The sequence below is a fragment of the Chelonia mydas genome, chromosome 1, assembly GCF_015237465.2.
Source record: "Chelonia mydas isolate rCheMyd1 chromosome 1, rCheMyd1.pri.v2, whole genome shotgun sequence".
Lineage (NCBI taxonomy): Eukaryota > Metazoa > Chordata > Testudines > Cheloniidae > Chelonia > Chelonia mydas.
In genome coordinates, this window is record NC_057849.1 from 36,953,698 (window position 1) to 37,005,244 (window position 51,547).

A 51,547-nucleotide genomic window follows, 5' to 3' on the forward strand; every position below is an offset into this window, starting at 1 on the left:
ATTTGTCTCTATCTGTCCACATCCACATCTCAGGTTGACTCTCGGTGATATTTCCTGAACGAATTGCTGGTAATTTAAACATAGCCCATCTTTCCTCACTAATCCTTCCTCTTGTGCCACATTCTCTGTCACTGTTGACTATCACTATCTTCCCAGTCACTTGGACATATGACTTGAGAATATTTTAGTCCTTCTCCTCTGCACGTCACAGCCAGGTTGTGTCCAGGTCTCACTCCTTCTTCCTCCATAATGATAAGATAATAAAGCAGTTGATATGTGATTCAATTAATAAAGAACTAAGGGAAGGTAATATAATTAATGCCATCAACGTGGTTTATGGAAAATAGATCCTGTCAAGCTTACTTGATATCTTTTTTAATGAGATTACGAGTTTGATTAATAAAGGTAATAGTGTTGATGTAATAGACTTCTGTGAAGCATTTAACTTGGTACTGCACAATATTTTGATTCAAAAATTAGAACAATACAAACGTAACACTGCACACACTAAAAAAAACACTTGGGAAAATGCTTAAGAAGTTATGAATCTTAGCAAAGTGTTAGCGACCTTTATTGAGAATTAGGTTTATACCCAAGTTGAAGTTTTAAATCCAAACTATTTTGAGTGAAAAGGAGCCAAGATCCTCCACTCTCTTTTAAAGGTTGAAAACCAATTATAATGTCTGAAAAACAAGTTGGATAACAGACTGACAAGCTTTTCTTATATTTTCCAAAACCAATTACTGGTACTTCATGGCTGAGAATAAACAAAAAATATCAGCCCAAAAGATAACATTTGTGGGTAGTAGAAGTTTGAAAGGGGGAGCTTGAAATCTAGCTGTTTTTTTTTTTAAAGGAGTTGAAAGCAGATTAAAAAATGACACCTGCTCTTGAATCCCCATTGTTACAGGAGTGCTCTATAAAAGAGAGGTGTCTAGGTGTATAGCTAGATAGCTAAATAATATGCCAGTAGGTGGTTATCCAGAATATGCAGCATAGTTCATGGGTTTTGTAGGACCAGTACCACTTCTTCTTGTTGTTCATTGCAAATGGCTTCTTACGTGAAGCTCTTTACATGCAGCTCTTCATAACTGTGCTGACTTTTGTGGATTTACAATAGTATTTTCCTTTTAACATTTTTTCCTCCCTGGTTGGTGGGTGAAAGCCTGCACAAAACAATAAGGGAAACTGACTCGTGCTCTGATACTGCAAATATTTATGCATATGAGTAACTTTTTTTCAGATGAGTAGGCCTATTGAGATCAAACTGATTACTCATTAGCATAAAGTTACTCACATAAGTGTTTCAGGAGTGGAAGGAAAAAAACCCTGTTAGCTTCAAGAGCTTTGACTCAGGCCCTAAATGAATAAAGGAGAAACAATTAAACAAGTGCTGTCAAATGCATAAAGAAAGAAACTTGTGGAGAGAAAAAGAGAAATCTTTTTTTTTCCATTCAACTTCTCTCAATACACTATTCAATCAGAAGTCTCATTTTTAAGTAGGCAGTGCCCATTAAAGTAATTGAAATAGGAGCTTAAAATGGAAGTGCCATCTCAAGCGTAAGCATAATATTATGTTATTAGTATAACACAATCAAAACACAGATCAGATTTCCAGATCTTTAAAAAACAACAAGAAAGATTGTATCCCATTAATGCAGTGTCAGTTTCTGAATGTGAACAGAAATTTTCCTGTATGATGACAGTACATAGAAGCAGGTTTGCATTATTTTGTAAAATGTAGACCATTTTCACCACTAGAGGTTCCACATGATCCATACATGTCTCTGTGACATCTGAGTCTCAATGTCCATCTCTTCTGCCTGGTTTATGGTGCTGTTAGACTCAAACAAAAAACATTATTTATGCCATTTTTTTTCTTAATTCATATTTCTCCTTCCATAAGAAACCCCGGATTGCTATCCATAAAGATAACTGGTTTTGTTTAGTTTAACATACATATAGGTAGAATTTTCCTGCAGAATTTTTGAAGGGTAAAAACATCCTGAAAATCAGGTTTTCAGTTGAAAAATTTCAGTTTCCACTTTATTTGTTTTTACTTCAAATGCCTGGTTTTTAGACCAAAAATTGTGGGTTTTTAAGAACTTTTCTGGGTTTTCTCCACCCGCTTTTCTCTCTTTGTTACACTTCTCTTTCCCAGCCCCTGCACACACACTTTTTTCTGCTAAAAGGGAGATAAAGGTCAAACTGTGAGAAAGTGGGGAAATCTTAATAGTAAAAATTCACAAAAAGTAGTTTTTTCTCCACAGTTTCCTGATGGTTTTGCCAATTGTAAAACAGTTACTAAGTGTTTGAAAAGCAGGGGGAAGGGAGGGTAAACCCACAATTTTGAAACAAAAGTGTTCATTTTTTTCCAAATTTTGCCAATTCAATTTTTTTGTCAAAAACCTAAATTTCTCTGCTTAAAAAAATTGTTTTTTTTAATAAAACTGAAACTTCTTCTTTTCCCTTTATGCTGCTTTTCTTGGTGAGGGTCGCGGCGGCAGCATGGAGAGTAGGGAGGACCAGATCTCCTTTTCCTCCCCAACAGGTTCCAGCTGCCCCTGAGGGATTCCCCAGTGTTCCCAGCCCGGAGATATCATCCCTCCAGCATGTCCTGGGTCAGCCTCAGGGCCTATGCCCAGTGGGACATGCCCAGTATAGTTCCAACAGAAGCCTCCCAGGGGGCATCCTTATCAGGTGCCCAAACCACCTGAGCTGGTGCCTCTCAATCTGGAGGAGTAGCGGCTCTCCTCTGACGCCCTCCCATATAGCCGAGCTTCTCACCCTGTCTGGAACAGTAAGGCCAGCCACCCTGCAGAGAAACCTCATTTCCACTGCTTGTACCTGCAACCTCATCCTTTCGGTCATTACCCAAAGTTCATGACCATAGGTGAGGATGGGGAAGTAGAGTGACCTGTAAACAGAGAGCTCTGTCCGAGAACTCAGCTCCCGCTTCACCACCACGGATCGGTACAGTGCCTGCATCACTGCTGCTGCTACACCAATCTCCTCTGAGGACCGTTACCTTGTGGTGGTGGAGGGGCTTGTGTGTTCCAACAAACCCCAGGGCTATATCGTCTGGAGCCCAGTGCTCCTGGTAGGGTCACCGTAGGCAGACAGGTCTGGGGGGAGGTTCCAGACTAAAAATGATCCACGTCAAGACCCTCTTGAAAGCCCAAAATGACCATGTGAACTTCGCCTGGACTAGGGATACCCGAACCTACCCCTGGGGGTGGAGTCAGGCGAGCATCTGGTGGTCAGGCTACCCATGTGTCCCAGCTGGGCCCAGCCCCGAAAGGCAATGTGGACCCAGTGATGAGCTGCCAAAATCTTAACAACCGGTTCCCTCCTCACCCCCTGAGGGGGTCGTGGCCCACCCCCGCCCCCTAGGGACTCCTGCCTCATCCAACCCCCCGTGTTCCGTGACGCCTCCCCCAGACCCCTGCCCCATCCACCCCCCTCCCCGTCCCCTGACTGCCCCCAGAACTGGGCAGGAGGGTCTCATGGGCCACCATAGTGGGTGCCCACCCCACCCCTAAGAGCCAGAGAGACCTGCCGGGGGGCGAGGTGGGGAGTCCCGGCAGTGCTTACCTGGGGCAGCTCCCAGGAAGCATCCGGCAGGTCCCTCTGGCTCCTAGGGGCGGGGGAGCATAGCTAGGGGGGGAGCAGGGGGAGCAGCTGCTCCCCCCAACTGATCACATCAAAAGTGGCGCTTTAGGCGCCGACTCCGTGGGTGCTCCGGGGCTGGAGCACCCACAGGGAAAATTTGGTGGGTGCAGAGCACCCACCGACAGCTCCCCACCCCGTGCCCGGCCCCAGCTCATCTCCGCTCTGCCTCCTCCCCTGAACACGCCGCCCCGCTCTGCTTCTCCGCCCCCTCCCCCGGCTTCCCGTGAATCAGCTGTTCGCGTGGGGGGGCTGAGAAGCAAGTGGCGGCTTCACGCTCAGGCCCAGGGAGGCGGAGGTGAGCTGGGGCGGGGAGCGGTTCCCCTGCGTGCCCCTGGGTTACCTGCTGCAGCACCGGTGGCCCTCCTCGCGCTCCCCCCCCCCCGCCCCAGCTCACCTCCACTCCGCCTCCGCCTCCGCCTCCCTAGGCCTGAGCGCGAAGCCGCCGCTTGCTTCTCAGCCCCACCCCCACCCCCACCCCCCGGCTTCCCGCGCGAACAGCTGATTCGCGGGAAGCCAGGGGGAGGGGGCAGAGAAGCAGAGCAGGGTGGCACGTTCAGGGGAGGAGACGGAGTGGAGGTGAGCTGGGGCCAGGGGTGGGGTGGGGAGCTGCCGGTGGGTGCTCTGCACCATTCAAATTTTCCCCGTGGGTGCTCCAGCCCCGGAGCACCCATGGAGTCGGCGCCTAAGGCGCCACTTTTGGCCGGTTGTTAAATTTAGAAGCCCTTTTAGAACCGGTTGTCCCTCGTGGGACAACCAGTTCTGGACAACCGGTTCTGAAAGGGCTTCTATATTTAACAACCAGTTCTAGCAAACCGGCTCCAGCTCACCACTGTGTGGACCCATTTAGTGGGCTCGTCGCCCATGAGGCGAAGATGAGGATCAGGTGCGATGCCAGAATGGTAGCAGGAGAGACGGACCATGCAATGGAACTGGCCCTCAGCAATGGAAAAAAATAAAACTGAAACTTTTTGTTGGCAAATTTTAGACTGATTCTATTAGAAAGCCAGGTGTTAAAATAGGGGATGAAGGATAATGGTATGTATTTTAAGTGTGTATGTATAATGATATGTATTTTATATAATCTATTTTTATAGTGTGTCCATCACTGTAGCAGCTGAATAAATACTTCTGAATTTACCAAGGTGCAAATGTAAACACAATGTGTGACAAAGACCCAAGATAAGACACAAAAATATTATTCCTGGTGGAAACTTAATATGCTATGGGTTTAATTCTATTAGCGTAAATGGCCGCAGTGCACTAATTCATTGTTTCTGATGTAAATAATATTTCAACAATAAAACTGAGGGAACGCCAAATTTGTGTGAATGTGGTTTTGGGAATAAAATTAGGTACACTTGACAGTTATGGCTAGGTACCAAATACAGATCTGTCTCTGGACTGTGAAAAGGATGTCTTTTATATCTCCCACCCTTGTTTCCCCTCAGGCCTTGCCAAGGCCCTAAACTACAATCATGTTTGCCTTTAGGACTACATTTCCCAGCAATCCCTAAGAAGAGTTCCATTCCACCCTGTTTATGGAGTGTTAGTCTTGGGCCTTAAAAGCAGTAGCAGTATGAGATTTTCCCCCAGGCTGCCGCTGCCTCACTTACTACGCCCTTGGTCCACCAGGTTTTGTTCCTGGAATGGAGACATTCTATAGATAGAGCTAAATCTGAGTTGCAGGTGCGGCGTCACATATACCAAAACTCTTGAGAAATGTTAAAAGGAAGTATGGGAAAGAGAGTTCTTTGGTTGCTGGATCAAAATTGCTTTGTTAATAAATTCCTCAGCTGTATGTGTTTTAGGAGTGTGGTGAAGGTCTTTGGACAATTTAAGTATGTCATCTTTTATCAGAAAAGTTTTTCAAAATCACGTCATTAGGTTTTAACGCTAGTTGCTCTGCGAGATTTTCTCCAATGTTATTTACGTGGCACTATTCACAGGGGAGGTCAACTGAAAAAAGCCCCCAAAACAATACTATTTTGAGCCCGAACAGCGAAAATTGCATATTTGTACAGGAGATCTTGTTGTAAGTTATATGTTCCCAAGCCAGAGTGTTACATGTGATTCCCTGAAACCACAGTAGAGTATGACTCAGAAGGAAGGAGCCAAAATATTTTTTAGGGTTAAGAAAGCAGCCTCCTCATTTGGATGTTGGAAGATAACTGCAGGAAGATCATATTTTTTTCTTATTAATCAAAGTGTGTTAAGTAGCTCCAAGCTTTCTGTGCTTCCTGCCTTTGTTATGTCTGTCTCTAGAAGACACAGCATAGGATTTTTTCTCACTGTAATCTCTGCCAGACTGGTTCAGAAATGCAAGATTTTCCCATCAGCCCTTTGGATTATCATTTGTCAGGCCATGTCAAATACCACTAGCAGGACAAGATGGATTGGAGGGAGCTATGTTTAGGCTGGCCATAAAGGCAGACTGTCCTTCCAGATTTTGTTAGCTATTACTGGAATTAGCAATAGGGTCAGTGAACTCAAAAACGCAAGTGCTTCATGTGTACAAAATCTGCTATAATATCACACTTTGTCTGGGCATAGTGTAATGCATTATTTCAACCTTTTCCCCCCTTGTGCCTCCCTGTCAGATAGGAACCCACTACTCACTTCTGTTGATATCTAGCTTTTGTAAAACAGTAAAGATGCATAGTGTGTGGGGCCAGAGCTAGCTGTAGCCAGAATCCTATATGTTCCCTAAATTATTTAGCCCCCATGTAACACCCTAATGGTAAATAATTCATCTGCCTCCTAGGTGTGTGCACCCTTTAAGTATTTATACTCTGTTACGGTGATTTTCAGTGGTCACCCACCTCCCTTAGGCACCTTTAAGGCTGACATTTTCAATCTTTACTCATAAGAAAATCCCTCCAGCCCCTGATTGATTGAACTCCTTCCAATTAGTCAACATCTTTCTGGCAATGAGATACCAAAGACAGAACGTATATTTTTCCAGATATCATCTCATTCAGGCTCTTGAGAGAGGATCCTATCACCACCGTGCTCTGTGACATGGTATCTCTCAGGCAGTGTCTTAACTGCAACAGAGGTGTGGTTTTATGTCAAGCTAACTCTTGCCTAGAAGATGAACCCTGGGTAAGCAGCCCAGAATGACACTGACCCTTTCTGCAGATCTAAAAGTTATGGAGGTTTCTTGCTGGATCATTCACAGAATAGTTGGATAATGTTCTTTCCAGACAGGATGCTTAGATACCAAAGGTGACAGATGCTTTGGAATGTATGATTAATGAGCCCGATTTTTCAGAGGTGCTAAGCACCTGCAGGTTCCATCAGCTGCAGTTATGAGTGCACAGTGCCTCTAAAAGAATCAAGCACGATCCCCTTGGATTACAGTGGCACCGAGAGGTTCCAGTTAGCATTGGGGACTCACTCTGCTAGACAGTGTACATTCTTACAGAAAGACACAGTCCCTGCCCTGAAGAATTTACTGGCTAAGAGCATGATTCATCTTCCATTAAAGTTAACCAGAGTCTTTCCATTGATCTTAACTGGCTTGTTGGTCTAGGAGTATGATTCTCGCTTAGGGTGCGAGGGGTTCAAATCCTGGATGAGCCCATTTTTAGGCGACCATATGGCCTAGTGGAAAGAGCACTGAGCCAGGATTCAGGAGAGCTGGATTCTATTCCTGTGACTGGCCTTCTGGGCACTTCTCTCTTGGGTGAGGGATAGCTCAGTGGTTTGAGCATTAGCCTATTAAACCCAGGGTTGTGAGTTCAATCCTTGAGGGAGCCATTTAGAGATCTGGGGCAAAAAGAAAAAAAAATTGGATGATTTAGTTGGGGATTGGTCTTGCTTTGATCAGAAGATTGCACTAGATGACCTCCTGAGGTCCCTTCCAACCCTGATCATTTATGATCTTAAGGGTATGGGATCAAGCCCTAAATATTTAGTATTTGTTCCCAGTCCCATTTCCATATCTTTTTCTATGCTGCCAGCTGCTTCCCCATCCCAGTTCAGCAAGCCACCAGCCTCTCTGCATTCAAATCCCTCCCTAAAGTCTCACTTGTTCCAGAATGCCTACAACCAGTAAGGTTAAAGATGGAAAATAATCCAGTTATTACCTCTTCTGAGCTTCCCAGTGAGTCCTCTTGTTTCTGTGTGTGTCTTTTAGACTATAAACTGTGAGCTAGGAATATCTTCATTTTGTGTCTTGTACAACCATTAAATGATAGTAGCCGTAGTAATAATAATCAATAATTAATAAATAGGTAACTACAGTTCCTGAATAAAGGGAATAACAAGCAGAGGAAGTAGGTTCTGATCACTGTGTCCTTAGCAGGAAGGACATAAGCAAAGAGACCAATAACAACCTCACAACATGCATTGCAGTCATAAGATTCAGCCACTAGAGATCAGGCATTTATATTGGTTAATTATCTCCCAACTGCACACTACTAATTTATTTTCTCTTTTTTGTGATTGTCTCTGGCTGGACAGCCATGTCTGAGTTGAACTTTTATTTTTGCAATTACAATAAGCAGTTACTAAATCCAATACAGTAAAAATATTTATAAGCATATGATCAGTATACTTACAAATAGGCTAAACCAGGGGTGTTTAGACCAATATTGGTTGGCTCCAGCGTAGTCAGGCAGGTATTAGTAATGAACCCTTTAAGAGTTTACCTTTAGCAAAAGCTAGTTTGAAGCAGTTTCTCCCTGCTACTTTCCTTCCTTCAAGACCTTCTCTTATTTTCTCCCCCACCTGCTCCCCACTCCCTGCCATCCTTGCTTGCACAGCAGTACAGTGGGAAACTCTGGGTTTTTTTTCTTTTGAGACAATTTCCCTTTGTCTTGTTACTGCAGCTGTTTTTACTTTATTAGTTACTTTTAAAACCATACATCCTTCTCACACTACAGGTAACACTACTTACTATTCTCATGGCCTTCATTTACTTGCTAATTAGGGCCTTTTCCATACTGGTCACAAACTGTAAGAGAAAATGTTACTTTCTTAACCAAACTTAAGCTAACTTTTATTATTGTTAATTATTATTATTTTATTTATGTATTTATTTATGCATTTATTTATTAATTATCCTACAAACACCATTTAGGCAGGGCAGATGCCTTTATACATTTTTCCCTCATGCTCCATTTCTATGGGGACCAGGCTGTGGTCTCCAAAAAGCTTGAGGTTATGTCAGAGTCCAGCATTCTACTCAAAATGTAGATAAAATGTACAGAAGGTGTGCCAATATACTCATAATATGGAAAAGAAACCAAAATGCTTTCCATTCATACTATTTTTCATAAATAATTGTTATGAATGTAGCATATGTAAAACAGGAAACTTCAAATAAAATAAAATAAAATAAGTACCGTGTCTCCTACCTTTTGTTAGTTCTTTGCTTTTCTTGTTTATAAGGTTGAGGAACTGTCCCTTAGAATGGACATTTTCCTTCCTTCTGTATATTTTTATTTCTATTATATCTATTTCTATCTCTATTCTATCTGTATATATATTTCAGTTATATATTCCTCACAAGATTCTTTTTTCCCTTTATATTTTTCTCTGTGTTTTCTTCATTTTTGTCTCCTCTATGCTCTTTTCTTCTGGAAAATCTCTCTTCCTCTCTTCCATGAATACCCAATTTTTTTATTATTATCAAACCTAATGCCCCTCCACACTCTGAAATGACTCATCACTCCTGTCCTTTCTCCAGTTTCTGCCTCCCCTGCTATCCTCCACTTCCAGTTTACCCTATGTCATATGACAAGGGTAAAAAAAAATCAATTTTCTTTTAATACTGAACAAAGAACTTTATTAGAATAAGAGAAACAATAATAAAGTAGCAACTGGCTACTTCCAAACTCAGCTTTCTGGTTCTCATCCAGCCTATTCATTCCAGCGGTCACACTGCCTGCTCCTCACCTCCCTGTCCCAGCTTTGAGGTGGCAGTAGCTGCTGCAAGATCCATCTAAACAAGTTCCCTTTCTGCAACAAACCCGTTTTTAAGGATTTCCATCCATTTTGACCTTTTGGACAGGACACTGATCTGAGGCGTGCCTTCTCTCCTGTTGACCAATTATGTACAACTGAGGTATTCCTGGGGCTTGAAAAATGAAGAATCTATAGTGCAGCAGGTTGATCACAACATAATATTTTATTGAAGCTCGTAGGCAGAGAAAAACTATCCAGGTTGTCTTGAGAAGATAACATCCATGTTGATAGAAGGCGCTCCCTTCAACACTTATGTGCTTAAAGAAATGGGGCTCGATCATCTTTCCATTGTTATTAAGGAATTATTTTAAAGAGGGTCATCACTGGTGAAGATTTTTTTAAGACACCCTGAAATAGGGGTATTTTCACCTATGTCTAATATACACAGTTTATTCCATGGTGTGATGAGGATGTTAAAAGCCTGAGAAGTAAGACTGTAGAGGCTGTGTCATAGAGTAATTTAGGATAATTTTGTCATAGGACCAGAGTATATGTGATAGAGAAGCTGGGGAGTGTTGACACCTCCAACATTTTGCACTCTGTTACTTTAGTTGAGTAGAATTTTGCTGGAATCCAACAGTATAATATATTTAAGATTTTTATTTAGAGTTAGCAGGGAACGGATGAAAACATTAGTGTGACATTGTTGACATATCATAGCCCAGTTTTCTTCCCATAGGGACTAAGCTCTTCGTCCTAACCTTCTGGAAAGGGGCAGATTATATACAGATATTTATTGAGCTAATAGCAGCAATTGCACGCAAAATGAGCTTTGGCCCCAAAGTTGACAATCATGTCTTCTAAAAGTGACGAGTTGTTTCTGCAGCATAGGGTTAATTCCATGGAAAATGCCATGGACAAAGGAACTGATGGGAGTCTAACTGTAAGGTGAAAGGAGAAGAAACTTCGGATAGAACATCAACTTTTTCTTAACCACCATGTGACGTTGCACCCCATAATTCTTTATAGAAATATGCTTATGAGTGTAAATGTGACATAACTGGAATATGTTTTATGCTAGATATGCCATGTAACATACCTTTGCAAAGGTTATGTTCTACTGAATATATTCATCCTATTTGTATGCATGTATCATTTTTATATCTGAAGTTATGAGAGTTAGGCTTGTGTTTAAAGTGTTTGCTGTAGGAAGCACAAAAGGCAGATTTGGTCAACATAGTGTGAAGGGGTTATTCAAGTAATTGGGAGTACTTATCTAACAATGGACTTTGGGGAGACGTCAATCCACATCTGAGCTTTCCTGGGAACATTCAAAGTAACATGTAAACAATGATGTTGGCCTGCAAAAAGCTGAATCATTCATAGACATGTGACTTGCCTAGGTGGCTAGAGAGGTGGGACAAGAGAAAGACTATATAAACCCCTGGAAACTCCTCCATTTTGTCTTCAGCTGGCTCAAGAGATAGCCTCTCCACCCCAAAGAGATGCCTGAAAGAAACTGGAACAAAGGACAGTAACTACCTGGGTGTGAGTGATTGCTGGACCCAGACTAGGAAGGAGTCTAGTCTGTGAAAGAAGCTTATTGGAACATCTCTGAGGGTGAGATTTACCTGCATTTAGTTTCCTACTGTATTAGGCTTAGACTTGCTTGTTTTATTTTATTTTGTTTGGGAATTTACTTTGTTCAGTCTGTTAGTACTTGGAACCACTTAAATCCTACTTTTTATATTTAATAAAATCACTTTTTACTTATTAATTAACCCAGAGCAAGTATTAATACATGGGGGAGCAAACAGCTGTGCATATCTCTCTATCAGTGTTATAGAGGGTGAACAATTTATGAGTTTACCCTCTATAAGCTTTATACAGAGTAAAATGGGGTTTGGATCCCATTGGGAACTGGGTATCTGGGTGTTGGAGACAGGAGCACTTCTTAAGCTGTTTTCAGTTAAGCCTGCAGCTTTTGGGGGATATGGTTCAGACCTGGGACTGTGTTTGTAGCAGGCTAGCATTTCTGGCACAGCCAGGCAAGGTATTGAGTCCCAAGCTTCCAGGGAAAATGGGCTTAGAGGTAGTCTCAGCACATCAGGTGGCAGTCCCAAGGGGGTTTCTGTGACCCAACCCATCACACACCACTGGATGGAACATGACATAGGGCCACCTAGGAGCCACTGAAGTCTCACTCAGTTGCAAAAGCCAAATCCTCCAGCTGCTGCTTCTCAAGTAACCATTTTATTTTAAGCTGCCACCCAAGTTCCACATTTTCCTTATTTGGCTCTCTCAACACCCATTTCATGCTCTTTTTCAACTTGTCTTACATGACTCTCTCTTAAGTCCCTCTTTATATGACTCATCCCATGCCTTCCTACCCCTTTTCCAGGCCTCACTCTTCACTATCTTGCACTCTCGCCCACCCATGCTTCTCCTTGACTGTCTTGTGTTCCTTTCCTAGCTCACAGCTCTCCACATCAGTCTCACGCCCTTCCTTGTCTGTCTCCCACCTAGAGCTCAGCAAGTAATTGATTTTTCAGTTCAGCGGCTGAAGTGAAAAATCCTTCCCAAATTTTTTTGGGACAAACTGAAATGGAAATTTTGGGGGTTTTCTCATCAAAGTGAAATACAATGAATAAATAATAATAATTAATTGCAATAATAATTTTGAGTCAAACAAAACATTTATTTGACGTAAAACATTTTTTTCAGTTTTTTAATTTGTTACATTTTTGGGTGATTACCACTTTAAAAAAAACATTTAAATAAATCTAGCTAAATTTTGAAACAAAGCATTGTTTTGAAGCAAAAGGTCAAAGCATTTCATTTTGAAAATGTCAAAACAAACTGTTTTGGCTTTCAATTATTTATTTTTTTCATTTGTTATTTGGTCACAACCATTGCCCAAAGTGGACCAAAATTCATAGCTAGTTTTGATCACCCCAAAACTACATTTTTCAGTGAATAAACTATTTGACAAAAAAAATGTCACCCAGCTCTACTCCCACTCTTGCACAGCATCTCAATCTTATGCCCTTCACCCCTTCTGCAACTTCTTACTCATCTCCCTCCCTTCCTCTTCATATCTCATGCTTCTTTCTACCATCCTTGCCCATCACCCTTTATTGCACCCACCTTTACTTTGCAACACACCCTTTTTTCTCAGCCCTGCTCACACCTTCCCTTGCCCATCTCATGCCCCACAGTCCATTGTCTATCCCGCATCATACCCCAACTCCCTGCTCATCCTTTTCAGTGCCTAGCTTGTACACCCCACCACCACCACTGCCTCTCTAATTCGCCCCCCTTTCCACCCATCTTGCAGTCCTTGTTGGATCTGTTGTGAGTTGTTACAAACTGTTGTATAGGGGAATAGGGGCTAGCATGTGTGAATTGGAGTTTGGGGATGGAGGGGAAACTCTTGCTTCAAGGAAATGCCTTCGCTGCACTGAGCCTGGGTAATTGGCACCCAGGTCTTAGCACCCAGAGTAGCCTAGCTGGGGGATGAACCGCCACATTGCAACACCACGTCTGAATCACTATGTCCTCTTCGGGGTTGGGCTCCCACGTGTGTCACTAGGACCTGTGCAGGGACATACCGCAGTTGGTTATACTGCAGTAAGCTAAGCCACTCTGTGAGTCTTTCCCAGTGAATTGTGGAGATCTTGTCTGTCCTTTGAGGCACATGGGGGGAATTGTGGGAAGGCACTGGAGTCCTGAGAGGGGCTTAGCCTGCCTCCTCACTGCAAAGTGATTGGGTAAACCCCCAGCTGGGGCAGCTAGCACCACCCCACTGGGGTGAGAGGATTGGGGGGGGAGGAGTGATGGGGTGACATCCCAAGAAGAGCATGAGTTAACTCTACAGGGAAGACACAGGGTGTGTGATGCAATGGCTCAGGCCGACCTGTTCAGCTCAACCTGAGCAGAACAGGTGCTGAAGGGACAGCACCCTCCCTCCCCCACCTCAACCGCCTCCAATCCCCCAGGAGTACAATCAGCCCTCCCCCCTGCATCACGGGGTCCGTGGGACACCCCCTCCCCCTTAGCAGGACCCCAACCCTCCCCTCTGCACCACGGCGGCCGGGGGGGACCCCCAACCCTGCCCTTTGCCCATGGAGATCGGCGAGACCCCAACCCTTCCCCATCACCACCAGGAGCCAGGGGGCCCCGCCCCTCCCTGGCATCACAGGGTGCAGCTGCTCGGGTCCGAGCCGTCCCCTCCCCCGCAGCCGGCCTGCAGCGCCGATGCCCGGGATAGGGGCGGTGGGAGCGCGGTGCAGGCACCGGCCGAGGAGGAGCCCCAGGAAGGGCCCCGAGGCCGAGCCGGGCCAGGCCGGGGCCGCCATGGACGCAGCGATCTGGATCTATCAGTTCCGGCTGATCGTGCTGGGCGACTCCACCGTGGGCAAGTCCTGCCTCCTGCACCGCTTCACCGAGGGCCGCTTCCCGGGGCCGCTGCACTGCGACCCCACCGTGGGGGTGGACTTCTTCTCCCGCCTGGTGGAGATCGAGCCCGGCAAGCGGGTCAAGCTGCAGCTGTGGGACACGGCGGGGCAGGAGCGGTTCAGGTACGGGCGGCTCGCCTCGCTCCCGGCCTCCTTCCAGCGCCTCTGCCTCCCCGCCCATCCCCGCGCCGCCCCGGACCGCGCTCCTGTCTCCCCGCCCATCCCCGAGCCGCCCCGGGACCCCACCCCTGCCTCCTCGCCCAGCGCCAGGACCCTGCCCCTACCTCCCCGTGCTGCCCCGGGACCACCTGCCTCCCCGCCCATTCCCGTGCAGCCCCGGGACCCTGTGCCCGCCCCTGCCTCCCCATTCCACCCCCAGGATCCCGCCTCTGCCTCCCCCTGCTGCCCTGGGACCCCCTGCCTCCCCGCCCATCCCCCCGCCACCCTAGCACCACGCCTGGGACCTCCATCCTGCCCCCTACCCTTTCCCGATCATTCCTGTGCCTCCCCTGCACCGCACCCCATACCTGGGACTCCCCCATCGCCCTCCAGTCTCCACAACACACCTTGGACACACCCTGCTGCACCCTGATCTCACCCGGGCCTCCCACCTGCTGCTCCTCCCCTGCATAGACCTTAGTGCTCCCTATTCCCCCCCATTCCTGGGGACCACACTGTCCCCCTAGCTGGTTACACTGCTTTCTAGGGTCTCCACTCTCCCTGGAACTGCCTGTAACCACAGGAACTCACCTCCACCCCAACCCCCACACTCCTGTCCTTCATCACACACTTCCCAGTCCAGCCACTGGGACACCCCTCCTGTCTCTCCTCCCTCTGGAGAAGGCAAAGCCAGGCATCCCTCTTTCCCCAAAGGCACACCCTCCTCTCTGGCCCTCCCCTTCACACTAGGTGACAGCTCTCCCGCCACCCCAGCCCACCCATACAGAAGGGATGAATAGTGCCATTGTCCCATCTCTTTACCCCTCCATCTCTGCCCCACACCTCCACTGGGAGTAGCAATTCCCTCTCCCTCATCTGCCTCCTCCCTTGCAATAGGGGATCTTTACTCCCTGCCTCCCCCCAGTCTCTTACTTTCTCACCACCTTAAAGCTAGTCCCCTCCCCCATCTCTCCTTCCTCTGCAGTAGGGGGGAAGCTAGCCCCCTCCCCAGTCCAAGGAGCTACCACCTGTCAGTTGTACCAGTGCTAGAGCCATAGTGTAGACACCTTGCTGTCTGGACCGTTGGTTACCTGTCTTCTCTAGTGCCCTTTAATGCCTTCACACTCCCAGTCCTAACCTGGGCTCTCTCCCCTCTACTTTGGCCCACTCCTGGAGAGTCTCTACGTGCACCCTGGGCTGTGGGCGTCTGCCCTGCCGCTCCGCGCTGAGCTCCCTCCCTGGCCACTGCCGGCTACAAAAGGGAGCAGCACCAGCGGTGGGCTGAGGCGGCGGCGCAGCTGCTGCCAGAGGAGGCGTACCCATAATGGCAGCTCTTCCCCTGGCACCCACCACAGGGGAGGCAAAGGGGCTTCCTGGACCTGAGAGGGGCCTGGCCCCTAGGAGCACATGAAGTGATGGTGCCGGGTGAGTGTGCTGCCAGGGGGAAAAGGGGGGCCCCTCCCCCAGAGCTTGCTGCTGCCAGGTGGGAGAGGGCTGGGGGGACTATGGAGTCTTCCTCTCTGTCCCCAGCCCTAGGGCAGCCTGCCTGTACCCAAAATTCCTCAGCCCCAGCCCACCCCAGATCCTGCACCCCTAGCCAGAGCCCTCAGCCCCCGCACCCTAACCTTCTGCCCCAACTCTGAGCCCCCTCCTGCACCGTGAACCCCTCATCCCCAGCCCCATCCCACAGCCCTCACCCTGCACCCCAACCCTCTGCCCTAGCCCTGAGCCCCCTCCCACACCCCAAACCCCTCACCCCCAGCCGCATCCCCCCATACCTCCCCACATTGTGCAATAAAGGGAAACTGTACTGTTTCCCGTCCATTTTTACATAATTTTAAAATATATATATCAGCTTTCCAGGCAGGTATAGGGAGGGGGCGGGACTTGGACCCATTCTGGACACCACCAAAAATTATACAAACCTGCCACCCCTGAAAGTAACCAGCAACTTTCCTGGACTTGCATGAGTCAGAAGTGCATAAATATTTTTTGATGAGTCAGGCCTCTCCAAGATTAGTGCAGGATTCACTATTGATAACAACAGCCTCTTAATGTTTTTCAACTTTTTAGTATTTTCCTACAAACAAATGTAAAATACTTATAAACACATGCCTAATAACTAGTAGTCGTTGAATTTTGATTTTGCTGGCAAAGGGCCAATATGTCCAATGACAAGACTATTAGTGGACTCAAAGGGGTGTAAATAAAATACCATTTGAAATCAAATAATAGCCATCATTTAACATGATGATGCTCAGGGGATATGCAATGATGAGTCATGCATGCCGTTGCTTTGACTTTTACCCACTAGTGTACAGGATGTGTGTATTCTCCAATACCCAGCAGATACTTACCAGAGGAAATACTGTTAAATATATTTGGTTTGCTAATAGACATTTCTTGACAGTTGGCATGCACAGAAATTATGAAAGCAATTATTGTGTTTAGCCTTTTAAATCTATTCAAGCATGTTATAAATAGATTACTAAAATATAAACAGTATGTTGGAAACTTGTATATTCTGTCCTCTGTTCATTACACTTAAATGAAGAAAACTGCAGATCAGGGATCGGCATCCTTTGGCACGGGGCCCATCAGGGAAATCCGCTGGCGGGCTGGGATGGTTTGTTTACCTTCAGCGTCTGCAGGTTTGGCTAATCGCTGCTCCCACTGGCTTCAGTTTGCCGTTCCAGGCCAGTGGGGGCTGCGGGAAGTGGCGCGGGCTGAGGATGTGCTGGCCGCCGCTTCCCACACTCCCCATTGGCCTGGAACGGCGAACTACGGCCAGTGGGAGCTGCGATCGGCCGAACCTGCGGACACTGCAGGTAAACAAACTGTCCCGGCCCTCCAGCGGATTTCCCTGACGGGCCACATGCCAAAGGTTGCCGATCCCTGCTGTAGATCATAATCAAACTATAGCCTTCCGGAGATTAGAAGATGCCAAAAGGTCTAGGATGCTTTTGTTGTAGCAATAAAAATGACCAAGCAGTTTATAGGTCTGTTTCTCAAGTCTGCTGCAGCTCCTTTGCACTGTCCCACTGGTGCATTAAGGCTGGCTTAATACACTCCCAGAGGATTTCCCTGTGTAAGGGGAATCCACAGTAGTTATACGCCAGCCCCCCTGCTGGTCCCAAGCATGGGGACATCCCCAGAGAAGAGTACATTTGGATGGTGTACTTGCCACCACCACCCTATTCAAATCTCTTTCCTTCTTCTACATCCTATGGTAAAACTTCTGAGAAAGTTATTGGATCTGCCAGTGGTGTCTTGGGATTGGGATCTGATTCTAAGTAGGCTCATGGAAACACCATTTACATTTCTGAGGAGTGCATTACTTTGCATTACTTTTCAATTAAAGTGGCGTGGTTTCTACTACTTCTGCAAAGTGGGTAAGCAAGTTGCAAGCCTGGATGGCTCCTTACACTGAGATCAGATAATACAGTGATGGACACAGTGTTATTATTACTAATTTATTTGTATTGTGGTAGCATCAAGGGGCTGCAATCATGGACCAGGACCCCGTTATGCCAGGTGCTGTCCAAAGAGAACGAAAAGATAGCTCTACCCAAAGAAGTTTACAACCTAGGGGACAAGAACCTAGATAGACTATGTTTAATGAAGATAAAGTGGTTATTCACCGAGTATTTCTGACCAAGATGGGATAAGATTTAACCTAAATTAGTTAATTTCTTTGCCTACCTTTTTTCCTAAGCCTTACACTCTGCCAGGGAAGCTAGCTTCAGAAAGTCTGTTTGTGGACTCTAAGAAAAAGTCCAAGGAGAGATGATCTATGCTCACAAGCCATCCAAGTGGATTTAGTATTGCCTATAGTCAAGTTTGTTATGACAAATTATTTGTACCAGGGAGATTATGGGATGTTTTAAAGCTCATTCTACCAGAGTGTTAACATCAATAGCTTCCCTGTAAAGTGTTTCGAATTCTGATATTGCCACTTGTTGCGCCGTTTATTTTTTCACAAAATTATTCTTGGTTCTGAGACTCAGGCTCATGCCCAGATCAGGAGAGCACTGCTTCTGTCTTTATTGAATTAAGTATTCACCAGCAAGCATTAGCAGACAACTTCAATAGGAGGGCTAATTTACTATAGCAAGGATCTGCAGAGACAATTTTATGATAGAGAAAAAAAGGTTACTTACCAGTAACTGCAGTTCTCAGAATTTTTTTGCCTATGCCCATCCATGCTGACCCCACTTCTGTGGAGTGTCTTTGCTGAATTAGATGAAGCTAGGAGAAACTCTGTATTTATTAGGGGTGGTGCTTTTTATAAAGGCCTCAGGTCAATGGTGCTAATGTTCCAGAATGGTCATACTGCTTTGGAATAGTATGTTCAGAACCACATGAAGACTATGGATGTTGAAAGGCAACCATATTGTCTTTGGCCTCATTTATTCTTCCAGAACTCCGCTGGCTCAGCTTTGGAAATGCATATCTTTTATAGTTAATCTCTTATGAAGGTTTTTGAACATTTTATTAATGTTAGCATTCTTCATTTCTACACACACACATCCCAGCTTTACTTATTTCAGGTAATAAGAAAGAGGTACCGACAGAGATACAGGTGTCAAAGAGGAGGCACTAAGACATTTTGATAAAAAGCAACAAGACACCATGGTTTGATGGCATTTATACAACAGAATGTAAATTGGGCACTCCTATTTACTCTCTTATAATACAAGAACAAAGGTCTATTAAATTAGATTGAAAGATGTCATATTTAAAACTGATAAAATAAATACTTTTTTACACAGTGCATAATTAACCTGTGTAGCTCACTGTCACAAGATATCATTGAAACCAAGTGCGTAGGCTTGGTGAGAAAAGAGTTCTTGTACCAATTTAACTACTTTGATTAGAGGTGTATATTTTTAATCAAATTAGTTAAATCAGTACAAATCATAGTGTAGATGAAGCTATTTTGGTATAAAGGTGCCTTATAACAGTATAGTTTGTTATCCGTCCCTACACAAATAAGCTATATCAGTTACTTCATTTACCAGTAAAACTGTGTCCACACCAGGGACACTTCAACTATTCTGGTATAATTAAAGTAGTATGATACGTGTATAGACAAGCCCTTGGTAAGATTTTTTAAAGGATTAGATATTTACATGGCTAATAAGAACATCCATAGTAATGTCAAATAGGATAAAACATTATAACAGATATAAGCTTCATGCTTCAAATCATAAATCAACTTCTAATTGACAGGGGTTAGGAAAAACTTTCCCTCTGGGCAAATTTTTTCCATAACTGTCCATCACAGGGTTTCTTGCACCTTTCTCTGAAGCATCTGATACTGGCCACTGTCAGAGATGGGAACTAGATTAATGGACCACTGATGTGATCCAGTATGGCAATCCCTGTGTTCCTATCACATTCTTCATAGCTCTGCATTCTGTTTCTGCAACGTAGAAGGAGCTTCTAGAGAGGAAGTTGGTTATGGAAGGAGATTTTAAGTAAGCAGATCCAACAGGTGAGTCAGAATGTGATTCTGAATTGGGAGCCAATCTTATTATTTGCACAAAATTTGCAAACGTGAGTGACTGAAGTTAGTCAGGCTCCTGAATCCATCCTTAAGTACTAAAACCATGGCCTGGTTTTCAAAGAAGATGAGCAATCCCAGTTCCCATTGAAGTGATACTGTACCAGAGTATATTTGTCTACACATTAAAGCAAAAAAATTAAACTTCCAGGTTAAGTGAGAGGAAACTTTGAACAATCTGTATGTGAAACTCACATGAATCCAGACTGGATAGTTTTTTCACATGACCTTCTCACATATTAACACATTTGTTTTTTTCCTATGCTTGACTGAATGCAAAGGCACCTCGTAGGAACAAATAATTTGCCATTGGCAATGTCAGGACAGAATTTAAGAGAGAATGGATCTGTTGCCAGTTTGACTGAGTAGTGCTTATCACCTGCCTGGTTCAGTAGTGAGTAGGCAGTGTGGACTTTAAATGATTTGTTCAGCCCTCCCTGGGGTTGAACCACTCTTATATAATCTGAGCTGCAGACATACATGCTGTGGGGTGAGTTAAAGACAGAGATTGAACTTGAATGTAGCTTGCCTTGTTGCTCTGAGTTTTTCAGATGTTTACAAGTTTCCATGCAGTTTTTAATACAGATTAAATATAAACTGTGTGAAAGGATATACCTTTATTACTGAGGTAATGGTAAAGGCTCCACAGTTAGGGTCAAAATAGACTACCATCCCCAAACTCACAGCACTTCCTCTTTGAGTAAAGAATGGATTTTCCGTTCACATACAAGTAAATCTGTAAATCAGTTGAAGTTCAAATTAATTAAAAACTGAGTCCTTTAAGAAATTTAGCATGTTTCAATCTTGTCATTGTTCAGAATTATCTTAATAATGGAATAACACAGACTCTTCAACTATCCATACAGTTAAAATGAATTGTAATCTTGTGCATAGGCTGTATTTGAAAAAAATAGACTGAAATTAAACTAAGTTATTAATGATTGTTGTATTCAATTACTATGATTATATAGACTACCGACGGGCTCAGGTAGGGTGCCCAGACAAGTGTGAAAAATCGGGACAGGGGGTGGGGAGTAATGGGAGCCCATATAAGAAAAAGACCCCAAAATCAGGACTGTCCCTAGGACATCTGGTCACCCTAGGCTCAGGTAACTTTTAAGTGGAGCCATTGTGACTGCAGAGGTAAATCAACCAATTACCCCCCTTCTCCTACAGATAATTTGCATGCAATAAGTCTATTGGCTGAAATGAGACAGTGGTATGAAGCAGACTGGACAGTGTGTCGAGTTTTCATTGGTTGATTACGTGACCCAATTATCACTGCTCCCTAAAGATTCTTTGCCTGCATACCAGCTTGGTCATCTCTGCTTGAAAGTCTCCCCATAGCACTGCTGCCTGAGCTCCACTAAGCACCCAGCCAGACCTTCTGGGGAAACTGAGGGAGGAGTGCATGGGGAGCCTTAAACCCCAGAGTCATTGGGATTCTGGCACTGGGTTCCCCAAACCTACTCTCATATTCTGCCTGTCTCATTAACACCACCCTCTAACTCATATATCAATAAGAAATTAAGGGTCAGAGTCACCAGTAAAGTTTGCCTGGTTTTCACTGCTGTGATGCAAAGCCGCTGTACACCTATCTTAACTGGCTAATGCACACTGGCTGTTTTGCTCTGCACTGATGTACCAGTGAATTTGCCTGTAAAAGGTATTTTTTAAATGATTTATGGTTGATATTACATATCATCAAACCATTAGAAATTTCACATGGTCAATTTTGCTTTAGGTTTCTTGTTTAATGTTGTTTGAAATTTTTAATAACTTTTAAATAGCAGGGAAATTCCAAAACTGAAAACTATATTTTGATACAGATAAGGTTGAGAATGTGTATTAGTAGTTTAAGGGTAAAAACATTGCATAGATGTTATAATTATCCTAAAACTATGCATTACAAAGCCAGAATATTATATGAATGCATTCTAGCTTTGTAAAGAATGGGATAATTATACCATCCCTGTAATTTTTTAATTGATTGATACGTACTCTCAAATTTAACTCCATTATAATATAGTTCGTAGGCTGGGAATACAAATAATTCTCTTTCTAAATTAGATAAAGATAAAGCTTTCATTTGGAAAGTTTCCTTCATTTTAGTAAAAATCAGTGAGATCAGAATCAGAAAGAAACTGGTAACTAAATAAGCATGACTCTAAAATGAGCATCACTCTAAGAATACAGTTTGATGTGATTAATATAGCCTCTAATTTATTTTCAGAAACAGTTGTCCAGTGAATAATATCTTATCATTCCTTTCATTTAGAATGACTATCAGGGACATATTTTTTAACCTAATTACTCAGTTTAATCTAAAATGACTTCTGAAGTAAACAATTTCCCCCTTTAGTAAAACCAGTTTAATCAGGATTAATTAACCTACACAAGGATTCCGCTAAATGAGAAGTCATAATTTCAATAAAGCATTTTAGAATCTACATTAAACAATATGCTCTCAATTAAAACTAAAGAGTGTGAAATTATTATTCTTTGGAGGGTCAGTGTGCTGCATGATTTTCTGATGGAGCAATCTCATTTTCAACAGGAAACTGTTGTAGAATACAGAGTTATTTTGTGGGCCTTGTAATTGTAGAATTCAGGATCAAAGCCATCTGGTTCCAGTTTAATAGCTACTGTAGCTTTATTTAATCTATTGAAAAGGCAGAGACTTATTAAGATTTATTTTAGCATGTTTTGATCGACAAAGATTAACTTTCTCAAAAAAAACCTGCCTTTTTTGTTGAAAAGTTTTGTATGAAGATTACAAATGTATTATTGATAGCTTTGATACAAACTCTCTTGTTGCAAATCTGAAATGATAGCAGTCCTTTCAAGAATCTGATATCCTTTAGTTAACATCGTTTATCCGGGGGAGGGGGTTGTTTTTGTTTTTTTAAGATAGATTGTTTTACTATATTTAGCAAAAGCACAAATGGTTCATAGGTTTCATAACCCGTAACTGGTTTATATGGAGTAGAGAATAAATATAGCATTGTTTTTTCTAAATGATTTTTAGACTCAAGTTTAGTAACACTCATAAACTTGGTTTGATTTGTACTTAGCAAATCTTTGTGATATCATGACTCTATCTGGTAAGAGGGAAATATATTTCATTTTCTCTTTTACAATAAATTAAACTTTGTTTAGGGTCTGATATTGCAGCACTTATTTGCACATTGCTAGTGATGTCAATGGGTTTTGCTTATGAACTGCATCATGCTGTTCAAAATTATTGTGATGGTGGTCACAAGAAGAATGTTTGAGATGTAATTAAGCTCTTTTCCTTTAAGGTTGGGCAGGACAGAGTGAGTTGAGAAATAAAATTAATACCATCGAAAAATACTAAAAGATTTTCCCTTAGTATTAGTAAGGACCAAATTCTGCCCTTTCATATGGTTTCATAGAATCTATAGATGGAAAGACCTATTGTGCATCATCTAGCCCATGCACTCTCATCACTACCCTCTCTTTTGGCATGGTAGAGGATAGTGTGAATGAGAACTACCGAAGTCAGAGATACAATGCATCTATTAAGTCACTGAGGCCCAGATCCTCAAAGGTATGTAGGAGACTAATTCCCATTGAGTTGAATGGGAGTTAGGCACCTAAATAACTTTGAGGATCTGGGCCCTAATCCATTTCCCAACCAATCCTGGAATGTTCCCCAAAATATATTTTTCTAGTGTTTGCCCAGTCTAGTTTTGAAAACCTCAAGTCTGGGGTCTTCCATGACTTCTTTTGGAGTGACTGTTCAACAGCCTAATAGATCTCAGTGCTAGAAAGATTTTTCCTGATTGTCAGCCTCAATTTCCTACTTCTTAATTTTATCTCATCACTCATAATTATACTTTCATGTAATACATTACTCTAAACAATTGCTTTCCTTGAGGTTGAACCTCTTCAAATATTTGCACACTATTTCCACACATATCTGCCCTCCTTAGTTGTCACTTAATCAAACTATACATATTTAAATCATTTTTAAAAAAATCTTTCTTCATAAGTTATTCTCTCTAACCCTCCTCTCTTGCTGTTTTCTGAACTCCTCGAGTTTATCAGATTTTCTTTAGTAATGAGATCTGAAAGTGAAAGATTTATTTGAGTTATGATTGTACCCAAAGATAGAAACTATTCTCTCCCTGATATGATGCCACTTCTTATGTAGTCCAAAATTACAGTTGCCTTTTTTAACCATTTGTTTATTTTGCAGAACTGTTTTTAGGTAATTAAATAATATAGGCCATAAAATCAACATTGCTATAGTGAAGCCATGGAGCTACACTGATATACAGCTTAGGATCTGGTCTTGTATATGTAAAACACACAGGTGTACATGTGGTATTATTTAAAGGCAAATAGACAGTTCATGGGTATTTGATGCCACATAATTCTATATAAGAAAGTATGGTATTTGTATAGCATTATTCCAGCTAATTTTCTGTCCCCTATTGCTTATATCACTGTCTGCATTACTGTTTTCAAGGATTTTCTTCAGATTGCTTGCATTATTTACATTATTCCAAGTTAAATCTCATTTTGCTGGCAATATTCCTAGTCCCTCTAGATCCATTTCAATTATTTCTTATGGCCTTGCTTGCATTTGCAATTCATCCAAAGCATCATCTGAAAATGTCAACAACATGCTAGTCATGCCCTCTTCTAAATCATTAGTGAAAATACTGGGTAAGACAGAGCCTGACACAGATCCTTTTGGTATCTCCATTAGAGACTTCACACAAAGTACTATCTACCCTGTATTTATGTTTCTTCAGCCAGTTTTCACCAACGTCATTTTTCAGATCCAAGTCAATTTGAATTAATTTTGAGGATACGATTCCATTGGCTTCACTTTAGAACTGCACACACACACATCCACAATAGAATTTGGCCCTAAGATATTGGAAAAGATCAGTCCAAAATATTAGAATAAACGGTTAGTCTTACCCTAGTATACAGCTGCTACCCCCCTTCAAATGCAACTTGCTGTGACTACCAGAATTTAATTATCCCAGGATTCATGTACACATCTGCAACATCATTATTTGAGTTTGTTATGCCTTTATGTTCCAGTTGTTACAAAAAACTTTACAGGTGATAAATTGAACAGTTAAGGAGAGTTGTTGCTGTATAAAAATATGTTATCAAATAGGGTTTACCCTGATCCAAACTATTTTAAGGCTATATACACTTGCTATATAGCATTTATAAAAGAACCTGCCCCCCACTGTAAAATTAAATAGAATAATTTGTTGGCTGTATTTTTACTCCAAATACTTACCATAAACACAATAAGTGTATCATTTCAATTGGAAAGGCTTTTTACACTAGTAGTGTTTCTTGTGTCTTCTCCTAGATGCCCTTTCACTTCCTCAAATTAAAAATGGCTCAAATTGAGCTAATCTTTTTGGCTTTGTGAAATACCATTGACAATAACATCATTCTCCCTGTTGCCCAGGCTTGCAACCTCATGGTCATTTTCAACTCATCTCTCTCTTTCCTGCCTCACACATCCAGGCGTTTGCCAAATCACGACCTTCCCTCCCTCACTCCGCACACACAGCATATAAAAAAACTTTCCTTTCAGCAAAAGGCTTGGTTATCTCCTATCCAAATAACTGCTTTTGAGGTTCAGAGTAGGGATGGCAGTTACACTCTATCTCAAACCAATCATTGTCTCCTTCAGTCTCAGGTCAGGCTCACCTTTCTCAGAGAAAGGCTTTATTTTATTGGTTTGCTTGTTAGAGGCTAAGAGAACCTGTTTGATTCTGGTATGAATATCGTTCAGCTGGGTGAAACATTCTACTCATAGTTTGGTGGGACACTATTCTAATCTTTTGTCCACAACTATGGTTACAATAGCTCTGAAACCCCATGTTCCCCCGCTGCATCCTCAGAGGTCATAATAGAATCATAGGACTGGAAGGGACCCCGAGAGGTCATCTAGTCCAGTCCCTACACTCATGGCAGGCCTAAAGTATTATCTTGACCATCCCTGGCAGGTGTTTGTCTAACCTGCTCTTAAAAATCTCCAGTGATGGAGATTCCACAACCTCCATAGGCAATTAATTTCAGTGCTTAACCACCCTGACAGGAAGTTTTTCCTAATGTCCAACCTAAATCTCCATTGCTGCAATTTAATTCCATTGCTTCTTGTCCTATCCTCAGAGGTTAAGAACAATTTTTCTCCCTCCTTGTAACAACCTTTTATGTACTTGAAAACTGTTATCATGTCCCCTCTCAGTCTTCTCTTTTCCAGACTAAACAAACCCAATTTTTTCAATCTTCCCTCACAGGTCATGTTTTCTTAGGGTGACCAGACAGCAAAGGTGAAAAATCAGGATGGTGGTGGGGGATAATAGGAGCCTATATAAGAAAAAGACCCCAAATCAGGACTGTCCCTATAAAATTGGGACATCTGGTCACCCTATGTTTTCTAGACCTTTAACCATTTTTGTTGCTCTTCTCTGGACTTTCTCCAATTTGTCCACATCTTTCCTGAAATGTGGCATCCAGAACTGGACACAATACTCCAGTTGAGGTCTAATCAGCACGGAGTAGAGCGGAAGAATTAATTCTTGTGTCGTAGTATACTGAAGGCCTGTGACAGATGAAGTGGGAGGAATATTGATTAAAAAACTAGAACAATATATAATTAACATGGCACACATTAAAAGGATTAAAAACTGGCTAATTGAAAGGTCTCAAAATGTAATTGTAAATGGTAAATCAGCATCAAGCGGGTGTGTTTCTAGTGGGGTCCTAAAGGGCTCTGTTCTTGACCCTACACTATTTAACATTTTTATTGATGACCTGGAAGAAAACATAAAATCATCACTGATAAAATTTGCAGATGCCACAAAAATTGGAGGAGTGGGAAATACTGAAGAGGTTAGGCTCACTGATACAGAGCTGTCTGGATTGCTTGGTAAACTGGGATCAATGTGTTTTAATACTGCTAACTGTAAATGAATATATCTAGGAACAAACAATGTATGCCAGACTTACACAATGGGGAACTCTATCCTGGGAAGCAGTGACTCTGAAAAAGAGTTCGGGGTTGTGATGAATAATCAGCTGAACTTGAGCTCCCAGTGTGAAGCTGTGGCCAAAATCCATGGCTGCATTATCAGGGGAATATCAAGTAGGAGTAGAGAGGTTATTTTACCTCTGTATTGGGCATTGGTGCAATCACTGCTGGAATATGTGTCCTGTTCTTATGTCCACAATTCAGGAAGGATGTTGATAAAGGGAGAGGGTTTGAAGAAGAGTCACGAGAATGATTGAAGGATTAGAAAACATGTTTTATAGTGATAGACTCAAGGACCTGAGTTTATTTACTTTAACAAAAGAGAAGGTTAGGGTGTAACTTGATTACAATTTATAGGTACCTGCTGGGGAACAGATATTTGATAATGAGGTCTTCAATCTAGCAGAGAAAGATACAACGCAATCCGATGGCTAGAAGGTGAAGCTAGACAAATTCAGGCTATAAAATAAGGAAATAAGGGATAGATTTTTAACAGCGAGGGTAATTAACCATTGGAACAATTTACCAAAGATTATGTTGGAGTCTCCTTTAAAAACAAGATTGCATATTTTTCTAAAAGCTATGCTCTAGGAATTATTTTGGGGAAGTTCTATGGTCTGTGTTATGCAAACTAGATGATCACAATGGTCCCTTCTGGCCTTGGAATCAATGACAAATGTCTAGAGCCCCAATGCTAAATGTCTCATTCAAAGCCTGAGTGATTGTAGCATAAAGAATTTTGGAAGCCCTGTGCCATAGATAGGTAAGAGGTAAAGAAAGGTTCCTTGTCAGTGCTGTAATAAGTGCATTTGCCCCTCTGATTTCTTTTTGGCCAGAGTTACAGAACTTCCTTTCTCGGTCTTGTGGTATATTTAAAACTGTTAAAATTGTAAAATATCACCTTCAGTTGTCAAGGGCTTTCCTGGTCCTGCTTGTAAGATATGGGGCTCTGTAGGAAAGCGTGCCATCTGGGTCAATCTGCGCAAAGAGCCAGCCTAGAGCAAGGTGGGGTGACTTGTGCCTCTTTGCGTTAGGGAGCAGCTGCTTTTTCTCTCTCTGTCTTTGGTTTTTGCAAGTTAGGGTTCAGGATTCTAAGAAATAAAGTGATGTTATGTTGCAACCTTCCAGAAAGAGTGTTTTGTTTTTTCTAACTTCTCTTTCCGTATCCCATGAACATAACAAGTCTTATTCTTGCTGACCTCAACAGACATGATTATCTGCATGGAGTTTAATATCAAGGAATTGGTTTGAGAGGAGATTACAAGAAGTATACTTGTCTATGGCAAACTTAGGTCCCAATTCTGACAACACTGTTCCATGTGCTGAACTATAGAACTATTCACATGAGCAGTTAAGTACATGCATGAGTGTTTGCAGGCAGGGCTGTCCCTAAGGGGATGCGGGGCCTGGGACAAACCAGCCTCCCCGCTAGCCTCCTTGCTGTCTGCCCAGCATGCCTGCCTGCCCAGCCACCACTCACTTCCTTATCCTCCCGACCACTGCTCTCCTCCTTGCCATCCTTCCGCCTGCTCTCCGCTCGCTTCCCCACTAGTCTCCTCACCGTCTGTCCGGCATGCCTCCCCGCCTGACCACCACTCTACTTGCCGTCCTCCCACCCGCCTGCCTCCTCACCCCCAGCCCGCCTGCCGCTCACCTCCTCACCCACCTCCCCGCCGCTCGCCTCCCCGTTAGCCTCCTCCCCTGAATACCGGGACAAATGGCATCCCAATCGTACATTGGTCAGGACTCAGGACAAAGGGCTAAATATCAGGACAGTCCCAATTTTATTGAAGTGTGGGGCCCCCCCAAAGTGCAGGGGCCGGGGCAGTCACCCTGATTCGCCCTATCCAAGGGACAGCTCTGTTTGCAGGATCAGAGCCTTATCTTTAAAAAAAAAATTGTCATTAATGCTGTAAATTTTTTTCTTCTTGAATAAGTGCAACATGGTAATTTTTTTACCAGAAATATCTCTTTCCAAACTGAGTCTGCATCCAAAGTTGATATCAGAGATGTTGAGTTCAAAGATGCTGCATGCAGTGACAGCTTTTGGCTTTAAGACAATATGGAAAATGAACATGATCAAAGACAACTTCAGTAAATAAATTCTGGTTGTGAAAAAGAACCAATGTGTATTTTGTGAAGAGATGGTAGCAAGCAAAGAATGTACTGCTGCACTGAAATATCAACTTGAGAAATGTAATTACATTCCCTTTAAACTTTTCTTTTTTTCCCCCCTTCTCTCTTCACTTTTCAGATCAATAACACGATCTTATTACCGCAATTCTGTTGGTGGCTTACTGGTGTTTGACATCACAAACCGGCGATCTTTTGAGCATGTGAAAGACTGGCTAGAAGAAGCTAAAATGCATGTACAGCCATTTCAGATTGTGTTTCTGTTAGTTGGACATAAATGTGATTTAGTGTCACAGCGTCAGGTTACAAGAGAAGAAGCTGAAAAACTGTCATCTGCCTGTGGTATGAAATACATAGAAACCTCAGCAAAAGATGCCACAAATGTTGAAGAATCCTTTACAATTCTGACCCGAGACATATATGAACTTGTAAAGAAAGGAGAAATTTCTATACAGGATGGATGGGAAGGTGTTAAGAGTGGCTTTGTTCCAAATGTTGTCCATTCATCAGAGGAAGCTGTAAAGCCTAGAAGACGATGCATCTGCTAAACTCATAGCATGCCAAAGAGCATATCAGGTGTTCAGAGAATGATACCAACATAAATAACATCACTTTGAAGACATAATAGATCATGATGTAGCTGAATCACCAAATGATAATTCATTTTTGTATCATTTTGTCTCATTCACAACTTCATAAAATTTAAAGCGCTTTTTCCCCACAATACAATAACTTTGAGCAGTCTTCAAGAAAATAAATTAGATATTGCTTAAGGAAAAATATGTGCTAAGTAGCAAGATGTTGAGAAAATGCAATAATCATCATGGTAGCATCCTTTATGGGCTTTGTATTTTGAACAGAGTTTAAAATCAAGCTCTTGTATATAGGCTAAGTGTTGATAAGCTCATTGCTTCAGTTCATCCTGCCTCCATTTGGGATAAAAAATATTATAACCTGTACTTTTTTTATTGTGATTTTTCATTCACGAAGATGGATTTGCTAAAAGACAGCTAAGATTTAGAGCACTGTAGAATTTAATAATATAAATCACTTTGAAGAAAGCAAACTGAAAGATTGCTCCATCAGTGAACACTTTTGTTATGACTGTGAATACAAGCCTTACTAAGGAACAAGAATGTATTTGAGAAGACTAATATATTTATATACTAAAACAGGGAACAGAAGAAATGCAGTTTAGTATGAAATATTTTCTGAATCACCAGTGTAACTAGATGTAATGAAACAAATGGTACAGCCATTATTCTAGATGCACAGAAAATAGATTTTCCAACTACTAGCAGCTATATACCAAGAAGGTAATTTAAAATTTGTGAAGTGTAAAATTTTTGTTCAAAAGAGGAGTTGCTTTAGGCAAGTATGATTATCATATATTTTAAGGAATCAGTTTATACTTCTGAGCTATAATAATTAATTCATCCACGAAAATATTTATCACAGTTGATAACCTAATATTCATTGGGCCAGATCCTCAGCTGGGATCACTGGCGTAAAGTTACACCAATTACACAAGCTGAAGATCTTGCCCACCAGCTTTAGAGAATAATTTTGTTTCTGACTAGGAGTAAAATTCAAGAAAATATTTAGGGCTGTGTCCTAAGGGGCCTCCTGCCCTGAATATGGAGAAAATAGGGATTGGTTTATTCTCAGCCACTCTTTGTCTAACTGTGGTCCACAGAATGAAAGGTTCTGAGAATCTAGCAGTTGGGAATTGGCATGTTGGGAGGGGAGGGAGTCCATAAAAGGATTTCACTCTTAGGAGGTAGGCACAGAATGAAAAAAGGTGGAGGATCCCTGCTCTAAGAGAACAAAGAACCCTGAATCCTAAACTAAGAAATTTGACCCAGCAGGCCTGCTGCATTTTATCTGACCTTGGGCTCACCTTCCTAACTACCTATGGGAATAACACATACTTGCTTTGTGCAAAATATTCCCCCATGTGTCACTTTTATGCCAAGGAACCCAATGTCACTTGTATCTTGGCAGCAAAACAGATGGATGGCTCACAGCTGATGAGCGCTCACCTCTGAATCAATTGCACTAAAAATCCCTTGACTTCAAATGGCATTGAACTGAACTCTTCAAGGGCCTGATTCTCATTTATATTAAGGCCCCTTTATGCTGGCAGAGTGATACAAAGGGGCCTTAGTATAAATGGGAATCTGGCCCTAAGACTCTAGTGCTACACTATAGCAGTTAACAAAAATCTGCTGTGTGCTGTGAACCAACCTATTCCTGTGTATGACATGCTGCTAGAGGCAAGGGGCCTGATTCTCCACTGACTTTCACCTTTTAGAACTTGTCTATACAAATACTTAGTTTACAGCTAGCTGGGGTGATGCAGCACATTAAGGGTATGTCTACACCGCAAGGAACACCCAATGGCACCAAGTCTCAGAGCCCAGGTCAACTGACTCGGGCTTGTGGAGCTCAGGCTGCAGGGCTAAAAATAGCAGCATAGACATTCAATCTGGTGCCATGCCCCCCACTTTTTAACATGAGTGTAGTTTTTGGGGGCAGGGTTGGCACCTGCATGAGGCTTGCAATTCTGGGGGGGGCAACGCCGCTCCCTGCTACCCAAAATATGACCATGTTAAAATGGGGGAGTGCATAGCCTCCTGGTTCCGACATGGCCCTCCCACTGTTACAAAGGTTCCAGGGCCCTTGCTTATAGGTCTCAAAATATTTCCTCATAGCTTATAAGAGAGACAGAGTGGTTTGAGCATTGGCCTGCTAAACCCAGGGTTGTGAGTTCAATCCTTGAGGGGGCCATTTAGGGATCTGGGACAAAAAAAAATTATTGATTGTGCCTGCTTTGAGCAGGGGGTTGGACTAGATGATCTCCTGAGGTCCCTTCCAACTCTGATATTCTGTGATTCTAAGACCTGAATTCTGACTCATTGTGTAACCACGGGCAAGTCACTTAACCTCTGTGCCTCAGTTTCCTCATCTCTAAAATAGGAATGATAATTCTTACTCACCTTTGCAAAGCCACTGAGATCTAGTACAACTATGAACTCTTGGGGGCAAGGACCCTTTTACCTGTGTGATTGTACACCTGTCACAATGGAACCTGGAGATTATGGCTGCTACCACAATGCAAATAATAGTTACATGGATAAAAAGAGATATAAGTGCTAAGTATTATTATTTTAAGTCTACATTTAATTGCACGCATCCCCAGGCCAAAATTGTTAATTTCGAAAAAAGATTCCTGAATACTCTGCAGCCAACACACTTTTCTTTCTATGTGGAAGATTTTTGGTGTTGGAACAGTGAGGAAATATGCACAGACTAATGAAACAATCATCAGAATAGAGCCTTAATGATCTCTATTGGGAATGTTGTAGTCTTCAATTAATTATGGTGGGAGGAGTGGTTTAACCAGATTTGACTGTGTGGGGAATTGCCAGAGCCAATGAAACCAGAAAGGATTTGCAATGGATTTTAAAGTACTGTGCACATATTCATCTTATTTGTAGCACCTATAACTGTAGAGTAATGTGTAAATTCAAACATTGCATATCTAGATAACATATTAAAATGATACAGTATCTTCTCACTACACACATTTAATAGAAGTCGCTGCTGTATAGCTGACTTGCTGAAAAGTATGAACTTGCTTTTATATGTTTTGCAGTGCAATATATAAGCAACAGCTTGAGCACGCTGTAGATGTCTGATTATATTTTAATGCACCTTAATTCTTTTTTCAAGAAAATTTAAAGATAATCACTTGAAACTAATAGTGGAGCTTAATATTGTTCTTTATAGATCATTTTGCCTGCCAAATTAAAACATAGAAATGGTAGAGGGAAATATAATCCTTTACAAATTAAATATTTTTTTCTGAAGTATTTTATGTATGGTAAGTCCCATTTATGGATAAATAGAATTATAAAAACAAGTCTGTCTGCATTTGGATTCCAATGTCCACTAATGCAGTGGTTCTCAACCAGGGGTACGCAGAGGTCTTCCAGGGGGTACATCAACTCATCTAGATACTTGCCTAGTTTTACAACAGGCTACATAAAAAGCACTAACAAAGTCAGTACAAACTAACATTTCATACAGACAATAACTTGTTTATACTTCTCTGTATACTATACACTGAAATGTAAGTACAATATTTATATTCCAATCATTTTATTTTATAATTATATGGGAACAATTAGAAAGTAAGCAATCATTCAGTAATAGTGTACTGAGACACTTTTGTATTTTTAAGTCTGATTTTGTAAGCAAGTAGTTTTTAAGTGAGGTGAAACTTGGAGTACACAAAACAAATCGGACTCCTGAAAGGGGTACAGTAGTCTGAAAAGGTTGAGAGCCACTGATCTAACAAAATTCTGGCATCCAAAACTTTGGTTTGTGACCCGCCACTAAAATTTTAAAAACGTAATTAGAGCTTTAAGATGTTTGAAAATTTGCTAGTGAAGAAAAATACTCTTGCTCTGCTCACCAAAATGCTTTATGCCGTAGAGTTCTTCAGATAACTGTGGCTTACAATGCACCATAAGTGGCAGCAAGTAGCTTAGGAGCAGATCAGAGAATGAATTGTGACTCAAATTGTTAGTCACAGTTTCTCCCCCGCTCTCCCATCCTCTGAGAGGGAGGGGAGTATGTCACTTAGCCTCTTTTCCTGATGCAGCTTGCTCCCCACTGTGCATCCAGCCAGCCATTCTGGCCTGCCGGTGGAGAGAACAGAGCCTGGGCTCCTCTCACTCTCCACTTCTCGCCGTCCTTGCTTTCCCAATGGAGCTGGAGCCATGGCCTAAGCAGCCCTTATTCAGCCATGTAGGGAAGAAAGGGGTGGAGGGGCGGGGCTTAGTCCCCTGCGTGTAAGAGCTGTGGCAATCTAACCAAAATGTTTTTAAATATTTTACAAAACCACATGAGACAATTGTTAATAGTTAAGATTCTCCTTGCTGGTTTTGCAGAGACAATCTTCTAAATAATTTCATGGAATGCTGTTCCCAGAGCAAAATATCTGAACATAGTAGTATTTTCAGCAATCCCTAATTACCAAAATCACCACACGTTAACACCACAGTAGTCTGACAATAATAATTATGAATTTCAGAGGAACATGTACTATCCTTCATGGAACTGAGTCTACACATATTCATTTCAGAGACTGTGTACTACAAAATAATAAAGGTTGTAACCAAATTATTTGTAAAATTATATAAACCACTTTACAAGAATTAGTTGCTATGATTTGCACAACAAAATAAAGAGATTATGAATGTGCTAGAAGAAAAATCTGATTGCTTGTCAGTGATTCTTTAATATTTATTTATGTATTTATATTGCCATAGCACCTTGAGTCCTAGTCATGGACCTGGCTAACAGGATAAGGAATAGTATTACCAGTTTCTGTACGTATTTAGAAATAGGAGTATTTGTGTTGAATGCCACATTCAGCTGGCCATCCACTTAGGAGAAAAAAACTTCCAAAAGATCTCATTGGTGCACCTACACTTTCTATTGGCTCCCAGTTCTTAAACTTTAAAAGTGTGGCTCTCTGAAAAATGACTCTATAAATATGGCACCCTCTTATTCAGCAATTCTTCCCTCAGCACTATGGCGCTAACACATCGAAAACTAAATTCTTTGTTGTGTAGGCACATTTGATGTGGAACCACTGAGAGTCAGACACAATGAACATGGAGCTCCACACAGCCATCTTTTTCATCCAAATATTTTTCTTGCAGGCACAAGGGAACAGTGAAATCAAACTCTCAGAAGAATAAAATATGCTGTAATACTCACTGATAGGACCACAGGGATTTATTGGAACACTGGAAATACCAACTCCAGCACACACTAGCAGGACTCAGCTTCCAGCTAAACCAGGTCAGCTACAACAACATCATAACATACCACACAACAACTACACACCAAGATAAAGGTACAGCACCATCTAGTGGTGGAGGTACTGCCTACGCTAATAGTTACAACTTTCCCCTCTCTAGTTCAATAAGAATTTAAACAGGTTTCAGAGTAGCAGCCGTGTTAGTCTGTATTCGCAAAAAGAAAAGGAGTACTAGTGGCACCTTAGAGACTAATGCATCTGATGAAGTGAGCTGTAGCTCACGAATGCTTATGCTCAAATAAATTGGTTAGTCTCTAAGGTGCCACTAGTACTCCTTTTCTTTTTAAGAATTTAAACAGTAATTCTGGGGAATCTGGGCAACCTGCCCCCCCACACAAGTTTTCTATTGGTCTGCTTGCTCAAGTCCTATATTCAGTCAATGAACCATCACTAATAGTTGGATCTAGATTATCAGCAAATGCAGGAGTCGTGTCCTTTTGGTCAGTCCTATCCATTGTGTCTGCTGAACCCTGTAGTGTGTTGAGGTCCCAAGGACACCCTGGCAATTCTTCCTCCACAACTGGTCTCCCACCACGAGCCACAGGAACCTGCTGGGGTATTTCCAAATCGTCTTCTGCATCCCTCTGGGATGGTGGTTGAGCATCATCAGTGTTGGCCCTCCCCTTTCTGTCAATATGTTTGTTCACCAGTTCTCAGTGTGCTACAAAGGGATGAGCTTTTGCTTCTAGTATTATCAGCAAGGATAAATTGTTTAGGTTTTTTTAATTACAGACAGACAGACATAAGAACATAAAAACGGCCACACTGGGGCAGACCAATGGTCCATCTAGCCCAGTATCCTGTCTTCCCACAGTGGCCAATGCCGATGCTTTAGAGGGAATGAATAGAACAGGGCAATTATCAAGTGATCCATCCCCTTGTCATCCGGTCCTAGTATCCGTCAGTCAGAGGCTTAGGGACACCCAGATAATGGGGTTGCATCACTGACCATCTTGTCTGTGAATCCATCTCCACAGGCATCCTTCTGGGTTGTGCTTGATAAGGAGCCGCTGCAGGGCAGTGTGGTCTATGTTCACAGTGAATTCTGTGCCTTACCAGTTGGGATGATAGGCCTCAAGGGCTCCACAATAGCGAAATACTCCAATTGTGTAGCTGAATACTTGATGGTAGTAACTGTGATGGGGATGGTCATGCTGAGTGGTTGGAACTGTGGCAGTTTGCCTAGTGGTCTGAGCCAGGAGTCAGGGCTGGAATTGAAAGTCCAAAGTGGGGTTGGAGTGAGACCAGAGTGAGAGCAAACCCAGAACAGGACAGGAGCAAGAGCAGGGCCAAAGCAAGACTAAGAACAGAACTGGAGCAGGCAACAGATGTCCCAAAAGGCAGAAGATAGTTCCAAGCCCTGGAGTGACACTGAGCAGACTGAGCTGCTGTTCTTCCTGTGAGCCTTATATACCTTCCCTGAGAGTCACCAGATCAGTTCCTGACTTGTGGATTGGCTGGAGTGTAGCACAGGAGTTACATCATCTTAAATTTGGTTTCCCTCCCATTTAATTTGCTACCTCCAAAAGCCACCTACCAAGCTCATCAATTTAAGTGCAACCTTTGAGGCATCGCAGGTTACTATAAATGGGTTACTATAAATGGGATCTGGAAATTTAAGCACAGCATAATTTAGAAGTCCTTCCTTCAGTGACTCAAACACTTTTTGATGTTCCTCCATCCAGACAAGGTCACTCCTGGTTAGCTGCTATAATGGTGCTGCCCGCTCTGCAGATTTTTTTACAAATCTATAGAATCTGCAGAGGCCTACAATCCACTGTACCTCCTCCCAGCTGGTAAAAACTTTGCAGTCCTTTATACCATTCAGTTTTTGTGGTTGGGGTTCCAACCCAATCTCACTGACTTCATGTCCTTGGAAGGTGATGCAACTCCTCCCAAACTGTCATTTGTTTCCTGAATATTTAAACCCTGACTCCTTAAAAAGCTTTAGAATCCTTTCCACTCCAACCAGATGTTCCTCCCACATCATCTAAGTATGTGAGGATGTCTTGATTACTCAAAATTTGGGTTAGCTCATTTACTACCCTCTGAATATCCCTTGTGCATTCATGAGTCCAAAAGGCATTCTGTGGAATTGAAACAGTCTATAGGGTATCACAAAGACAATTTGTCACTACAACCTGATACCAGTGGAATCTGATGCGGGGGGCTGCCTCACAAGAACACTCCCTATCTTCAGCACAATCTAATGTTACCCCCGATCATCTCTCCCAAACTCTTCATTATTCTTGGAGAACACACTAGCACACTGTAAGAGCAGCTGTCTAATCGCTTCCTTCTGTTATCTTCTGCAGCTTCTTCCATCAAGCCATCCCCACCCTAGTCCCTTTACTGATTGGGCCACTTCACAGCTCTTGATCTCTGGCCCCTGTGAGGTTTTGAGATACCAGCTACATTGGACACTATCCCCATGGTCTGATTTTTCATCAGCTGCATTTCCTGGTCAGTCACTTTAATTGCTCTTACACAGAACCCTTTGATCCAACTTGAAAGAGGGTTCTATTAAACAGCAGTCCTGACTGGGTATTGGTAGCTTCAAACACTCCTACAGAGTCACTGCAGGACCTTTATCCTTTGTGGTATTACTGTGTGATGACCTGGCTTCACCACAACTTTATTCCAAGCCTCCACATGCATCTGGCACGTAAATACCTTGCAATGCCGGCTACAACAATGCCATGCGCACGGCTGTTCTCACTTTCAGGTGACATTGTAATTAAGAAGTGGGCAGCATTATCTCCCGTAAATGTACACAAACTTGTTTCTCTTAGTGATTGGCTGAACAAGCTGTAGGACTGAGTGGACCTGTAGGCTCTAAAGTTTTACTTTGTTGTTTTTTTGAGTGTGGTTATGTAACAAAAAACCTACACTTGTAAGTTGCACTTTCATGATAAAGAGATTGCACTACAGTACTTGTATGAGGTGAATTGAAAAATACTATTTCTTTTGTTTATCAGTTTTACAGTGCAAATATTTGTAATAAAAAATAATATAAAGTGAGCATTGTTCACTTTGTGTTCTGTGTTGTAATTTAAATCAATACATTTGAAAATGTAGAAAAATATCCAAAAATATTTAATACATTTCAATTGGTATTCTATTGTTTAACAGAGTGATTAATTTTTTTATCACAATTAATTTTTTGAGTTAATCACGTGGCTTAACTGTGATTAGTCAACAGCCCTACAAATTATGCCTTCAACCAGGCCTGAAGAGCTCAGGTAGAGAATGTAATACACCCTGCGTCTGTATTACATTTTCAAGGCCCTCATTGGAAAAATCCCTTTTAAAAGGTGGCAGAACCCTTAAGACGCTACAGAAATCTTTATAGAGCTAGAGAATGATGGGAGAGACAGGTGATCTGCACAGGCCATCAGCAGCAGGCCTGTTGCTTATCTCTCAGGATCTGAGGATTTTGTGGACAAGTCCTTAGGCCCCCTCCTGCTGGTTTTCCTCATAGGAGAGCATTATTGGGTGCTGTATTTGGAACCTAAATGTGAGAACTATGGGGCCCCTGGGAATACCTATGATAGACACCGACTGCCATCCTAGTACACTGATGTTTAGCAAGCATTGCTAAATCGGAGAAAAGAAAAATAATAGAAAATTGTCGATTTTCTTTACTTAATGGTAATAAGAAAATTGCAGACCTGGCACTGCTTCAGCAGCATATTGGGAATTCCCACTTTTCGTTACAGTATTCAGAGTCAGAGAAATAGTTTAGACATTTAAAAATGTTAAATCGCTTATGTAGTTATTAAAGCATATCCAATTATACTCACTTTCATAATGTGAAGAATATGGTTTTACTGGATAACATCTGAAATCATTATTTATTCTTTTATTCTTCCAGGAAAAGACCTTATAGGGATCCTTTCAAAGTGTCAGTGAATAAGAACTCTGCTTTCTCTCTTCCAAATTCTTCAGGTTTCCTACTCATCATTTAAAATTTTTGGTCTCATTAGTGAGTAAAGCATCTTTATTTGATTCTGGAGAATTTTCAGAGACAAAACAAACATATTGTTTGCCACTGTTAGTTCCCCCTTTTTTCTTGCAATTGCAAGCTCCTCTTAATCTTAGAACAGGTTGTGTTTTAAAACATGTTAGCAAATACATGTTATTAATATGTTTTTAACCATCATTTAGCATCTAGTGTAGTCAAAGACAATGTACAGCTGGGCAAGCTAACAAATTTTAGAGGTATTAATGTCCAGTCCACATAAGTGTTTTAAAATGTGCTAGTTAAAACATGTTAGCTAACACAATTTTAAACATGACCTATTTTCCTACTGTAGACATGGCTAAACTGAGTAAAAAACTCAAGATCTTTATCAAGTATTCTTAAAACTACAACAACCACCTGGGGAAGTGAGGAAACAGATTGACAGAGCGAGATGAGTATCCAGAAGTCACCTACTACAGAATAGGCCCAACAAGGAAAATAACAGAACACCACTGGCCATCACGTACAGCCCCCAGCTAAAACCTCTCCAACACATCATCAACGATCTACAACCTATCCTGGAAAACAATCCTTGACTCTCACAGACCTTGGAAGGCAGGTCAGTCCTCGCTTACAGACAGCCCCCCAACCTGAAGCAAATACTCACCAGCAACTCCACACCACACCACAGAAATGCTAACCCAGGAACCAATCCCAGTAACAAACCCCGTTTCCTACTCTGTCCCCATATCTACTCTAGCAACACCATCAAGGACCCAACCACATCAGCCACACCATCAGGGGCTCATTCACCTGCACATCTACTAATGTGATACATGACCTCATGTGCCAGCAATGCCCCTCTGCCATGTACATTGGCCAAACTGGATAAAAAGAATACAAGAATATTCTATGTAAAAGAATAAATGGACACAAATCTGACATCAGGAATGGTAACATACAAATGCCAGTAGAAGAACACTTCAATCTCTCTTGACACTCAGTAACAGATTTAAAAGTAGCCATCGTTCAACAAAAAAACTTCAAAAACAGACTTCAAAGAGAAACTGCAGAGCTACAGTTCTTTTGCAAACTTAACACCATTAATTTGGGCTTGAGTAGGGACTGGGAGTGGCTGGTTCACTACAAAAGCAATTTTCCTTCTCTCGGTATTGACACCTCCTCATCAATTATTGGGAATGGACCACATCCACCCTGACTGAATTGGGTTTGTCAACACTGGTTCTCCACTTATAAGGTAACTCCCTTCTCTTCATGTGCCAGTATATTTATGCCTGTATCTGTAATTTTCACTCCATGCATCTGAAGAAGTGGGGTTTTTACCCATGAAAACTTATGCCCCAATAAATCTGTTAGTATTGAAGGTGTCACCATTGTTCTTGTGGGTACAGACTAACACGGCTACAACCTCTGATACTCATTTCTCCCAGGGGGATGGTCTTTACTTCCCAGTGTTTCAATCCCTACTAAACAGCTGGGGTATTATTACCATGAATTTCTAGGCCTTGATCCCTAGAACAACACAGCAAAGTTGCTGCATCATCCAGACATTATGCAGCACATGTAATCGGACATTATAGAGTTCGTAGCTTCCCAGTGCCCCCACATTTTGAAGCAAAATGAAAAATTTTAAAATAGACAGACTGTTCATCAGAGAGTGATTCTAAATATACATTATTTATAGTAAACTTAAGTCTGAAATGTTCCTTTAGTTTATTATAATATTTAACACTTTTCATCTCAGAGAGTTCCACAAATGTGAGCATCATTCCCCACCTGGGGAAGAGGTTGAGAGAACAAGCAACATGTGACAGATGTTAGTCATGTAATTTAATGCATACTGGAAGGCATTCAGATAATATGGTGATGAGTGCAGTATAAGAACCTATGCAGAATAGACTAGAACAGATTTTCTCAAAAAGTATTTACAAGCTCATATTTTAGCCAGAGGGCTGTTAAAGTAACCAGATGCATGTAATCAATTAACTATTTAAAATACATGGTTGCAGTAACAGACGGATTTTTAAAGCTCCTGAGACTCATCTGATTGCTTCTTAAGGCTAAATAACAAATTCGAATTACTTTGTTAGTTTTTGGCAATCTAGTCACATGTATAAACAGTGGTCATAGAATGGGTCGTAGGTCATAGATGTTAAAGATCAGCGTGATCTATTCAATCATCTGATATCTGTCCCTGTCAGGGCAGGATTACTCCCTAAAATACATTTTCAAATGCTTTGGCTAGTATGGTTTTTAAAGGGCCAAGTGATGGAGCTTCTATGGTACCACTTCCCTTGGTATCTTTCTCAGTCTATGTGATGTTCCTCTGGTGTTATCTGGACCAGTGATCTGCTAGGTCACTCCAATCCTTGGCTCTGGGAGCCAGCCTTACCCTGCTCTGCTCTGCGAACCCCCACTCCTGGGCTGTTCACGCACAGCCTCTGGCATGTAAGCTGCTCCTTGGATTGCGCAACCAAATGACACTAACCAATTCCTCTGGTCCCAGACACAACCCTAGTAACCTCCCTCTTGCAGTGTGCAGTTATGTCCGCTGGCTGCTGCAAGCTTATATGAGTTCATCAATTTAACAAAGAAATTGATATGTACCAGACTTGTTATCCCAAGGGGAGTCTCTGACACGCTTCAAACCAAATGCACTGCTTCAGGTAGAATAAACAAACATTTTGTTATGCTTGTAACGATACATGCATACAAATTGGATAATCACATTCAGTAAATCATAACCTTTCCAATGATAACTCACGACGCATCTTGCATAAAACATATCTTAATTATGCCATATTTCATATCATATCATATCATTCATATCATAACAATATTTCTATGAAGAATATGGGGCATAATGTCACAAGGAGTACTAAAGATGAAGAGACCTTGTTTCATGAACTCGTCACTTCCAGACTCCCTTACATAAAGAGCTGTGTATATATACATGAGGGCTGTTGATTAATCACAGTGAACTCACGTGATTAACTCAAAAAAATTAATCCCAATTAAAAAAATTAATCATGATTAATCACAGTTTGAATCACACTGTTAAACAATAGAATTCCAATTGAAAATTATTAAATATTTTGGATGTTTTTCTACATTTTTAAATATATTGATTTCAATTATAGAATACAAAGTGTATAATGCTCACTTTATATCATTATTTTTATTACACATATTTGCATTGTAAAAATGATAAACAAAAGATATAGTATTTTTCAATTCACCTCATACAATTTCTTTATCATGAAAGTGCAACTTACAAATGTAGATTTTTTTTGTTACATAACTGCACTCAAAAACAAAACAATGTAAAACTTTAGTTTAGAGCCTACAGTCCTACTTCTTGTTCAGTCAATACTAAGACAAACAAGTTTGTTTACTTTTACGGGAGATAATGCTGCCCGCTTCTTATTTACAAAGTCACCTGAAAGTGAGAACAGGCATCCACATGGGACTTTTGTAGCCATGTGGTATTTATGTGCCAGATATGCTAAACATTTGTATGCCCCTTCATGCTTCTGTCACCATTCCAGAGGTGGCGGAAGCATGAAGGGGCATACGAATGTTTAGTATATCTTATTCTATTTGTAATAAAAAAATAAATAGAAAGTGAGCACTGTACAATTTGTGTTCTGTGTTTTAAGTGGAATCAATATATTTGAAAATGTAGAAAACATCCAAAAATACTAAATAAATGGTATTCTATTGTTGTTTAACAGTGCGATTAATCACGCGATTAATATTTTTAATCACTTGACAGCCCTAATATATATATTTATATATACAAACCAGTTTACAACACTTTCCAGCAGATAGCAACTTGCTCAGCAGCTGGCGTGGGTGAGGGACTTCCGTATGAAGAGAGAGTGAAATGATTGGTGCTGCTTGGTTTAGAGACAATTCACATAAGAGAGGATATAATAGAGGTAAATAAAATGTGAAGGTAATTCTGGCGTTCTCATTTACCTTTTTTCAAGGGGTCATTAAATGAAATTCCAAAGCAAATACTTTAAAACTGATAATGAGAAATACTCTTTGACATAACACAATTAAACTGTGGAATTTATTCCCACAAGACATTGAGAGCAAAAGCTTAGTACGATTCACAAAAGGATTAGACATTTATATGGATAATGAGAACATCCACAGCAACATTAGCTAGGAGGAAAAAATGTATAAGAGTTATAAACCGTCATATTTCAGGGTATATGCCAATCACTTCTGATGATGTTAGAAAATAAGTTTCCCTATGTGGATGTCATTCCATAGTTGTCCTCTATGACATTTCTTGCATCCCCATCTGAAGAACCTTACACTGAGAACTGGAAGAAACAAGATATTGTCCCACATGGAATGATGGTCTGAGCCAGTAAGGTCATTCTTATGTGTGGTTTTGGGTCGCCCTGACTTCCAACATGGAGGAATTTTTTTAAATTGCTTCATGATAACATGAAAGCGACTGTTCTGAGCAGCACTGGCTCCCAGAGTGAACCTTTCAAAGTACAAACAGGAGTCAAACAGGGCTGTATCATCACTCCAACCATGTTTGCGGTTTTTATTGCTGTCATTCTTTACCTAATTGCTGTGAAGTTTACAGCTGGCACTGAAATCATTTACAGAATGGATGAAAAGCTTTTCAGGCTTAACAGGCTGAAAGCCAAGAGTAAGATTTCCACAACATCTATTGTGGAACTTCAGTATGCTGATGACAACACAATCTTTTCCCACTCTGAGAAAGATCTTCAAACTATCTTGAATGTGTTTGCCGATGCTTACGCATGTCTTGGTCTCACTCTTAATATCAAGAAGACTAAAGTGCTCTATCAGCCCTCTCCAAATGAGATATTACATGACCCATCTATCAAAATCAATGGAGTGGCACTGGAGAATGTCAATCATTTCCTCTATCTTGGAAGTCATCTTTCATCCAAGGCAGATATTGATGCAGAAATTCCATATCGCCTGAGTTGTGCCTCTGTAGCTTTTTCTCATTTATGGAACAGGGTCTTTGAAGATCACAACATTCGAACAGACACCAAGCTTCTTGTTTATCAAGCCATTATTCTCCCAACACTGTTGTATGGGTCCGAAACTTGGACAACCCGAAGTCCTTGAGAGGCACCATCAACGCTGCCTTCATAAGATTCTGAAGATCAAATGGGAAGACAGGCACACCAATATTAGTGTTCTGGAAGAGGCAAAGACCACCAGTATTAAGGCAATGATCATCTGTCAGCAATTCTGCTGGACTGGTCATGTTGTCCGGATGCCAGACCATCACCTCCCAAAACAGGTCCTGTTCTCTCAGGTGAAAGAAGGGTACCGTAACGTGGGTGGACAACGGAAGCATTATAAGGACTTGCTGAAGGAAAATCTAAAAAAATGTAATATTAACATTGATACTTGGGAGATACTTGCCCAGGATTGCTTAAAATGGAGTGAAGTCCTACGTGATGGTCCCCTGCATTTTGAACTTGCTCACTGACAAGCCAAAGAGGACAAGAGGCACAGGAGGAAGGAGACACTGGTCTCCAGTCATGGTCAACAGCCTCCTGCTGAGCCTGAAAACATCTGCTCTCATTGTAATAAAACTTGTGGTTCAAGGCTTGGTCTTATTAGCCACCTGAGGACCCATAACTCCCATGGAAGATGATCATACTTGGTAATGAGTGAACGCCCAACATCATCAAACATGGAGGCCTTTCCTGGTTCTAAGGTGGTACTTCCCATCCTCTCACAACCATAACAACCACTAACCAAAATCCTTTCTATGTATAAACCAAGGTGTTTTTTAATTACAAATCTAGTGCTCTATACGTCTCAAACTGAAAAGTTCTTTGTACTTTGGGTAAAACCACAGTGGATGAGCAAATGAAGAAATGTATGTAGTTAATAACGGAATGTGCATAACCTTTAATCTGACCCTGTTAACCCGTGGAGACTTGTGTCCACAAGTCCAGAAAGAGACCTCTGGTGACTATCAAAGGATACCTGTGTGACACAGACATGCCCCTGCATACCCAGGCAGGGTACATCTATGTCAGACCATCTTCTTGATATTACACCAAAAGGGGTCATTTGTGATCTCTGCCGAACGCTAAGAGTTTGTATGGGAAACAGTTTGTGAGATATGTCAAATGTAGAATATGAGGTTGCAAAACTGCTGAAGTGAGACTTATCATCTGAGGCAAGGCAGGTTCAGGGCTAACTCAAACAACGTTAAGAATAATGGACATCTATGGAGACAGCAATTTGTTTAGTGTCTGGTCCAGGTGGAGAGTTGAACACTGACAAAGAAAAAGAACTCCAGGAGGGATCTCTGAAGAGGGGGGGCCCCTAGGCTAAGAGACAATAGCCTGTAATGGTAAAAGAGCAGAAGAAACAACAGAAGTTGTTACCCATCACAGGAGAAGACTCTCTGCCAGCAGGGATGTCTCATGGACAAGCATTGCAAGGAATACCTTTGGGTGAGAAATACATTGTTAGACAGTAAAGTTGGAAAGTATAGGCTCTAGATTGCATCTTATGTTTTTCTTTTACCTGTAACCTTATGTTTCCAAATCCTTATTCTCGCTTTTATTTGAATTGCTATATTCATGGTAAATAGGCCCAATGGCCTGTGATGGGATGTTAGATGGGGTAGGATCTGAGTTACTACAGAGAATTCTTTCCTGGGTATCTGGCTGCTGAATCTTGCCCATATGCTCAGGGTTTAGCTGATCACCATATTTGGGGTCGGGAAGGAATTTTCCTCCAGGGCAGATTGGAAGAGGCCCTGGAGGTTTTTTGCCTTCCTCTATAGCATGGGACATGGGTCACTTGCTGGAGGATTCCCTGCTCCTTGAAGTCTTTAAACCATGATTTGAGGACTTCAATAGCTCAGACATAGGTGAGAGGTTTTTCGCAGGAGTCGGTGGGTGAAATTCTGTGGCCTGCGTTGTGCAGGAGGTCAGACTAGATGATCATAATGGTCTCTTCTGACCTTAGTATCTATGACTCTATGCTATCTCAAGCTTTGTTAAATAAACTTTAATCTGGTTTTACTATAGACTTGTCTAAGTAACTTGCGCTCAAGAGAGCGTTGAGCTGAGGGGAAGCCAGTGAACTGGGGTGCACTACTTCACCGGAGACAGTGAATCAGTGTATATTGCAGATGAAGATAAGGGACTGGGCACTCAAGTGTAACAAAGTGGGGTGTGTAAATTGCTAGCCTGCATAGACACCGGGCAGGGCTTGTGGAGCCTGGAACAGAGTGCTTAAGTTGCCATCAGCTGGTAGTTGGGGAGAGTTTCTTCTGGTGGGTGCAGAGGAGTCTCTATCCTGCTGTGAGCAGGTGGCAGTGATTCACCTGGACACCTCGGCTAACCCAAAAAAGTGTCAGAGGCTGTTATGACAGATGTGTGTTGTAATAACAACACAAGACTGTCTGAAACCAAGGCGAAGCTGGTCATGCCTAGGGGGTGGAACAATGTTAGGCCTACGGGTCAGAGCCAAGGGTCAGCACTGAAATCAGAAGTCAAAAGCAGGGTTGGAACACGGCAAGAGCAGGGCTGGGAGCCAGGCTGGATCAGGACTAGCGCAAAAGCTGGGCTGAGGCCTGTGGAATCTGTCACCTTACCAGGCAGAGTAATATTCCACCCCATGGAGCAATGTTGGGCAAACTGAGCTGCTGTTTCTAATCCTGTAAGGTATGCACCTGCTCTGAAAGTCACAAGACCAGCTCCTGGCTTGTGAATTGGCTGGAGCCTAACACAGGAATGACTCATTTCCGCATGTGGCTTAATCAGGATATTATTCAGGGATGACTTCACCAGGACAGTGTGATAAATAACAGGTACTTATCCAAATATGTTCTGTGATTGATAAGATATATTTGTTATTGTTTTCTGTGATTGATTTAATAATGACCCTTTGAAAGATGTGTGATGTTGCACTCTATATGATTTTAGGAAAATATGCTAATGAGTGTGAATACAATGTAACTAGCATATGCTTCATGCAAAAGGTCTCTTGTAAGGTATCATTACAAAGCTTATAATCTACTGAGTGTGGTCATCCTATTTGTATAAATGTATCACTCTTGTATCTGAAACTAGAAATATGAAATATTACTCTGAGGGCCTATTGTAATTATGCAAAGTGTGGGCCATTAATCGTGGTTTGGAGTCTTGATGGCTCCCATTAACCAGGACAATTGACTGTGGATGGCTCTGTTTGCAGGCAGGCCTTCCTGTGAGTCAGGCTGGGAGGAATGAAGGCTTGGGGTCTCACAGGACATGTGACCGTGTCACCTGGTACTGGAATCCATCTTAAACCTGGTGCTTTTCCATTTAGAAGGGGGGAGGGGACCCAGAGAGACAAAAGATTCTCACCTTGTTCCAAAGCCATATAAGGGGGTGGAACAGAACAAAGGGGGCGGCCATCATGAGAAATCCCCTAGCTACCACCTGAGCTGGAACAAGGGCTGTACCAGGGGAAAGGATTGTGCCCAGACAAGGAAGGTGTCCAGTCTGTAAAAGAAATGTATTGAAACATCTCTGAGGGTGAGATTTTCTCTGTATTCAGTTTTATTACTGTACGAGACTTAGACTTCCATGTTTTATTTTATTTTGCTTGGTAATTCACTTTGTTCTGTCTGTTACTAATTGGAACCACTTAAATTCTACTTTCTGTATTTAATACAATCACTTTTTACTTATTAATTAACCCATAGTATGTATTAATACCTGGGGGCGGGGAGGCACAAACAGCAGTACATATCTCTCTATCAGTGTTATGGAGGGCAAACAATTTATGAGTTTACCCTGTATAAGCTTTATACAGGGTAAAACGGATTTATTTGGGGTTTGGACCCCATTGGAAGTTGGACATCTGACTGTTAAAGACAGAAACACTTCTTAAATTGTTTTCACTTAAATCTGCAGCTTTGGGGCACGTGGTTCAGACCCTGGGTCTGTGTTGGAGCAGACGGGCGTGTCTGGCTCAACAAGACAGGGTGCTGGAGTCTGAAGCTGGCAGGGAAAGCAGAGGCAGAAGTAGTCTTGGCACATCAGTTGGCAACCCCAAGGGGGTTTCTGTAATCCAACCTGTCACAAGATGTTTATAACTCATTAGGAATTGCTAGTTGCCACAGATGTTCTTAATAATAATGACTGGATTAGAAATCCCTATCAGTCATGTGAACTGTGATACCATAAAAAAAGTTCCATAAGTATTACATAAACTGAGATATGAAAACAACACATAGTGGGATCAACTGTGGGAAAGTAGATTCTCTTCTTCACAAAGGAATATCTTTGTCCCATACCCTATAAAAGGGAAAAGATAGCTATGCTGAAAGTGGACACATTGCTATTGCTCCACCAGTTACAGAGGATTTGGTAAACGATGCTTTTTTTCTGAATCCCATATTGTGCCAATCTCCCATATCATACTAATAATCTTTCATTAAATAATTCCAATTGACCCTATTTGACATCTTGTGTTACTAATATTATCGTCATTAAATTAATTCACACAGCATGCTGATTATGATTGCTTCTTTCCCATGGGTGCCAGTTATGTGTTGGGTTGACAAGCCAAGTGTTGAGTGTCGTCAGAGTTTGGCTCCATGCTTGTGTTCTTTCTGTGGGCTGCACTGGCTCTGGCCAGTTAACCCATACAGCAGGCTCCAATCAAACTGCCCAATGAGACCACAAGTAGCGAAGGAACTCAGTTTTAGTAGCGAAGGAACTCAGTCAGGTTTATTGCCAATGAAGCACGGTCCTAGGTCCCTGGATCAATATCTACAGTTATACCAATGGGGGCTGCGGAAGTGGTGCAGGCCGAGGGACGTGCTGGCCACCATTTCCTGCAGTCCCCATTGGCCTGAAGCGGCGAACTGCGGCCAGTGGGAGCCGTGATTGGCCAAACCTGCGGATGCAGCAGGTAAACAAACCGGCCCGGCCCGCCAGCAGCTTTCCCTGAACAAGCAGCTCCCCTAGTTTGGGAACCACTACACTAGCACATGTATGCCCGTGACAATGGACACAGCTCAGTTAGTGGAGAGAGTTTCCACTGTGCCCAGGCTGGACGAAAGGTTAAAGCGAGGTATCCCAACATTTATTGACTCAGACAAACAATCTGGGATAAATAACTTACGTATCACCTTATGTGTTTCATGACATGTTTGTTACCTCCCCTTGTAGTGCCTGATGTTTAATCCTGAGGGAACTTGCGCCATTGCGCAATGCAGAATTTTGCAGAAACTAACATTGTGCACGCAGAATAACCTTTCCCCCACAGAAATGGGCTGCTGTGCTGCTGGCTGCCCCGAGGGGCCACTAGATCCAGCAAAGCCCAGCTCGCACATAGAAGATGCTGCCGGGGGGTGGGGGAGGGAGCTAGAGGGTTCCTGGCAGCTGCAGTTCCCAGCATGCCCTGCGTGCAAGCTGGGACCCAGCATCAGGCTGTTTCTCCCTCTGGATCCCTGGGCTCTGGGGAAGGAGTGAGACTGGTGTCTGGGCAAGGGGGGGGGCCCCCGCAGCTGGGCTCGGGGGAGGAAGGGGTTTGGGTGTATTGTCTGTGGTGGGGCACCACAGCAGGGCTAAGTGGGGGAGAGGTAGTAGGTGTCTGGCCCCTCGGCTCGGTTTGTGCGGGGGCAGAAGGTGGCAGAGAAACAGGAACTGGGTTGTCATGGGTTTCTTTAATTCTCTACTCCTGGAGGAATTTTTGTGTGTGCATATTTGCTGACAGGTATTTTGAAATAAATTATCGAAATAATTGAAACTGGCATGATTATCTCGTATTATTTTGACAAATTTGCAGAATTTTAAAATTTTATGTGCAGAATTTTTAATTTTTTGGTGCAGAATGCCCCCAGGAGTAATGTTTCAGACAAAATATCCCTATTCACCACCTGTCTTTGTACTTTTACTCCTGATGTTTCAGACAAAATATCACTATTCATCATTTTTATCTAACCATTTTATCGTGTGCTAGGATGTTCTTAAGTGGCCAGCTGGAGTGTGTTTACATATTCAGTGTGTTATAGCAATGCTACATGCTGGTGCCGAGTTCATGTACCAGACACTGACTTGCAGGCAAGCTGCTGCTTTTGCTAGGGCCTGACTGTTGCTCAGAGCATAACTTTTGCTGACTTTGGTTCAGGCCTCAGGCCTTGCACCAGGCCCATGCTTCAGGTCTCTCTTTCTACTACATTCCTGAACTTTTTGTCTTTTTATGGGGAGGATGTTTACCCATCATCCCAGAAAAGCATAATGCATGGACTGAAGATGACCCAGTGGGCTAAACACTGTTATATGACCACCTTATTTTATCATTCATCCATTCATGCCCCATCTGTCCCTTGGTCTGCACATTTCCTCGTACGACTGATGGACACATTTTATTTTTTAATTGTGTTTAGTTTTTTACGGTGGGCCTGTTAGGAATGTTAGGCCTGGGACTTTCATTGAGGAAAGTAGTTTTATAATTGAGCCGTGGGGGCACATAAACTATATGTGTAGTTTATATGGGTGACATATGACATAGATCCAGTTGTTTCTTATAGATGCTGTCTTCCAGATAATCTACTGGATGGACAGCAACGAATTTATCAAATATTGCTGTGTTAGGATTTAGTATTAGTACCCAGACACTGAACAAGATGTTTTTGAATTACATGTGCCTCAGTTAGGATGCAGTGCCGCTGACCCCATATTGTGACTATTACTCACCGGGAATTTGTTTACCCAATTTGTAGTTACTATGTAATTTAATTTCTTTACCAATTTGTTTTTTTTTCCTTGCCTTCATTTTGTTTCCTGGCATCCATTTTTTGATTTTTTTCTGTGTTTTGGTTAAATAGTTTAGCAATGTTGTGCACATTGTAAGTGTACAGCAAAAATACAACAATACAGCAATAATACAGTAATACAGCAATAGTACAGGTGCTTTTATACGGTAGCCAAATTCAAATTAAATGACAGTTTAACCTGGTCCAGCTAGTGGTTTCTAGCTGATTGCCAACTTATTTGTCCATATATGGTAGACTGAGGTGTAGTTGACCAGTGTCTCATTTATAAAACACTTCATTTTGCTTTTCTTGATGCTTGGGGGTTCCTTCACTGTATATTGATATCTTCTGGTGTCTTTGTGGTGTGATATTTTCTGGTGTCTTTGATCTGTTGGATGCAACCTTAAACATCTTAACTTAGTTAACATAATACAGTTTTTGCTTGTTTGTTTACATTTTTTTTGTTTTCAGTAACCCAAAATACACAGACTAATTTAGTTTGTTTACAATGTAATAGGGACCAAGTCTTTTATAACACAAGCTATACTTTTGAAATTGTTGCATAGACATTTATTTTCACTTGATGTGCATTACTAATATTTATACTAAATATAATGCTTGACTGCTAAAATAGATGCTCAACCTTTTATGAGAAGGTGTATTGCTTTCCCCTCTGAGCACTCTGTTTTAACAAAAAAGTTAGTAACAGAATTTTTACCCAAGCTTTTCAGAGTTAATTTGCTTGTGATACCAATTCCACTTTTGTTAACTGTTTAGAAGCACAAACTTTAATAACCACTACTTCCCTTTAACATAACGTAAAAGAAAAGCTTATACAAAATTAAACCAAAATGAATTTTAAATGCAAGTTTCTGCAAACACTTTGAGGGTATTACATTTCTGTGACACTTTGTTGTGTTTGGGAGCCAAAGGTGGGAT

General features: G+C 42.0%; 1 protein-coding gene across 1 annotated transcript; it reads left to right on the plus strand.

Annotated features, from left to right (window-relative positions):
- Positions 1-13,615: 13,615 nt before the first annotated feature.
- Positions 13,616-34,223, plus strand: RAB39A (RAB39A, member RAS oncogene family). Its single transcript, XM_037889667.2, has 2 exons — positions 13,616-14,162; positions 29,058-34,223. Exons 1-2 carry the CDS (start codon positions 13,840-13,842, stop codon positions 29,482-29,484), a joined length of 750 nt encoding a protein of 249 aa, XP_037745595.1. The 5' UTR covers positions 13,616-13,839; the 3' UTR covers positions 29,485-34,223.
- The last annotated feature ends 17,324 nt before the right edge of the window (positions 34,224-51,547 follow it).

Excerpts from the sequence above, each read along its gene's own strand:
- RAB39A (XM_037889667.2), top strand. The coding sequence starts at position 13,840 with ATGCCCGGGATAGGGGCGGTGGGAGCGCGGTGCAGGCACCGGCCGAGG. Across the intron at positions 14,163-29,057 it reads GCGGGGCAGGAGCGGTTCAG|ATCAATAACACGATCTTATT; the intron begins GTACGGGCGGCT and ends TTCACTTTTCAG.